This window comes from Phragmites australis, chromosome 22 (genome assembly GCF_958298935.1).
Source record: "Phragmites australis chromosome 22, lpPhrAust1.1, whole genome shotgun sequence".
NCBI classification, from domain to species: Eukaryota; Viridiplantae; Streptophyta; class Magnoliopsida; order Poales; family Poaceae; genus Phragmites; species Phragmites australis.
In genome coordinates, this window is record NC_084942.1 from 21,447,380 (window position 1) to 21,517,442 (window position 70,063).

Sequence of the window (70,063 nt, forward strand, 5' to 3'; positions counted from 1 at the left end):
GGCGTGCGGGCTTGAGGTTGGATGAGCATGCCTTCGGCGAGAGAGAAGAGGGGAGGAGCTCAGGGAAGTCCTCTGGAAGTTTGGGGAGATTCCCACTGTCAATCTCCGATCGTCATGGATGTCGAGGTGGAGCTCTCCTTCTCTCTCTAAGGTGGAGCGGGGAAGAGAGTGAGGGAGTGAGTGTGAGAGAGAGCAAGAGAGAGTGATCGATTCACTTAAGCTGAGCCTCTGTCAGACCGCGAGGACGGTTTTTGCTAAATTTTTCTAAGTGACCCCTTATCTTCACTCTACACATGTCCGCGGGGAAGGAGGACACGTCTTGTGGGTAAAGTGCACGATCTCTGTAGAGTGAAAATTGATATATCAATCGTGCTCACAGTTATGAGCGGTATGGACTCCTCACATAATTAGTTAGGTGGTTTCTGATAGTTTGGTTGGTTCTGGTGGATCACGGTGGTGTGAGAACTATGATTCAAGTTAGTTTTATTTGGAGGTGGTTGGAACCTCAAATGTGGAGCAAGGTGGTTGAAACCTTGGCTCAAGTCTTAAAGAATCTTTCATATAGTAAATAGATTATTTTTATAACTACTTTACTAAAAAAAAGGGTATTTATGCAAATAAACCCCTGAGTTAAGACATTCTTAATATTGACCCACATGTCATACTTTCCCACACTTACTGAGCATTTCATGTACTCACACTTGTTATATCCAAATAATGTTGCTCAATCGAGAAAGTTTTTGAGGACTTCACAGAAGATGATGCGTTCTAGGGTGTGTTCTCCGTCGATTGCCTGTAGAGTCACCCAATTGAAGATGAAGACTACGTTTAGTTCCGCTGCAGTATCTTTACCTTTTGACCCTCGCCAGTCCCTTTTGTAAGATTGAAGGTACGTTTAAGTTAGTGATATTGTTATCTTATTTCACTTATGACATCACTATATGAGTTTACACTCGGTTTGATCTTAAAACCAGGTGTGACAATATATACACCCCATTCTTCTTGACCAGCTCGATTGCCAAGGCCTCAAAAATGATAAATAGATCGGAGTGGAAGAAAATCAACTTATGCAAAGGAAAGTGTTATATTGAATTTGGGTGTCTTTCTTGTTCTTAATAAAAAACAATTAATTTTTCTTGAGTATTATCGTGCGCTTTTGTTCCTTAAAAAAATGTTCAAACTTGGCAAATAACAAAAACCGTGTTTATATATTCTCCATCATTTTTTCTTAGTCGCAGCTTACGTTCGATCAGGCCTACGACATGACCTCAAGATGTTCAAAAGCTGATTTCTCCCTTGGGACACTCTAGATCTACCACTGTTCTAATAAAAACATATTTTTTTGTCTAAGTTAACTAGCTAAAAATGGCTAATAAACTTTTTTCTAGTTTGAGTTCTATCTTCCAAGTACCAGCTAGTCTACCATGATACAGAACACAGTTTGGGAGTAGCACAGCAGCATTTGTGGCCTGCTTCAATGCAAGGAATGAGGCACATGAAGTACCAGCTACTCTACCATTTCCTTTTTATAGCAACACTGGAGAAAGAAAACTAAGCAATGAGGCACGTGAAGGACAGAGAAAGAGAGAGGGTTGGCAATGCAATGGCAGCAGCAGGCAGCATGCAGAGATGGTGGTGGACTGGTGGCTGCCTCTCAGAACTTCATTGCCCATGGGGGCAGGCATTTTCATTGCCAGAGTGCATGCAGGGGCAGAGAGGAAAGGGAGAAAAGCTCTTTTTACCAGCTGTAAGGCAAGGTGCAATGTAAGACCTGCATTAGGTAGTGGATGAGGCCAGAAGACCAACTTTAGGGTTTAGGGTTTTATGGGAAGAGGTAGGGGAACAAAGGCAGTGGATGTAAAGATATCATCATTATTTGTATCCAAGAAAGTACTAATATTTTGGGCACATGTTAGTTCATCATTTTCTACAAGAGCATGTGGCACATTGGTAACCTTCTAGTTCTTGCATTGACTAATGTATGGGGGTTTGTGCTTGTTAGAGTTTGCTTCATTGAAGGATTACAAGAAGATCCATGGCTATGTATCATCTTTTGTGTCGACTTGGTGATCTATGTAATTTACTAGTATGACATTTAACTGACTTTCTTTTGATTTACAAGTGGTAGTTATTACTACATTTTACCATGTTTCTGGCATTGATAATCCCATCCAAAAATCTTAGTCTATCAAGAAATCACATGTGTTCTAATAATCTAAATACACTTCATGACCAAGTTCATTCATTTGCCAAGAATTGGTATTCTAGGAAGGATTAACTATACCATTTGCTGAAAAATGTTCACATGCCACAACTTCTTTTAGGTAGTTTACTTCTTAAAAACTTGCAAATTGCCTCAGTGTGCTCCACTGGTGTAAGAAATATCAAACTCAACTGGTTGTCCCCCAACTAAATACACAAGTTAGAAGTCACATCCACATTGCTAATCTTTAGGCAATTATTGGCGTAAAGTGCTAATCTCCTGTATCTTGTACATTAATACCTCCCATTCATATGCAACACCTGTCTTCCTTACAACAGCACAGTGTGTTGCATGCTTTCCTCAGCAAGCACAATTATTGACAAAAGGCTGCAATGTACTTATGAATCATGGTTGACAAGGGCTTTCCTTTACAGACCATATCTTATTTTACACATATGTGGAAGTGCTGTGCAACAGTGGGGTTTGGCCAAAATTCATCAAGTATGTACTAGCTAAGCTGCCTGCAATGTAACAGGGAAAAGGTTGCATTGGATTCTCCTGATAAAAGGCAGAGTAAGAAGAAGCGCTGGCATGGTCGCGAACTGAATGAGTGGCACTGAAAATTTGCAGCAGTCAGCAGAACTGATGAAGTCTACACTCAGGCAGAGGCATGCACAACATGCAATCTGATTCCATTCCTCAGGAACAGGAGGGGTTACAGAAGTACACAACCACTCCACAAGGTTTTGTTACAAACCATTGCAACCCATGCAAGGGCAGTGCAGCTGAGTGAAACACCACTCACACACACACATCCACTTGCAGAAGTGAAAAAAGGGAAACAGCTCTGATCTCCTATAAACAATGGCAAAAACCCCATCCTTTCAGTGTTGTTACCAATTGTTTTGCAACTTCTCTGCAACAGCAGCAGCCGCAGCATCTCACCATATGCAAACTGCAATGCAACATGGCATCCACAATGGCAGATCAAGCAGTGCAACTTTGGAGTAAAGTTCACTGGAAATGTGCACCGGCATTTGTGCACCGGCATTGGGCTGAACTCAAGCTCTCCTCTCCATAGGAAAGCTCAGCCCTCTGCTTTGTTCATTTCTTCCACCTCTCACAAACCAAACCAATCCAACCCAACAGGATGTCCAATGCCAACCCATGGCAGTGGCTCAAAGAACCTAAAAATCTTTTTTTTTTTTTTGCAAACATATAAGTTAAAAAGGAGGAAAAAGAATGAAACAAAAAAGGGAAGATAAAACCAAGCCCCCCTAGACATCTGGCTAAAACTTGTGTCCCCGGTGGTGCTAGCTTCTCAACGGATGCCCGGCAGCTCCAGCCTGATCCGCTTATTCCTCGCCGTCGCAAAGGCGGCGGTGTCGGTAACATCATCAACAAGAACAGAATCATATGTACTAGTGGCAACCTCATTGGAGCCTGAACATGGCAATGATCTCTTGTTACTCCGGTTCATGTCCCCAACCATCATACTGTAGCAGGCATGTACATGCTCCTGATCAAACAAACACATTTTTTTTTAAAAAAAAATAACCAAAACTAATCACATCTAATTCTCAAGTCATCTAAAGAGAACATTCATATGATCAAAATGCTACACGAGTATTAAAGGATGCAAGCAAGTGACTAACCTTCTGAATAAGACAGGATGGAGAAAGATAGCTCATCTTGGAATCCAGTGCTTCTTTGGTCAGTAGAGGTCCATAGGATGCAGCCAAGATTGCTGCTGCAGCCACAGTGGATGGCCTGTAATCAAGCACACTACCAGCTGCACAAACACAACACAAATCAGTCAGCCAGAGCAATGCAAGAAAGATCACTGGATCTCACAGGAGAAAAAAAAAAGTGATTTTGATGAGTAGACAGCTAGGAATTGAACCTTCAGCCGTGGCAAAGACGAAGCCAATGGCCTTGAGGGCGACACGAGCGCCGCCATGGTCGCCGCCGTCGTGCTGGTGGAGCCGGGACGATAAGCAGGGGAGGTAGTCGAAGGGCGTGACGGCGCCCATGCGCCACCCGAGCGTGGACAGCACGAGGAGCTCCATCCGGCGGATGGACGCCGAGCAGAACTCGTAGTCGCCGCCGGCGTCGAACTCCGACAGCGCCGGCGCGCGGCACTCCTCCATCTTGGCGGCCACGGACACGCACGCCACGGACAGCAGCCGCGCCGCCCACGGCATCGCCGCCCTCTGCAGTCACCAATGCAGCACGCCCCGCGTCAGGCATTCTAGCGTCCCCAAAAAGCAAAGAGTTTTTTTTTAGATTTTTTTTTTTTTTTACGGCGGCGCGCTTAGATTACATCGACGCGTCGCCGGAGGAAGAAGCTGTCGAAGTAGGCGATGGCGAGGTACGCCGTCCGGTGGCCGAACCCGAAGCACCCGCGCGTCTGCAATGGCGATTCAATCAGACGCCATGCCAATCTAATGGCGCCAAGGAGCTAAGCTAATAGACAGGCAGACGCTCACTTCAAGAATCCACTTGACGGCGGCGAGGCGGGCTTCCAGGAACAATTCCTCGGAGGCGGCCGCCGGGCAGTCCTCGTCGTCGTCGCCGTCGACATCAGCAGCGGAGTCGGAGGAGGAACAGAAGCTGGTCTCCTTAAAGACCAGCTGCTCCACGTACTCCTCCTCCTCCTCCTCGTCGCTGGCATTGTAGAGCGAGAAGAACTCGCCGTCGTCGACGACGCCATCGCCGAGGTCGGAGCCGTCTTCCTCGCAAATCAGCGAGAACGCGCACGCAGAGGCAGAGCAGTCCTCCGCCGCCTCCACCGGCGTCATTCTGCCCCGCCTCTCGTCACCACGCTTAACCAGCAAGTTAGTCACAGTGCAACCGATCGATACGCGTCAAGCAAGACAGGCGCGCAGCTCTGATGATACGGTGGTCGCCGGCGGCCGTGGAAAAGGCCGGAGCTGGAACGGGAGCGATCGAGAGTGAGAAGAAGTGAGCCTCCTCCCCTCTATTTAAGTGGCTCTCGCTGCTGGAGTATATGGCAGGATGCTGAAGGATACGGTGAAGACAGAATTATACTGGAGAGATTACGATAGGATATGATTAATTTGTTGGGTTGATCGACTGTAAACTCTCCATAACAGCCCGATTTTAACATATACTGTTTTTTTCTCCCTCCTTATTGCCATTTGCATTTCCGGGTATTGACAGTTTTGGTAGTAATTTTTTTCCTGTGATGGTTAACAAATTTTCAGCTGGGACTAACAGTACTATACCAGTACGGCTCGGCATATCTGAACTGCATCAGGGTATTCGTGCATATGTCATTCTGTAATTTACTGGACCATTTACTCTAAATATTGAGCCTAATCAGATTAGGATTGCTTGCAGGACTTTACAAGTTACAAGGTTACAATGTAAAATTCAGTTTTATGAAAATTTATATTAAGTTGGACCACCCTTATCTAAAACGCTAGATCCGCCACTGTAGACACAGATACAAGTGTCGAATTTCTATTTGAATTTAAATATTTAATTTGGTAAAGAAAATTTAGACATACAAAATACAACTTGGAATCCAATTTAGATTCAAGTAACCGCAAAAAAATAATTGAACATAGGTATCCAAATAATGCTGAAAAGTTCTCTTTTATCAGCTACTCTACTAGTATAACAATATATACAATGTAGATGCTTAAATGTTTTTTTTTCTCATATAGGATTAGTAAGTAGCATCGGTGCTTCGTTAGGCATCATGCGTGTAGTATACGATAATGTGCATCCAACTATCCATATGCTCATCTCAAAAGAATAAAAAAGGAAAAAAAAACCATTATATCCATACGCTCCACCTGACATGTCATGCTTACTCCTAACTTTTTTTTTGTCAGATCAAGAAATTTCTAGTCCCAGGCAACCCCTAGAATCTAGTGATGTGGAAAAGGCAGGCTGCGGGCTCTATATTTTAAAAAAAGGGATTTGTTTGAGAGGCCAATCTCAACCACCTCATATCATAATCACTCCCAAAAATTCTTAATGCAGCCAAAAATATAAATTGAATTGCAAACACTCCTGCAGGAATGTGCCAAGGATGGGACAAAGCACTCGGTTTGGACTCTAATCCGTGAGGACCAGGACCACAACCATTCAGAAAAGCAAAGCAATTTGAAAGTGAGCAGAGGCATAATACAGAAACAACATGGTATCTGCTCAGGAACCATGAAGCTAATATATAGCATCTTACAACACAACACTACCTCGTGACAAATTTAATTTTTACCTCAACACTTGACAGTTTAAAGGTTAAACCTTGCCGAGAACCGCTCATTCTCTTTGCCCAAAAAATAGTAAAATACCATGGGACTAACCTTGCAGTGCCCATATGCATGTATTTTCTTGCTCGTGAACTAGGGCAAGCTGTCTGCCAAGTCGCTGTCATACTACATCCACAAGTTATTAATAGTGGGGGCATGAGATATAATCACATATATATATATACACGCGCGATATATGTACAAATATGAGCTCACATGACTGGAGATGAGGATGCAAATGGTGGGCAGTGAACAAAACGCATGATTCAAGGGACAGTGTTCTGGACAACCGGAACAGTGCAGTTCTACACGCATCGTCCAAGATGCAAATTCAGCACCAGTGTACCACCAGCCACACCCCAATTGCCGCCATTTGAATACAAAACATGCAAGGAAAAGGCCAAGATTTGGCCAGAGCTCACTGAGATCAAGGAGCCATGGACCATCGGCATCAGGTGATTCAGGCAAGAAGACGAGAGAAAACTCGTGCCTGAAAATGAAGGATGGAGCACAGAAGAGTATATCATCAGTCATCAGAAGTGTCAAGTTTTCAGATGGAAGGGGGAGAAAACAAATGGCAGACTTGGATGTTCGATATCTGACCTGAATTGTTTGGCGATTCTTTTGATGACGGTCGTTCTTCAAATGCGGTCGAGTAAACGGCGGTTAAATCAAAACAAATCAGGTTCATAGAAGGAGTTTGAGGACGCAAGAGCTTCAGATTCTGAACAAGTTCAACTGAAGCTGACCATTGTGATAGCCTAGTAAAACTGTTCAACATGCATCAATTTGCAGCTGCAAGAACCACGACTAGAAATTTCTCCAGGAAATCAAAAATCCAGTTCACTGCTGCTGCAATGTTAATCTACTGTGACCGACGGTCCTGCATGTGGAACCAGTATACTGCATTAAAGATTGTACAACATTCTGCCCAACAATGTCTGAGATGGACAATTGTACATACCTGCCATTTATGAATTGCAAACCTGCCATCATATTTGAATTGGATTCATCGACATGCATTTATGAATTGCAAACCAGCAGATACGTGTCACAAATCAAACAACCCAGGACACATCATGTCGAGTTTGCTACAGGCCCCTGCATAGCCCAGCCCTGAATTCAGGTTCCCTCCAGCCCCACAACCACAAGAGAGAGAAAGAGGCACTCCTATAGAGAGAGGCCATCTGTATATATCCTAGCATTGTATCATTCAAGAACCAAGCCACAAGTGTTGACTAAATCCTCAGCAGTCTTTCAAATTATTAGCCAAAACTAATGCAAGTTGAGATGATAATGGCAGCAACTAGCAAGTAAACTAAAACCAGGGAGAGTTCGTTCTTCGGTAAGCTAAAACCAGAGAGAGAGAGTTCTTCCATGTGTGCAGTGCACCCACTACGATGAAGCAAGGCTCCAGAAACTACACTGATGCTGCTATCTACTGTGCCACTTGCAGATCTTTCCCCACTCACCAATGTTTTCTTTGACCAGTGCTTCAAGCTTTTGGATCAGAGGACAACAGCTCAAGGTGATAAAATAAATGAAGCCCAGGTTTGGTCTTGTCAATATCACAAGGGGTCCTTTCCCCATCCCCATATTTCAATGAAAGCAAGGGTCTGTGCCAATCACTATGGGACGCAATGGGCCTTTGCTTGTTAGAATGAAGTAAGCAAAAGTGGGCACTATGTGTGGAGGTCTTGTCCACTAACACACTACTAAAGGCATACAGTGACTAAACTCTACCGGTGCCAAACTTGGGCATGCTAGTTATAGCATTAGCATAGCTTAGCCCTTTTGAGTCACCAAAACACACAAATGATATTATAGTATGAACAATGATATGAAACTAAGTACAAGAACAAATATCTGATAGCCCTATTTGTTACCTTTTGTTTCCAGGGCTATTCGGGTCAGTCCTGCTGCCCAAAGAGCAAACAATTGCTTATGAAGCATCGCCTCTGCTGTTGATGGTAGTACACACAGTACCACTGCATTGTAATGTCATGGACAACAATACCACAAGGATGGGTTGATTGGATAGCTCAAGACAGGTTCCCTGCCACCCATGCTGCATCTACAAAGATTTTAAAGCACGAGTTCAAAAGCAATTGGAGTGACAATTGCAACTATTTGCAACTAATCCTTCAAAAGCGCAAGAACAAAATAAAAAACAGCACTTCTTCAGCGGGTAAAACTTTACCCGCCAAAGCAGCACTCTTAGCCATCTCCGAGAGCGAGAGAGAGAGAGAGAGAGAGAGAGAGAGAGAGAGAGAGAGAGAGAGAGAGAGAGAGAGAGAGAGAGAGAGAGAGAGAGAGAGAGGAGGTTTTACTGCTACAGTACCCCCGATACTGTAGCATTCGCATTTTCGTGCAGTCACTGTATCCAATGCTACAGTGTTGCTGCAGTACACCCCAACTTTGCTAAAACACTGTAGTAACCGAAATGCTGTTCATAGAGGTTGACTGTGGATCCGGAGGGAGAAAAATAGTAATAAAAGGTAGGAAATAAGGTAGCTGTTGGAATTAAAAAAATATATAAAGAGTACTGCAATAGTGTAAGAGGATGATGTAATAGTATTATAGAGGATGAATTTTTAGAGTATCTGTTAGAGATGATCTTAATCGATATACCCGTTATTTTTATTCTCACTTTGAACAACGAAGAACACTTGAAAGTTTGAAAATTTTGTCTCAAGTTCTGCCAGAATCCATCGACATCAGCTATCAACCGGTTGTCGGTCTGGTACCAGTTTTATAAACCCAAAATTGGGATTATCCGCAAAAAAATTACGGTAGAGCGCTGCTTCAACTATTTAAAATGAAAGCCCTGTAGGCCCTTGGGGACTTTGTACGCACTTGTGCTGCCATCATTGATGAAAAGCTGGATAAGCCCCTGCACGTTGGTTAAGATTACGGGCCAGGCTTTATGCCAACCCAATCAGATTAAAATGGCTAACCAAAAGGTCTAACCTTTACAAGCTTTTACCAAATAATAAGATGGGTTCCCAATGTTTGACCATTATAAGGGTTCAGCAACACTGAGAAGTGCACATGCATGCAAACACGCATGCGATGCATTTATCTTTTATTTCATTCACAAGAAAGGCTCTAATACACTTGTAATGTGTCAGTTAGTAGACGAGACAATGCATTAAAATGCAAAGGAAAAGACAGACGAGACAATGCACTAAAATGCAAAGGAAAAGACAGCGAAGACAAGTAGGAAATGACTTACTGTCTCAGGCATGAAATATCAGAGTTACATGATAATGTAGTAAAAAGCAAGTTGAAAAGATGGTTGTAAAAAGCAAAATGCAAGGGACCACTAATCTGTAGTGGCCTTACCATTTTTTTTCCTGCAACTGCTTATATATTGTACGTGATGTATGATGCGTATAGTTGGCATCTTGCATTGGTAATAGGATGCGCATCCCTTCTTTTCAAAAAAAGAAAAAAGGATTTGCATCCCTTCAATCCTACCAAGAACGAAGATGCAGGATTTATTTGTACATCCCACATATTCTTTAAGAAGAAGCCATATGACAACAGGAAGAATCAAGTACGAAGGAGTAACAGATTATAACCACAGTAAATACACAATTTATACAGAAAATGATTGGTCTAAAATCATTGGATAAATTCATTTGATTACAATCTTTGCTGGCAGAAGTAGGAAACCTTCAGCTGTCCAACGTCTGCTGCCCAAGATCAGTGGAAACTTGCTAGCAAGTGATGGTTTGCATCATCACTATACAGATTCCAGATAAATTTGAAGACTGAGTACTGAGGAGTTACAGAATACCAGGAGCTGAGTCAAGAATATAATCTATGGTGACTGTAAGGATGTCGCAGAAGTCTGGATAAAGCAGTGTCATACTGGACAGAAACACTCTATCCGTAAGTTTGGCTTATGCATGCTGCGTGAGGCCCACCAGGGGATTTCTTCTGGCTTTCCGGCACAACAAACAAAACAGTAGTAAACATGTATGTCAGTATAAACCAACACTCGGGCATTACCAGATGGAGAAAAAATTGTGACTCCATGAACTTAAATCATGAAATCAAAGTTTTTTGCTTATAAGCTCAGGTTTCACTCAAGCAATAATTTCAGTTTTCATCATCATCTTCTTCCAGCAGGTAATCTTCTATTTGATCTCTGAAATAAACAGTTCACTGAATCAGTGCACTCAAGGAACGGACATGACATTAGCAATTAATGGAGTATAGAACATACAGAAACAAATGGTCACATAAATTAAACATTATCCTAAGAAGCTATAGTATCGAAAGGTTCAATGTTTGCCTTTAGTAAAACACCGATAACATGCACTAAAAATACCCAGACAATGAAGCAGCTCATAAAGAAAGATAGATCAACCTCACCTTAGTGAGCTATGGCTGGCAGATGTAGTGTCCACTTTCTCAGTCCAAAACTTCGGTAGTAGTGAAAAGAAATGCTCATACATATTTGTACCAGCTGGTAGAATCTGGAAATGGCAGCTTTGACAACAATGAGCAGTATAAAGATCAATTTTCTCCTGAGCCTTGTGCTTTGTGCTTTCCAAATTCTGGAGTTCTGATTCACTGAACGGGCTTCCACATATCAGGCAGAGAATCTCAGAGAAAGTAGACTCGTTGGTATCAACATTCTGGAACTTGGAACGAAGCCGTGACGGCAGGAAATCATGATAGCCATTTGCTGAGAACTTGTTAAAAGAGAATGGCTTAAGCTTTTGTGCAGTTCTTAAAATGGTATGCTCCCGAGAAGGGTTCTCCTCCTGTAAATAGAAATGATAAGATATTAAAATTATGACTTGTCCTGCCTCACAAGAAATTCACAAAAGCAGTCAATAAACAAGAATACAGATTCAGTTCAATTCAGCATAGGTGAATTTAAAGTCCGTAATCAGGTGACATGCAAAGAACAAGCAGACCTACCCTTAGCCGTGAAACAAACGATGCAACTAAGCTGTTGATGCCACTGCAAGGCCTATCAAGAAGTTGCTGCGTCTTTAAACTGAGCATACAACCCGTTAGAATAAAAGACATTGTGAGGACAACTCAACTAAAAGATGAACTTTTATCTTACCTATCAAGTTCACAGAGCAAGCTAAGCTCTTGGGCCAGGCAATCATGGAGTGGAAGAACCACAGGTACTTCCCACCGTGTATCAACATATTGGACATCAGCTGGTAAAGAGTAACCTTGCCCCTGGGAATAATTAGTAATTTGTTATGCTCTCGAATGTTTTTTGAAGAACTATCAAGCATCATCACCAGATCAGCTATATACCTTCACGGTTGCAGATAGCACATGACATGCTATTCCAGAAGCACACGATCCCAGCATGATCTTGGTGTAGCCATTTTCCAGTGCAATCTGAGCAAATATCAACATGAACCAGAAAATACAACTTCATAAAGCATGCGAAAGCATGGACAAGCACTGAAGAGAAGCACCTTCTGCAACAAAAGCATGCGCAACCACCGAAGAAAATCGTCCCTCCCTGTCTCATCATCGATCATGCCGACCACCTCCCTTAACCTGCCCTCCCCATCCTCCGATCCGGAAGAGAACACATCCTCAAGAGGGGCAATATGCACTGCCTTATCGCCCAGCGACAAACTCGACACGATCGCCCTGATATCTTCTATCGCAGTCTCAATTTCCCATTGCGGCTTCAGCGATAAAACGCTGCTCTCGTCCACAAATGCCACCCCCAGGCCGAAGGCTGGCAGCGCCTGCGAGTTGCTGGTCTCCCAGCTCTGGATCGCCTTGGACTGCATCTCGTGTATGAATTGCAGGGCCACCCTGGAGTGTGCAGCAACACTTCAATTCAATGGGCTATTATAACAAAATTATACAAATGCAGCAACTTTGAGAACTAAAGGCGGAACTGATTATTTTTGCCACCCATTACTTCGTAATACTAGCTGCTCCAATGCCATTATGTTCGCCATGTATATTGATCTTTTGTCACCGGAACAATTTCTCCGAAACTAATCGATGAAGAAAAATAAAAATAAGAGGGGGGGGGAGGGATTGGGAGAAGACGAGAAGTGGACCTGGAAGCGGGGCCGCCGGAGAAAGCGAGGAGGACGGCGTCGGTGGGGCGCACCATGGCGTTGCTCGTGACGGCGAGCTTGAACTTCCCGAACAGGTGTGCCCGAAAGCATCCCCCGCACATGCCGACGCCGCCGGCCACCGCGGCGGCCGCGCCGCCGCTGTCGCACTTGCCACACGTAGCTGCGGCGGCGGAGGAGAAGGAAAGCTGGCCCATCCTCTCCGACGGAGCATCGTCCTCGGCGCCCGCAGAGGAGGAGGAGGAGCAGTGGGGCCCGCAGCCTGCGCCGCCGCAGGAGGTGGCGGCGGCCATGGCGGGCGCGGGGGAGGGTTGGAAGGTGCGGACGGGGACGGCGGATTAGGGGTGCGTGTGCGAAACGTTTATTGGGCTTCGTTTTGGGCCCATTTGGTTGTAAAATAATTGTCCTTTTTCTCATTGTATAAATAATTATTTGAGTTGGAAATTTTCGGGGATCTAGATTACAGTATCATCTGTGTTTTTCAGATTTTTTTCAAAACTATTTTAATAATATTTTATAATTTGATAGCAATAGAACATAACATTTTTTATTTTTAAATCTATCGTCTGTTGAAAGGAGGATATGTTTATTTTTTAAAAACATATCGTCTGTTAGAAGGGGATCATGCTGGTAACATCTATTTTTTGTAATTTTTTTATTTTTGAAATATGAAAATAAAAAATCATTTATTTCCTACTAGCTAGACCCATGGCCCATATGACAACATGTGTTTCATGGGTCAACGTGCATTTCATGGGTCGACTCGACCTGCGTAAGGAGCCAAACAGCTCGAGAGGTGGTGCAGGAAGAAAAACCGTGAGCGGCACGAAGGTGGCGACCAGCCGTGAGCGTTGCGGCAGGTGAAGCTTGCCAGAGTTGCATCTGGCTGGCCTCGCAGTCAAAGGAGGCGGCTAGGAGGGCTGAGTCGACCTCGAACCTCAGGAGGCAGCTACGCACCCTCAATGGAGGTGCCCGGCCGCCTGGGTGTGGTTGGCTTGTCGTTGGGGAACAGCGGTGGCGGCTTATCGATGTAGGACGCGAAGCTAATTCAACTAATCATTTCGAAGCTTCTTTTCAGCCAACAAATCATATTAGCATGGACTGTATAATTGTGATCACGGTTCAAAAAACTGACGGTAACCGCTCAAAAACCGCGGTAATCGACCTCCTCGGTCCGGTCCGGTTTCAGAAACTGAACGGTAACCGAATTTGAATTCAAAAAATTTGAATCCAAACCGACCTGTTACCGAACGGCTAAAATCGTGATTTTTTTCCAAATTTCAAATTTTGCCAAATGAATTTTCTCCGATTTTTTTTGAATTTTTGACCGGTACCGCGGTTATCGCGAATTTTCAGTTACCGCCGAAGCTCAGTAACCGAGCTCCGGTCGGTAACCTTAACCTTGGTTGTGATAACATAATAATTGGATGGAAATTTTGAATAAAAAGTATATTTCTTCTGGCAATGGGCACTCGTTATCCGCTACCCAACGAAAAATTACTTCATTAGGTCCCGGGTATAGGGTATTTTTTATACCCATAAGTCTGCTAAGGGGAAAAAACATCATCCATCAGATAGAGCGGGTTCGGGTACACTCTCGTGGTACCTGAACCCGTATACCCATGGGTCCCTACCTCTTTCAAAGTCGGTCCACGTAGCCCAAATAGCTCACAAAATCGGCACTCGGTAACCCTAAGTCGCCTAGCCGCTGCTCTCCCATTGTCCTACACACCACATGGTCGTACTCTCGCTCGGCTGCTCCTGCTTAGCGCCTCGGCCTCGCCCAATTGCCCGTGTTGACGTGTGCAGTTGCCTCGTTCCCGTCCTGGCCGCCGTTGTTGCACGATCCATTCCCGTTTGTCACCACCAGTTCCCGTCCTGGCCCTGCCGTTCCCCTCTCGAACACCAACTGATGAAATTTGTATGCTTTATACATCTGTATGCATAAAAGCTAGAATAAAAGTAGATGTTCCATTTCACAGATTGATGGCCTTCTCCCAGGTAGGGCTATCAAAAAAGCTCGAGGCTCATGAGCTACTTACACTCAACTTGTTATAAGCTCGATTCGAGTTTGGTTTGAGACTTTAACAAGCCAAGCTCAAGCCTAGCCACAAGCTCGCGAGCTTGTCGAGCTCGAGCACGAATAGATCATCAAAAGTTCGGTTAACTCCAACTGCTTTCCGTCGAGGCAAAGCCAATACCCATTCACTTTAACCAAGTTGATTTTTTTAACCTTACCATCCAATCCAAAGTTGAATCGTCCAACCTCAAGGTCATGTAATTATATACACATGTAGCTCATAGATAGGACTATAAAAAAAGCTCAAGGCTCACGAGCTACTCGAACTCAACTCACTCTAGCCTCGATTCGAGCTCGACCCTAGACTCTAACAAGCCAAACTCAAGACTGATTATAGGATTGGTCAGATCTTTGGCTCAGATCGAGCTCAGGTCGAGTCTCTATCAAACTCAAGCTTAAGACGATGGGCTCACTCGAACTTGGCTCGTTGATAGCCCTACTCCCAAATAGGCAAATTATAAGGTTACCTCTCCTTCAAATATTTTGGTGATTAACCAATTGTTTCATTAACTATTGTGAACGGTGATGTTCATATCAACATCCAGGGAGCAATTCAGTCTGCAGCCCTTCCTGGGCTCCAAGAACAACTCAATTGTTGATGCTAATTTTTACTGATGAAGTTAACCTCTGCTACTTTACAGTATTATGGACACTGGTAAAGCTACAACTTTTGTTAACCTTATTGCTCTTTTTGTGTATTGATGGCAGGGGTTGGCCCTGACTAGAGTTCTGAAGATCAAGCACCTGCTAATCATCAGTGGCGCCAAGTTCTAGTCACCAACTGTGGACGAGAAGGCTTACGCTAACAAGATCAGATGCACCTCTCTTCACTTCATTGGTACTTTAATTTCTTCACAGATTATTCCATTGTTATGCCTGTTAGCTTGTTGGCTAGTTCTTCCTAATTTCATCAGTTGCTTCAAAGGCCTTGCATTGGTGGAAACGTCATTGTTATGCCTGTTAGCTTGTTGGCTGGTTCTTCCTAATTTCATCAGTTGCTTCAAAGGCCTTGCATTGGTGGAAACATCATTGCATACTGCTATTTCTGTATGCTTTTGTATGTTGTTTCTGTATGCTTTTATTCATCTCCTTGGTCTGTGAATAATAAGTTACTAAGGTAGTGTTGTTTGTGAATTTGTCTGGTTGGTTAGCTTAGTGCATCACTTAGCAGCAACCTTGGATGTTACATCATCCTAAAGGAAGGAGCAGAGGTTGTTTATTTGAGGCTAGTAGCCAGCTGATATTATTCTTGGGTGTGGGCAACCCGTCGGGTACCCGTTACCCGCTTGGGTTTGGGTATGGGTAAAAATTATACCGTGAGTGGGTATGGGTATTATAGCGGGTGTATTTGTTTGAGACGGGTATGAGTATAAGGTGGTATTATCCGACGGGTCTAGACCCATTGCCATCCCTAATTTCTTCTTGCGATGATCGGTAATTAGGTGCACATTTACAGCTTTTTATTGGATGCATTTCTTTTTTGTTTATTTTGTTGCAGTTAATTGTCATCAATCAATAACTACAATTTGCAGTTATTAGTGTCTGTTGGATTGGACAACTTCCATCCATTAAGTTTGTATAAATAGACAACAAAAGTGCAATGAAATCATTCGATTCACATACTACTCAATTCTCTCTACTATCCATTACATTTCCTACTACAACACGTTATCATGCATGTAGTGCTATAATGCGCTAATCTGCTAAACACACAACGGTAAGCATCGCTATGGCTTCATCTTCTCCAACAGATCATCATCATGCAATAAGAGACGTGCTTACCAAATTGGCGGCCTTGGAGGCTATCATTCTCTAACTCGTTCCATCCCGGCCTTGCAACGTCCGACCAAGCCATCGTTGTCATCGCCATCACCATGGATGTCATCACCTTCATCATGGTCGTGCACCATCATGTGCTCCTCACGGCCCATCCCACAATGGCATCATCATCCACGTGACAGAGGCACTCTTGCCTCGGGATCCAAGAGAATGCCGCCGCCTCCCATATTGTTGATGCCCTCCTGAATCCGGTGAGACCGCTGCCTCACCCTCACGGCGGTGGCGATCGTCCCATATTGCCATCATTGCCCATGAGGAAACCTTTTCCACGATCTTCTTCAAGAAGGCAGAGCCAATCCATCTCTTCGGCAGGCACACCTCTGTGTGTCAGCGGATCCTCCTCGGGTGGATTAGGCTGAGCAAAGCTACGGTGGCAGCCACCTGAGAAATGGCAGTTCCCCTTCAGGCAATAGTGCTTGGCTCACCCCCGATGATGGTTGCTCTTCAGGTGGAAGAGATCAGCGCCAACTCGGCGCGGCGACTCCAAGGCAACGTCTAGCCAGTTTTGGCACAAGCACTGCGTCTCCAAGGGGGTAGCTAGCCAACCAAACACCCATCAACCGGACCGACACGTCTTTTTTGCACTGCTCTTCGGGCGACGTCGAACCGGCGGCAATCCGAGCTAGTGGTGGTTCCCACCCACATTGCAGCAACCAACTGTGCGATGACTCACGTCATGGCAGCTGGCAATGCATCGCCTCCCGATGGCACCTTAGGTGGCGCGTGATGAGGCGGCTACCCCACCCCCCACCCCCCAAACCCTAGATAATTTGGGCCTCAACCCATTATTTTGGCTAGGTTACACATAGGCTAGCGTAAGTTTACAAAAAAAACCCTGGTTTCACATTAGTTGCGTGCAAGTTTTTATAACATCAGTTATAAGTTGTATTTCTTGCAATTAAGGCCCTTGGATCTTTAACAGTTGCAAAAATAATATGTACGACTGCATTTTAAATGTATTACCTATTTCCAAGCATTCCAAATATGCAACTTTGCATTATTTATAGCATCACCTCCATCCAGATCTCAAAACTAAGTATTTAATGGAGGAAGATCTACTCGCTCTTTGGAGATATATGATCAACAAAAGAGTGGTAATATCGTCCGAAGCTCAATGCGAATGGCTACTCATTTGTTTTCAGGACTTTAAGTCAGTGACAGACTATAACTTTCAAGTTCATAAGATCTGCTCTAAGTTGAGATTTTGTGATCACACAGTCTCATATGAAGATATGATTGAGAAAACCTTATACACTTTCCATCCATATTTACGGGTATTGCAATAGCAATATCGCCAACAGAAATATGCAAAGTATTCTGAGTTGATATATAGTTTACTTAAAGCTGAAAAATATGATGAACTTCTCATGAAGAATCATCAAAATCACCCAACGGGTTCTACGCCTCTACCTAAAGTACATGATAATACTCAGAACACGAGTAATTTCATAGTCGCAAAAGGAACCACAAGAAATTTAGGAGGAAATGGAGGTTTTCCAAAAGGTAGAAAAACAATGGCGTTGACAAGGGCAAATGTCATTTCAAGAGAAATCATAATAAAGACAACTATCAAGTTTATCAAAGGTGTGAATGTATTGATCATCGTACAAGTAAATGTCGAACTCCCAAATACTTGGTTGAATTGTATCTCAAATCTATTGGGAAAGGCAAGCAAGTTCAAGGGGATAAATTTGAGGCTTACTTCAATGCACAACTGGAAGATAATACGGTAGCAGGCTCTTCTCAAAATGTTCCTCGGAACAACCAAGATACAATCCAATAGATGGAGGATGACCCTCTCAACATAGATGACATGCTTGTGGAATTCAATTCCCAAAATAAGTTTGGAGACCTCAATTAGTCTCCTAATCATTCCCTAAATATCATTAGCCTACTATTGTCCTACTTGATGTTGTATATTATATGTCATTATATCCAATCATGTACCTCAGGCATGATACTCAACAATATCAGCATTGTATGTATTCTATATATGAGTTAAATTCATACTTATTTTTTCTCTTTTATATTTATTTATATATAGAATTTTATGGGAGGCAATTAGATGGAGGAAGAAATCTATTTAGTGGATGATTGTACCACTAATACAATACTATGGGTGACAAAATATTTCTATACGCTTACGAAGAAACATGAAAATGTTCTAACTATTGCTGGACGCGATTCATTAATTGTGGGTTCGAGTCGAGCCACAATTATTCTTCCTATGGATACACACATAGTGATCACGAATGCACTCTTGTATCCTGATTTTATTTGTACCCTACTCAGTTATAAAGATATATGTTTAAATGATTTTCATGTGGAAACTCAAACTGAGAACAGTGATGAATATTTATTTCTCATCAAATCTAACGAATATGGCAAACAAGTGCTTGAGAAATTTTTTTCCTTATCATCTAGATTGTACTATACATACATCAAACTCATACCACATATTGCGTTTAAATTTTTTTTTAGAATCTTGATAAATTCAAGACTTGGAATGGTTGTCTTGGTCATCCCGGTGTAGGGATAATAAGAAAAATTATTAGCAATTTTGTTGGTCATAATATTAGTGTTGTAAAATTTCTAAAATCATCAGATTCTGTGTGCACTGCATGTGCCACACAAAAATTAATTTTGAGGCTCTCTTACCGCAAAATTAAAAATGAGCAACTCAATTTACTTGAACGCATTCAAGGAGATATGTGTGGTCATATTCAACCATTATCTAGACTATTTAGATACTTTATGGTGCTCATTGATGCATTCGCAAGATGGTCTCATGTACATATATTATCCACAAGGAAAAATACTTTTTCTAAATTAATTGCTCACAGAATTGTAAATATATAATGTGAGCAATTAATGTGACCAAGACAACCATTCCACATCTTATTGGGGTCATGCGGTACTACTATCATGGATTGTAATTTATCAACATCTTATTGGGGTCATGCGGTACTACTATCATGGATTTAATCTAAATTCGACCAACTACATATCATACAATTTCCCCAATGCAATTAGTATGTAAAAATCAATTAAGTATTTTCTATCTACAAAAATTTGGTTGCACCATGTACGTACCGATATCACTACCGTAGTGTACATCAATGAGCCTCACAGAAAAGTAGGAATCTATGTGAGGTATAATTATTCGTCAATCATAAAATATATTGATCCTCTAAGAGGAGATCTATTCATAGCCTGATATGCTTATTGCATTTTTGATGATGACATCTTTTTGGCATTAAGGGAAGATATGTACCACAAAGAATGCTAGGAAATACATTGGAATGTCACATGCATTCGGTCCTTGGATCCACATACTAAAGAATCTGAACAAGAAGTTTAGAGAATTATAAATTTGCAACATGTTGTAAATAATTTATCAGATGCATTTACTAATCACAAAGGGTGTCACTAAATCACATATCCCTGCAGTGAATGCACTATAAAGAGTGGAGGTACATTATAAAACCACTCATCTCCCAAATGCAAAATAAAAGGGAGGGGGGATCTAGTCATAAAGTATAAAACTTCTCAAAAGCAACCACAGAAGCAAAGGAATATATCTTCTAAATCAGTAAATAAAATTAAACCTCAAGTTAAAAGACACATAATGGATGCTCAACATCTAGAACCCAACACAAATATGCTCACTATTTATATGTTGGGACATCGGAACATCCTAAATTCATCGTTATGGGAAATCATGAGGATGTAAATGAATTTTCCACAAACTATATCTATTCAGGAGAATCATATAACAGAAATACTATAATTGTTGATATATATTTCTCCTCCAAAATTGTCAAAGAGTTTGAGGTAGTTCCAGAACCAAAGTTCATAGTAGAGTGCCTCAAGTGCTTGGACTAGAAAATGGAAGGAGGCAATTGAGATAGAATTGTGCTCGCTTAGCAAAAGAGGACCATTTAGCTCAGTAATACCAATTCCTCATAATGTTTCTGCTATGGGACCAAAATGGGTTTTCATTCAAAAAAGGAATAAAAATAATGAGGTGATGAGATACAAAGCGAGACTTGTAGCACAAGGGTCCATACAAAAATCCAGCATCGATTACGATGAGACATACTCTCCAGTTATGGGTGTAATAACGTTCTGATATTTGATTTCATTAACAATACAAATGAATTTATCTATGCAGTTGATGGATGTATGATCATATATTTATATGTGTCACTTGATTCGAAAATCTATATGAAATTCCCTGAAAGGCTTAAAATTCAGAATCCAAAAACATATCGCGACATGTATTGTGTAAAACTAAACAAGTCACTATATGACTTAAAACGATAAAAAAGAATGTGGTACAACTGACTGAGTGAGTTCCTTTTACAAAGGGGTTTCTCAAATGATGATGGTCGTCCATGTGTATTTATAAAGAAATCTTCAATGGGGTTATGCATCATCTCAGTATATGGCGATGATCTTAATATCATCGGAAATACAAAATATATTAAAGAAGCAAACAATCATCTTAGTATGAAGTTTGAGATGAAAGATTTAAGTAAAACTAAATTTTTCTTAGGTTTACAACTTGAGCACTTTTCCTCAGGAATACTGATACACCATTCTGCATATATTAAGAAAATATTGCAAAAAATTAATATGGATAAATCATATCCATCAAATACCCATGTGGTTGTTCGATCCCTTGATACGGATAAAGATCCATTCAAACATAGGGATGATGATGAAGAAATACTTTGACTTAAATTTCTATATTTTAGTATCATATGAGCACTTTTGTATCTTACAAATTGCATCAGGCCTGGTATTGTATTTGCAATCAACTTATTGGCTAGACATAGTGCTACCCCAACTAAAAGATATTCGGTTGGAGCAAGGCAAATCTTTAGATATCTCAATGGTATAAAAGATCTTATTTTATTCTATCAGAAAAAATAAAGATATGACTATGGTGGGATATACTAGTGCTGGATATTTATCTAATCCTCGTAATGCTAGATCACAAAGTGGGTTTGTCTTCCTATATGGTGGTGCAACTTTCTCATGAAAATTATCAAAGCAAACTTTAGTGTCCACTTCCACTAATCATTCTAAAAAAATTGCTTAATACGAAGCATCACGTGAATGTGTACAGCTTCGCAGAATGATTAATCATATTTAAGGATCATGCAGTATAGATTCATCATAATCTTCCATAATTATCAATGAAGATAATATTGTTTGTATTGCTCAAATGCAAACATATTATATAAAGAACAATATCATAAAACACATTGCTCCAAAATTATTTTATCCCCATAAATTATAGAAAAATAGAGAAGTTAATGTTTTGCAAACAAAGCATTGTGAAAATCTAGCAAATTTATAAACAAAGTCCTTATCAAATCTACATTTCAAAAATACGTTTATGGAATTGGTATGGGACTACTTAGGGATTTGCAAAGTTTAGGAGGAGTAAACTCCTAAAATTATAACATGTAAATGATCATCAGATTATGAATACTGCACTTTTTTCCTTTATAAGTTTTCCATAATAATTTCTCATATATGGTTTTTAATGTGGCAATATTAATAGAAACATTCATATATGTCACATTATTTTCTCCTAATATTTTTCCGCTGGGTTTTTAATGACTTTTTCTACCCTTCTTTCCTTTTCCTTTGTATCAATGAAACCTTTGGATTGTCTTCAATTGGATGGGGGAATCCAATTGACATTTCAATGACATACTACAATTATATTTCTTCTCATATTCATTGCGTTGTATATATACAATGAAATTGATCATGAGGGAGTGTTGCAGTTAATTGTGATCAATCAATAACTGCAATTTACAGTTATTAGTGTCTGTTGGATTGGACAACTTAGGTCCATTCATTTGTATAAATAGACAACAACAGTGCAATGGAATCATTCGATTCACACTACTCAGTTCTCTCTACTGTCCATTACACTTCTTACTACAACATATTTATTTATTGTGTACAGGCATCGCTCTTCCACAAGGTAACGGTTTTGAAATGTTCAAAAGTGCAACCATTAAGTGGCAAAATTTGATCGCATTGTCACAGGACAAGAAAGTGCTGTATTTCCTCCAAATAGAACAAACAAAAACTTGTACGGTTTCAAGATTTAGCATTGCACGCTAAAAGAAAGATAAAACTGAGATTACTGATCTTGTCAAAAGGTGTCTTCTGAAAGACAAAAAATTTGCCCCGTGCGATTTGTGTGGTAAAACTGTCTCTTGGCGTAAGTAGTGCAGTAGGCAAGCTGGCATGGCCTTTGCCAGTATGCTACTTCTGTACCTATCAGTAGGATGCTTCAGCAACTGCTGATGAACTGTATAAAAAGTTCGACTGTGGTTACAGGCACTGATCGGTCAAGTAACAAATTCCTCGCAAATGCAGGTTGCGTCGAATCATCTGTCCATGTTCAGATCAATTCCAATGTTCATCCCATTAAATGCAATCGGTGCATACATCCACATATCGTCAGAGCTCAGGAGCTGAAGAATCAGGCAAAAAAGCTATTAATGTAACATAATCGTGGAACAATACAGACAATACGAACTTAGATAAACTCTGTAAATACCCACCTTGATCTGAAGCTGCAGGAACTTCACATAGTGAACTGCCTCTTCGAGCATGGTGCTGATATCTACCTGCAGTATCAACAAAAGTAAAGTCGTTATAGACATTGCACTTTAGTAGTATTCCATGCAATGTAATTGTTTTCAATGGCATTTTTATTCAGAAGCATACTTTGGTACCATTGGGCACGAGGTTCTGCAGTATCTTCAGCCTCTCATTGATCCTCTCCCTCCGTTTCTGCATAAGCAAAGAACAGCAACAGTAATTTTCAGATTCAGTTGTGATGAGGATTGATCCTTCATAAACAAAACACGATGATCATTCATAGTACCCTTGCATAGATGCTCTGGGGTTCAGTTGCCACGACGCGACCAGCCTGAGCCTTGCCTTTTGGACGAGCATCAGCATTTGCAGACTTCTGAGAGGCATTTGAATCACTGTCAGAAGTGCAGCAGCTCGTTGGGCTTCCACGTGTGATGGCCATACTCGCATCCTCATCTCCACTCTGTTTGGCCTTCTTCGCTCGCTTAATTTCACCCTTCCGTGCGCATTTACGACCCTGCATTTACCCCAATTCAATCAGTATTTACGTCAGAAATCTGAGCATCTAGATATGAACTTTACTGGTCAAAGGGTTGATCATGAAGACTTACTCTTGTTTGATCACCAAGTTCTTGTACCAAGTGCTTTCTCTTGTCAGTAGCACTTGCTGGGTCGAGCATACTCATGCTTGGATCATCAAGATCGCATTGATTCAGGTCGACGTTCCCATAGAAATTAAGGGAACGGTTTGAAAACGCATTCAGACTCTCAGTTGCACCTTGCTCCTGGACCAAGCTCAGGTCATGTGGGGAAAAGCAGGAGCTTATCCCAAGGACCTCATTTGAGTTACTCAAACAGTAGCCCTCATATGCAGGTGGAACAACAAGGTTACTGCCAATGCTGTCACTGTATGCATTGGAAGCTTGATCAGACCAAGGCAGCTCTTGGTGACCTCCCTCACCATGGGAGGGGAAGGCACCAAGCAGTTGCGCCATTATCTCCGACTCCTCGCCCTGCAACGAGTAGTCAAACTCGGTCCAGCCCACCTCAGCAATCAGCCCTCCAGCCTCCATTGTGATGTGAAATTAGGACTTGGAGGTCAGAGGTGATTGTGTAGCGTGCTTGAGATGCTTGCTGGGTGAAAACTGATGCACAACAGTGCAGGTGCTTTTATGCTGTTCAGGAACCAGAATCCAGAAACTTGTCAGGGGCCATCATCTGCAAAATTTAAAAAATGTGACTATGATTAAAGAATTGGCAGTCCACGGTTGGGACGAAGTTTATGGTGACAAGTTAACAAATAGCAACAACCAAAGCATGTCCTGGAGATGTGAAGGTAACAAGACTAGAAAACTTCAACTGCTAGTTGGTAGACAAGACAGTGACTTATCCAAGATTACAGTTCTGTGGCCTGTCTGTGAAGGAGGTTCGATGATTGGAGACACTTTACTAGTCATTGATTCATCAAGGACAGGGAAAGAAAGCCTATGATCTCTTAACATAGGGATAACAGGGTTTAGCTTAGCAAATAGAATAGAATAAGATGCAGGGCGTGATGCTGGTTAGAGAAATGGAATAAAGAAAGCAGATGGGAAGACAGGCCTGCACGAACATGGTGGAGGGAATCTGAACATTCTTAAGAACTCAAAAGAGATATGACAGCGCCCCGGGCCCCCGCTGATATCGAGGAATGATACCTTACTGATATTCTTCTGCGGAACTCCCAAAGCCTCAATGATTTTCCGTAAGTGCAAGGGAGAAAAGGACTCCAAATGCTACATTCGACACACAGCAAGTGCGTTAATCCAGTGAACTTTTCTGAACTAAACTTAGACATCAATAAGTTTGTGTCTACAGCCTCATACAATGCAGTGCTTTATGCAATTAAACCACAACAATATACAGAAAAGAAACTGAACAAATGCATAGGTTTTCATCAGATGGTTTATCAAATGTCAGCTTTCTGAAGGTCAACCAGGGCAACAGTTGCATCAAGATGCCCAAGGCCTTCAGAAAACACAATTAGATTTTAAATTCAGATTTATGGCACATTTTGTGAATCGATGAGCATGTGCAGCATCAAAATGGAAGCCACAATGTAGGTCTCCATATAAGGTGTCAGGTTTCTGCAATGCCCGACAAATATGAATCTGCTGGAGATTTGCTGCTGATACCCTCATCAGCAGGAAGTGATCTGCAACCATCTAGCAATAAAGAGCTGCACATGACTCAGATCCACCACAATGTACAAATCAGTTGTACTTCTGTCATGTCCTGAAAAGGGACCTCTTGCCTCTCTTTGTCAAACAGGAACAGCTAAGATGCTGGCGAGGAAAGTGATTTGAGGAACAAGATAAGGTTTGTTTATGGTCCATTATTCTTACCCTTTAGCTGTACGAAAGAAGCAATGAAGCCTCCGATGTTATGCGGCCAAACTGCACGCGTATGCATTATTGAATACCTAATTAACCAACCATGTATCACTAATAGCGTATAAACGAAGAACATAATATATGATCATTGCCAAGTAAACACTTATGTTTATTTTCTGACTAACAAAGTTATCCTTCATAGCATTGGAAAGCCAAATTGCTTGTGAGATCACTCCCTTTGGAGATCCTGAAAGATATTCGCTTCTTAGGATTTCTTAGCTTATAAACTAAGTGCACAAACTGGCACCAATAAATTATGCCAGAGCACAGCCTTGCTCTGTTGTGCTTTTCTGAAGAATAGCTACATTTTAAGATGAGTATATTTTCTTTCACAAAACAAGCATTTTGTTTTATTTTTCTCAAAGCAATATCATCATTACAAAAGTATTCTAGATTCAAAATTGGAAATACAATGGGCAGGTAGGTTTAACAGACAAATATAGACAAAAATAACAAAAGCATGAACTTCAAATAACATGTGAGTACTTAGTTTCTATCCCTGCCTCCCAGTGAAAATTCTACTAAACAAAAGAATGAATTGTAGGAAGGCAGGAGTAACTTACTATGACCATGTTAAGTGATCACAATGCACTGAATTCTAGTTCACTTAATATATTACCACACAAATAGAGCGGAAATAAAGGATAAAAGAGTTGTAATGTTTCTGTCACTTTCATTGACAACACTAATGTGGCACTATTTATAACTTTTGATTTTATTGATTGACTTACACAAATGCTAATATGTTATCATACTCAGAAGCTAAGTTCTATGATGTAGTATCTTCTAAAGTTATCAGAGAAAAAAAACTATGGCACTAGAACAGAAAATACATGTCCATTTAACCAATGAAAGATGTTCTTATGGTCAACTAATTTCATGCGCTGATAACTTGGACAAGAACAACGTACCCCAGATGCAAATTGCAGTTTTTTTATTCTTTCTTCTCGAATACGCAGGAGAACTGCGCATCTTTGTATTAAGGAGGAGAAAACAAGTTCAATTACGCAACAGGCAGTTAAAACACTAATTTCATGAAACCATGTCTATAGGTAAGCACACATCCAACCGAAGTCGAACTACATGCAATTACGCAACAGGCAGTTAAAACACTACCCTACGGGGTTCCACTTGTCTTCTCGCTACAATGACATAAAAGAAGATATTCCCAAAATATCCCTCTATTTTAACTGATGAAAGAAGTCATATGATGCTCAGCCAGATACCAGTGAGAACTTCTACATGATCACATCAAATTAACACCATGTTTGTGACAAAAGAAATACAGATTAAAGGACGAGAGATTAATGTATATGCATCCAGAACCATCTAGAATGAACGATTATTTGATCACCCTCACACCCCCCACCAATCAAAAACATACAAAAACCTCCTTTTACACAAAATTAAGAATGAATATCCATCAGTTAAAGCAAGGCAAAGAAGTCAAAGTAAACAAATGTCCTTCAAAAGAAAATGGAACAAACTAGAAGTCAGACATCATATACAAATAGTTCATCGTCAAACATTAAAAAAAAAACAGATGATTGAGAAACCATTTCCTGAATCCGTAACAATCTTAAAGTCAAATATGACTGAGGCACCATCAATCAGGATGTTCAGAAGAAAGCATCAACAATTGGTTTACTAATTAAAAGCTGCTAGGAAGGTAGCTCAGTACTTCCAAAAGCATAATTCGGTTAAGGCAGTACTATCTAAGGTTAAGGCAACACTGCTCCTTGGAATAAAACATACAAGCCAATAAACATTTGTCAGGCCACAAAGCCATTAGCAGTCTCCTCCAAAATCACCTTCTCTCAGTTTGATACAGCAGTCTAATCGTAGCATGATGCACGGGCCAGACTGCACATCACAGGAAGGTGCCCAAATCTTTCACTGCCAGGAAAGCATATGCAGTGCCTAAATCATAATGTTTGACGTAAATATACTTCGTCAAGAACTCAAGATTCAGAATCCTCATCACCTGAGCAACTAATTTGTCATGACATGTTCAATTCCGACTGAAAGATTTCAAGGTTCAAGCCACAAACTGGTACAATCAACAGCATGACATATAGCCCATATCCAAACATCAACCGTGATTGTGATGGAAACTTAAGGTCATGAATAGCTATACCAGCAAAGCAGGATAGTAATATTACTAGCAACGGCAACAAACTCCAATAAGTATTATCCTTAATTGAAGTGAACAATTGGCACTGTTTGGACAGACATAAGACACAGATTACAAGGACCAGCAATCGTGTCTACATTGACAAATAATCCATGCCCTCACATATTTAAAGATTTACTTTATTATGCATCAGCTAGGAACAAGCCAACGCTGTAACGCTTCCAGAATGGTTCCGGAGAGGGAAAATCAACAGGGCGCACTTTGAGAATTCCTAAGTTGTGTCTCATCCCGCTCAGTCTGCTTTCACAAGGACAAAAACTGGCCTGTCCCCTAGCTTGTCCCGGCCCTGAAATACATGATATAGTTAGAACAGTAAACAAGGATAATTTCATATAACAAGTAATGTTAAGTCTCTTTCTAACTAGTTCAGTTTTTTCTCCTAGATGGTTACTATGACTATTTACGCTGCAAAATTCATGACGTCTGAAAAAAAGCTGCCAGCAATCTATTTGCACTCGAATAGAAACTCCTAATAAAAGCATGACAACAATTACATCATGGTATATGTGATAGAAAGTGAAGAGTCTAGAATCCTATTCGGATTAGGGTTTACAGAGATATACAAGGGACATGGACCAAATGACCCTATGGGCCAGATAGCTACTGTTGTATATACAGACACGTAACACCCCTGCCCCCCTTAAACTCAAGGTGGATGAAAATACTATAAATCTGATACATTGAGTTTGAGAAGATGAAAACTATGTTGATCTCTAGTCTGGGCCTTGGTGAAGAAATCTGCCACATGAAGTTCAGAAGGGGCATACTGAAGATCAATTGTTGGTTGCTGACAATGAGATCTTGTAAAGATGCATCAACAACAATATATTTGGTTAGCTCATGCTTCACTGGATTATTGGCAATCTGAATAGCACTAGTATTGTCACATCGAAGAGGTGTAGGATTAGTGCAAAGATCTCCAAAATCAGCCAACAATCAACGAAGCCAAATAATCTCTGCAATTGTTATTGCAAGAACCTTGAGTTCTGCTTCCACACTAGAGCGTGAAACTGCAATCTGCCTCTTGGTCTTCCATGCAATTGGAGAAGTACCAAGAAAAATACAATAACCGGTTGTAGAACGACGATCAGCACGATCACTTGCCCAAGTAGCATCAGAGTAAGCTTGAAGCTGAAGCTGACTTGATCTGGCATAAAATAGTCATCGTGATGCTATAGCCCGCAAGTACCTCGGCACACAAAGCAAGTGTGCATAGTGAACTTAGGTGGGTGCACTGACAAATTGGCTAAGGATATGAATTGCATGTGCAATATTAGGTCGGGTGGCAGTAAGGTAGACAAGGCTACAAACAAGATGTCGATACTGAGATGGATCTGTAAGAGGAGTGCCATCGGTGGACTGCAACTGAAGGTTTAACTCCATAGGAGTTGCTGTGGTCCAAGTGTCAGTGAGGCCAAAACGAGCAAGCAGGTCCTAAAGATGCTTGTGCTGGGAGATATAATAGCCATCAGCTGTGGAAGTGATCTCAATTCCCAGAAAATAGCTCAAAAGCCCCAAATCTGACATCATAAACTGGTTGCTGAGACGTTTCTTAACAAAAGTAATATATTCCTAGTTTTTCCCGGTGATTAACATGTCATCCACATAAAGCAAAAGTAGTGTGCGACCATGTTCAGAAGTGTGAACAAACAGAGCAGGATCATGATCACTTGGAGTGAAACCAGCAGCTATAACAACTAAACTGAATCGCTCAAACCATGCTCAAGGTGCTTGTTTCAGACCATAAAGAGCATGACGAAGATGGCAAACATGGCCCGGAGGAACCTCAACACCTTGCGGTGGCTGCATATAAACTTCATGTAAATCACCATGGAGAAAAGCATTCTTGACATCCATTTGAGATATAGTCCATGAACGAACAGCAGCCACTGCAGTGAGGGTACGAACCGTAGTCATATGGGTAACAGGGGCAAAAGTCTCCTCGTAGTTACGACCATAGGGCCGTTTAAAACCCTGAGCAACAAGGTGAGCTTTGCATCTCTCTAGCGAACCATCAGCTTTGGTCTTAATTTTGTACACCCACTTGCAAGTGATGAGGACAGCATGAGCAGGCAAAGGAACAACCTCCGAAGTACCAAAAGGTTGTAAGGCTACAAACTCCTCAGACATAGCATCCTCCCAAATAGGAATACAATCTGCCTCATGATAGGTACATGGCTCACAAGCAGCACCAGCAGTGAGAAAACGAAATCTGTCAGGAATAGAAATAGTAGAACAATCTCTAAGATTATAACGTGGTGGCTGAGGGGATGGAGTATCATCTGAGTGAGCATCATCTGTGGTGCTGTCAGGAATAGCTGGAGGACTAGGAGAGGACTGAGAGGCAGGTGAAGCACGGGCACGACGACTATAGTGAAAAGGCAATGGAGTAACAGAAGGAGCTGGTGGAGGATCAGATGAAGGAGTTGAAGGATCAGAAGGCAGCAGCAGCCCGCACAGACAGGAATCTCGCAAAGGTGGACCGAGGGTGCACCAATTAGATAGGGCACGGACGCCCGAAGATGATGGTGGCGGCGCACAGCACAAAGGGCAGCGAAAATAGAGTCTGAGAACTGGTGCAGTGGAAGGTGCCAGGTGGAGAGGTGGATCTACTCACCGGCGCTTGAACCTGACGGTGAACTCCCTGGCGACGACATTAGGAAGGCCAGCGGCAGCAACCAGGCTCTGATGCCATGATAGAAAGTGTAGAGTCTAGAATCCCATTAGGATTAGGGTTTACAGAGATATGGGCCTATGGGCTGGATAACTACTGTTGTATATACAGATACTTAACAATATGAATAACATTTTTTCTACATACAAATGAAGAAATTGATGCATCAGTAGCAAAATATACCTTCAATTCTGGCAGTTCAATAACACAAGCACACTCAACCACCTTTGCACCAACACGCTCTAGAAAGGAAGATGTATGATTAAAGTAAATAAACCATCATACAACAAATCATACGACGCAATCCAACATGATACTTAGAATGTCAGAAAGTGCAATTCCTTGAAAATTAAATAATTTAAACGAAAGCTAATAAAAATCCCTTCAAAATTCTAACGGCCATGTTTCCATGTATATGCACTAATAATTTTTAATCTTAGAATTTGAAAGAAAAATACCTGGTGCAATATTGTACTAAAAGCTAGAACTATGAGAGATAAGAGAACATTCAAAATGAATTTTTATATACCTGGAACTCCAGGAAATTTAAATTGTTTGTTTAACATGATTTCATGACAAAAAAGGATTTAGCTAATTATTTTATAACATTGTATACACAATACTAATATATGTTATGGAGAGTATCTTCGACAGAAGGAGAATTAAATTATATAGAGATATAGTTTGTTAGTTTAAATTAGTTTGGCCGGTACTGTAGCAGCGGGTACTGTAGCGGCCAAGTTAAGATTAAGGGCCAAATTAGATTAGTTAGAGATAAAATATATTAGTTTAGATTGTTAGGGTCGGCCCCTATATAAAGAAAGACGTATCACCCATTGTAATTAAACAATGAATTAATAAGTTAGTCCACATAAATCAGCTGCTCAGAGTCTCCTTAAGACTGAAGAAGGAGCTCACCAAGAAGGTTGACAGACGCGCACAATGTTCCACCAGTAGCAATAAGATCATCAACAATAAGCGCCCGGTCATTGGGCTCTACAGCTCCTACATGCATCTCCATTTTGTCAGTGCCGTATTCCAAAGAATATTCTTCAGAGATCACCGCACCTAGTGCATAGAAGAAAGAGTCTTAGCTATTTCATTAAGCTTGAGCTCTCAAGCATAGCTGTCTAACAATAGCAGCGAATGCACATTAAACAATAGATATACCTACCTGGCAACTTTTTTGGCTTTCTCAATGGTACAAACTTTGCACCTATGGCTAAAGCAATAGGAGGACCAAAAATAAATCCTCTAGCTTCAACACCTGTTTTTATGGCAAAAAATACGACAAATGAGAACAATAGAACATATAAGGATGTTTAAAAAGAGGCTCAGCCAACGACAAAAAAAGGACTACATAATTTCACATTACCAGCAACCACAGTGATCCCCTTGTCCTTGTACCGCTCGACAAAGAGGTCGATCGTGTCACGGAAGGCCTTCGGGTCGAGGAGCAACGTCGTGATATCCTGAAACATGATCCCTACAAAGAAACAAAGCATCACATGATTACGCAAAACAAAGTAACGTAATCCTTACACGCAGAAATCAGGAGTATTTTGCAAAACCAAGTAGCAAGGAATGGCATATCGCTCTAAAAGTGCGTTCTCCAACACCACATAGCAAACGTTTGACACAACGCTCCCCACCATGGGAGAATCAGGATGCGAGTAGTCGATTTCCGCACCCAGTTTGCACTTGGAGATAAATAAAGAAAATCTACGATAGGCTGTTACTGCAAGTGGCAAATAGCATTTGTTAAATTCTGCCCGTACCAACTATTGCGTCGTCCAGCACAACAACTTTGTTTCGCTCGGTATATTATTCACCGGTTGAGTAATATATCCAGCGACGCCTGTTCACGCACTTCAGCTACTGCTAACTCCGAATACGCCAGCCACCTTGATACTACTGAATAACAGATCTACGAACGGTCCCGAATCAACGCCAAAGCATCACCCCAATCGAACCAATCCACCACGCAAGCAAGCGATCGCCGAGGGATCGATCTACGAAAAGACAGCGAAGGATCGGCGCCCACCTGGCTTGGGGAAATCCGGGATGACGCGGATGGAGGACGCGATGTGCGCCACGCGCGCGTCGCCGGCCGCCATCACCACCGCCGCGGACCCGCGCTGCCTCCGCCCGCCGCCGAGAGGCTGAAGCCGCGCGCGGACGGTCGTGGGAGCGGGAGGCGGCGCCGACGCGGAGGGGCAGTGCGGGAACGGGAGGAGGCGGCAACCAGACGGGAACATGCTCTTCTGCCACTCTTTTATTCGCAGTCGTCGCCGCGAGCCACGGGCGCCGGTCCGTTATAGCCGCGTCGCTTCTCTGACACGGGGGCCAAACGAGACGTGTGGGCCCACCCGTCAGTGTCCCATGGCTTGCGACTGGGTAGGGTAGGGTAGGGCGTGTTCCGACTTTTCCTCGGTTCGCCGACGCCTGTCTGGTGGGCCCTTGGAGGTGGGGCGTGGTTCATGCCTCCACCAACCGGGACGGCATGCGGGCCGCCATGCTCGTGCCCGTATGACACGTGGGCCCGGGGAGCGGAGCCCCACGGCCCCCTGACGCCAGCTAAGGCGGCTGGTCACACTCACAGCAGCGTGCAAGGCCTCGTCGTCTCCGGATTTGGGGTTGCATCAGCCTCGTCTTCACACTCTTACTAATGTCTCCGTTTTCATTTACTTTCATTATAGATTTACGATATTAATTTGATCTTGTTTTTTATAGTAATTTTGATCTTGAATTTTTATGATTTTTTTTAAATACTTAAAAGTATATAATATTAATGAAGTACATCTCACGACGAATCCAATTATACAAAAGTTGTAGATACCTATAAACTTTTTAAAGAAAAAATGCAATATCAAAATTACTACAATAAATTAATTGTGATAAGTAAATGAAAATTGAGATAGTATTTTTTTTACAAACAACAACATAACTTATAAATACATATACACACTCGCATCATCACACGTACGCAATTAAACTGCATATGCTAAAAACTGTAGACGCGAAGCTTAAATATCGATGGAGTCATATAAACATCTCATTATCGATAAATATATCATCTATCATATTAAGATGCATAAAAAGCAACACGTGATAGACAGGGTATAACAAACCTATATTAACCAAGCCGAGGCTTGGTTCTCCGCCCTCTTGCTATTTGACCATGTTTTTTATGTGCTTTGGCGGTTAAACCTCACTCAAACTTCAGATTAACAAACCCAAAATAATGAGGAGATTCCATGTCCTTGTTATTCTAGTAATCTTATAAGTAACATCATGGAAACCTTTTTTTAAAGGAAAAAAGAGGCCTCAGTAAAATTTGGGGATTTATGCAATTTCACCCAGTTCAATTTGTGCACCCCTTTTCACAAGATTGCCTATCTACGGAGCGGAAGCGCAGAGGATGATAGCATAGGTTCCATGTCTGGAATTCTCCAATATTTTCATGGAAAGAGAAATTGAGATCTGAGCAGATTGAACAGGCTTACCACTGAGATTGTGATGGCTCTTCAAGCAAGGATACTGCTATCAAAGAGACAAAGAGTTTATTTGACAGAGCTCTTAGAGCAGTTTTTTTTTTAAATTAGAGGAGCTCTGTCAAACAGTAACTTTCAGCTTTTAGCTTCCTGAGTGAAATCCGTGTGAATGATTCTCTTAAATAAACTAGAAGTTATATAACTGAAAAAAGCAGCTTCTCTGATTCACTTCTCGTACAGAATCACTTTCTCTATATAGTTTATTCTAGAGAATCACTATAGAATCATTTTTAGTCACAGAATTACTTCCCACAGAGAATCACTCTCTACAGAAAATTTGAATCAGTGAGAGCTCTATCAAACAGACCCAAAAACATTCGTGAAGCAGACATTTGAACCCATGACATGAAGCGAGATGCATTTCTTCCTATCAAACTTTAGGATTCGTCTCCTGAGACAATAAACATTACAGTTCTTCCTTGACTCTTTGGTCTGTCGGCTGTATGGTGCTTATTTTAGATTCTTAGGCCGTCCCCACCAGAGATGCCATTCCCTACCGTATCCCTGTTCCTGGGCGATTTGCCACTCGCAGGTGACCGGAGTCCTGTCCAACAGAGACCGGAAAACTGATTTGTCGTGCGCTAAAGGGTTAAAGGATCCGGTTTCTTGCGGTAAGTTTGCCGCTGGATATACGAGCCTCTATTACTATTTCGTGCGTATGCACATGGATACAAAGAGAAGAGGAGAGTAATGAAAGGTAGAAAATAGGATGTCTGTTGGAGATAAAAAAAAATAGATGATACAGTAATAATGATAGGGATGCTGTAATAGTGTTATAGAGGATGAATTTTTAGAGTTTCTGTTAAAGATGACCTTAGAAAGAAACCAAATAAACAGAGGTAACTGAATAAGCTGGAGACTTATTTTGGCAGACAAGCTAGGATGCCTTCAGTCCACAGCTCATGGGCGGCCTCCACCCGCTCATCCCTTTGGTGGTCTCGTGCGACACCGCTCGACTCGGAGAGGGCGACACAAGGAGCTCACGATTAAAATTTTGAGAATTTTGGAATTTTAAAAGGGAATAAAATATTTAATTTTAAAAAAAAAATCACTGACATGTGAAACTTATAGAGCAGCGGACAAAAAATAACTAAAATTTCACAAATTTCAATCTTTTCGTTAGTGAACGAAAAAATTATAAAATATGCGCCCGTGCTTGGCCATCCACACCTCTGTCGGATAGGAGTCCTCACCGGATCTGAAGGTTCTTCATCCAAATTTCAGAAATTTTATTCAAATTTGCAAATGTTACTGCCATCTACATCTATATGTAGCGATCTGTGTGATTGGAACTGGTCCATATTTTGGATTCAAAAGATTGCTATAACTAAGGAAGATGGCCAATGATTACAAGATGAGGCCATGGAAATGTGATTCAAAAGATTGTATCCATTCTTACATGTTAACTTTTTTTCTGTTGGTTACTAGTTCATAATGTTTATATTTGAGGTCAGAGATTTCAGTTTGTTATACTATATTGGTGCAAATGATGTGAAAACATAGTCTGAAACCATGTTTTCTTTGCCTATATGCTGTGTGGCCTGATATGTGATACCTGACAATTGGATTAATGCTAATTTTGTTCACCTGCTACCCAATCTCTGTATGATTAGCTAATATTGGCATGTGTTTAGGCATATATATACGAGTTTGCCTCCCAATCCCTAGTTTTGATCTGACGGGTATAACCTGTAAATTGTAACTGAACGTGCACATTTATTCTATGGTCATGTTCGCAGCACCATTGTTTTTGCATTGGCTACTCTTCTATAGCATGTTACTCTTTCTTCAGGCAGTCTTCTTTTCTGTTGTTTTACACTTTTACTCAAGATTGCACTGTAGATCACTTCTTGAATGATTTTTGCGCAAGAGTTGCAGTGGATGATGAGTTGATATTCCCTGACGGCGATGCAGAGATTGCTGTGAATGTGAAGGAACATGAACCATACTCTGACAACCAGCTCATTCACAGCAGATCAGTGCTTTTGTCCTAGAAGGCATCACAGTGATATTTTGGGATTCCATGCTTTGAGCTATAGAATGGTTAGACCATTTTAAGGGATTTTCTTTGCGGATAAGAATTCATTTGCGAAGAAATTCTTTCGTGAAGAAATTCTCGCTCATTTTAATGCTCCAATGATTTTCTTTTACGATTTTCATTACGAAGGGATTTCGAATGTTATTTCCTCTGGGACGAGATTCTCTCTCCTTCTCTTCATGAATCCTTTCGAAGAAAAGTTATCGAATACAGAGAAAATAAAGAGAATAAGAACAGATAATAGGAATCAAGAAGTGAATAAAATAAAAGAAATATAGTTAGAGATGATCTTATAGTTCTAGACTTCATCTCTGTGATCAATAACAAGATTGGTGTGCCATTAATCATGTTGTTGAGACAGTGTGGATATGATACAGTACAATATATACATTGTAGCAAGACATACTTTAATAAAAATGAGATGGATTTAACTAAACCATAAGGTTAATGTCAAATATCTTTCCACCAAATATATATTTGAAGGATTACCTTTGAATATGCCTTGCTACTTAGGATTACCTTTGAATACGGACGTGCGCATAACGCAATGGGAGCGCTCCATGGGAGGAGCCCGTCCGACAGGGGCTCAAGCCCCCCGTTCCGCACCTGCCTCTGCCCTCCAATAAAGGGTGCGTATTTGGGGCCGCACTTGTAAAAAAAAAACCTAAATGTATCGAGGTAATGGTTTTACCGACATTAGTGTTAGAGATCGAGATCAATGCAAGATGAGTAAACATGAGGTAACCATGTGTTGAATTTCCTTTGAGATATCCAGTACAACATCTCTCTTCTGTGCTCTTTCTTTAATGTACTTTCTTGTGGTATATCCGTTTCTGTACGTTTACAATCTTAGAATCTATTTGTTTCCACTATAAATTATAAAAAAAAAAAACAGTTTTTATAAACTGAAATGAAAATAAACAAGTAGCTTTTGAGTCTAAATTCTACATTCGCTTGCTGGATTGTCACCATCTACAATCTGGCGGAGAGTAATTTTCCTTATTTTTTTCTTTGTAAAAAGACCAAAATGATTATTAAGATTGGGTGAAATTTACCCGCCATCGCCCCTCCGCTCGTCTCCCCCTTGCTCGCTCCACCCAAATCTCGCCGCGATGGCCCTCGCCGCCACCTGCGCCCTCCTCCTCCTCCTCGCTGTCGCCAGGGTCCTCCTCCGACCGGCGGCAGCAGAGATGAAGCTTCTCACCCCACGGCTCGGTGTCCATCTCTGTCACCGGCGCCAAGGTCGCCTCCTCGCTCGGCAAGCTAGACCCGTCGCAGCTCAGATTCTTCCTCCTCTCCGACGAGACGTTCTTCGAGGCCATCTACGAGCAGCTGCCGCCCACGGATCTGAACTGTGAAACAGCTCCTAACATTTAAACATTTAGTTTTCTACAATCTAAAATTAAAAAACTATTTTTTAAACTCAGAGCTAAAAACAAACAGGTCCTCCGTAGGAACTCCCGAGCCCCTCTGCTCAATCGTGAAAGGTTTTTTTTCCCCTCATTATATCTCAATCTTCTGCTTCACGCATTATGAAAAGGAGCCCAAATAAGACGAAAAATTGATAAATAAAATAACTAAATATATAATTTCTCAACATTTCGACAACAAAAGGGTTCGTCCAGCTCTCTCCTGAGACTACTACATTGTTGCTTCACTTGCTTGTACGTGTCACAGCGGGTGCGGGGCGCCGTGGTGCAGTCCGCCGGCCTCCACCGGCGCCGCCGCGGCGAGCTCCTGCCACAGTGCGGCGGCCGGGGAGAACAGGCCACCGGCTTTCCACGCCGTCTCCGCGCGGTCGCCCTCCAACACCGTCGCGGGCCACAGCAGCGGCAGCGGCCCCGTGCCGAAGCCCAGCTGGGCCAAGTCGCCTGCGCCGGCCGGTTGCCGGAGGCCGAGGTCGAAGCCGAGCCGGCCTTCGAGCAGAGGCGCCGCGCCGAGCGCGAGCTGAGGAGGCCGCCGCTCTGGGCCGGCGCCGGCGCCGGCGCAGTTACGACAGGGGAGGCGAAGGGGCTTGAAGTGGTCGTTGTTTCCGCCGTCGCTGCGGCGACGGCGGCGGCGATGGTGGGGGTGGGGCGCAGGGTCCGCGGGCGCTTGCGCGTGGAGCCGCCGACGGGGACGTTGCGGAGGGAGCCCCCGAGCGTCCAGTAGCGGCGGCACGCGCGGCAGAAGTGCCGCGGCTGCGCTGTGTTGTAGTTGTAGTAGCAGAACTTGGTGTCCCGCGACGCGCACCGCGGGCACTGCTCCCGCCCCGCCGCCGCCGCATGCTGCAGGGAGACGGCGCCGGCGTGGGCATTGGCACGGGCGAGTGGTGGAGCATCGCCTCCATGGCCGAGGTTGTCGATCGACTGCTAGCTTCTCGGATTGCTGGATGCCACACTGCTGCTTGCTCTTGCTTGGGTTGGGTGGCTAACCGCTGCCGGTGATCGAGGCTCAGTTGAGAGGTCGCTCTTATATACAGCGGGCGCCCGCGGCGAGCTGCTGGCTAGCGGGTGATGCCGGTGCAGTGGCGCACAGTCTTTGTCGATAGAGGCAAAGAGGGACTGCTCGGACCAGCGCCCTGTGGATGATACGGATGTGAGTGACAGACTGCATAGTGCTGGGAGAGAGAGGCAGGGCTGGCCAGTGGCTACAAAGGTTACGTAGTTTTCTTTCTCTCCCAAATGAATTCTTGATTCCTGCACTTCATCAATATAATGGAGCATATGGCATATGTGAATGAACACGAAAATTCAATTAGCATATGAGAATATATTACTTATCAGCCAGGACCGGTTTTGGACCTAAAGTGGCCGTCCCACTTACCCCCTCCCCTCTCCACCCACCACACCCATGTGCCCATCGGGCCAAAGCCCAGAGGCCGTATCGCCCATATCGTGCACTACATCATCAACAATTCAGTTTTCAGTAGCATATATCTTACACTTGCAGTTAGCAATAGTCATGGGCCAATAACATACCGCACACGTCTACCACACATGTGAATGAACACGATCTGATCTTCTTTTTGTGCGGAAAAGGGTATATTAATCCAAACCAAAAGATAAACCATCATCATGAATTAGACGAGTAACGACATTCTCCTCCTACCCTATCTAAGTCCTAGATGCACCATGGATACGAGCATGATTTGCTAACTCGTGACTAACTATGTTCTAGCTTCGGTCGACTTTTTTGATCTCCAATATCCTTTGTCCGGTGAATAAAAGTTTCACCTCCCTGACCATATGGGCAAGGGTTGAGCGGTCTTCTTCTTGAGTTGTGACTAGATGAATAACAGTGGTGCAATCAATTTCCATAATTATTAGAGTTGATAGAATGCCAACTCAATACCCTCCTTGCAAGCCAATAGTTCAGCCTCCAGAGCATCTGAATAATGAGGTATTGGTCTGCATGCAGTGACTATTCCCTTTCCATAGCTATCCTGCAACACTATACCAATGCTCCCCCCATCCTATAGGGGAAAAAGAACCATCGATGTTTAGTTTATGCAAACCAAGAGGGGGTGTGACCAAAGTTTGGACATTGAGGATATCGAAGTAGCTCCACGCCGTTGTTTCTGTAGCTCTTCTAAAGAAAACCAAATGATTTGCTTGCCTTTTGCCACATCAAGATTTGGGTCCTGCTTGATCAGTAACAATGATTGGACATAGCTTTCCAAGAAGCACCAGGAAGCCTCCACCGGTGGTGTCGGTTTATGGTGCACCACCTCATTCTGCAAATGCTAGACACGCCATAACAACATAAGCAACATCATGCGATCAGTCTGAGGAATGTTATCTAATAGAATTAACAACCATTGCGTACCTATGACTCGTAAATCTCGACCGACGGCATACGCCATACATGACGCATGTCATTCCATATGACTTGAGTGTTTGGGCAGTGGCATGGTAGACATCTTCTTTTTCCATTCTACAAACACAACAAGTATCATTTAGCTCAAGATGACGGCGGCGTTTATTATCCTGAGTAGCCAAACCGTTGGTAGCAGCTTTCCAAGCAAAGATGCGTACCTTCTATAGAAAAGGACACTTCCAGATGTGATTCCATAATGGGTTGCAACCATCCGGTTGTAAACTTGTGTCATATCCCAAGACACTAATCATGTGATTAAGCATGTATAATCATTGTGACATGATGTTTATACGCATTTGTTTGATAATTTGAGTTTTAAATGTGTTCAAAATACTTGGAGTTGGCCTACAGCTCTTTAGGAAGACCCTAACTACTTTGGAGAGAAGGAGAAAAGAAAGAAGAATGAAAAGAGCGGAAAGTTAGAAAATCTTAGCAGAAGAATCCTTCTCGCGGTCTGACCACCAGGGAGCAGCCACGTGGGCTTGCTATGTGGGTATTCCACGGTCTGACCGACGCCCCTCGCGGTCTTTCTTCAAAGTTTGGGTCCTCACCCGCTCTTTCTTCAAAGTTTGGGTCCTCTAGATCCTCGAACACTCCTTCCTCTAACGTACACAACCAACGACAAAAAACGCACAAAATCAATCAATAATTAATTACTAAAAAAATAAATTACAAAAAAATATGAAATAGATAAGGTTGGGTAGATCTCAAATTTACATGAATATTGATGAAAGCATCGTCAAAGATAGAGTTAGGATGGGGAGAAACGAGCTTCGAAAGTTTTGTCGGGAGATAAAATCAAGAAAGAGGAATGGCTCAGCTAGCTCTCTAGTGGCTTATCTTGGCTCACTTAAGTGGCTCGACTTTAGCTGGTGAGATTGGCTCTGCTCGGTTTTATTGGCTTGGGCTCATTTGAAGTGGCTCGACTCAGTTGTTTGTCCTTGGCTTGGCTCACATAGAGAGGTAGCTCATGACTTGGCTCGGGTTGATGGCTCAATGGACAGACTTGGCTCAGTTGCAATTTGTTGTGGTGGGGCCCACTAGAAGAGATAAGGCAGAGAGAGGTGGTGGCTTCTCTATGGTTCAGAATAGATCGAAACAGAGAGAGAGAGACGCATAGAGAGGAGGAAGAAGATGGTGAAGGTGGCGGCCGGTGGCGAGCCAAGGTGGGAGAAGCTCCGGTGACTGGCAAAACAGAGCGAGGTTGGCCTGATCTACACCATGGTGGAGGCAATCGAAGGGTTGGCTAAGGTATGTGGCTCGGTTTTGGGGATTTTGGGCGAGAGGGAAGGAGAGGGGTGACGGTGGAGCTCACTGGTTGTCGTGGCACTCTGGCCTTGTGTGGTGGCGCAGTGGGAGAGGGAGGTTCCAAGTGATGGTGTTGCTTGGTGGAGTGAATGATGTGGTGCGGTGAAGGAGGGGGAGCTTGTCCTCTCTTATAGGCGGCCGGGGGAGCTCGGTGAGGACAGCCGATATGACGCCGGGCATGGGTGGCATGGCGCCGAAGTGGTCCAGCCAGGATTCGCACGATGTGCGCACCACGTCCGACAAGACAGGACAATGTGACGACGGCGAGGAAGGGCTACAGTGGAGCGGTTAGGTGGTGGCGCAAGCGGTGACGAAGATGGCAGTGATGCCGGCAACGGAGTAGCGGAAAGGGGGCAAGGCCGGAATGACGTCGGTGGTGGTGAGGTCATGGTGATGGCAAGGATGGTGAGAGAGATGAAGAGAAGTTTTTTCTAGGAAGAACTGGGTGTGACAGCCCCAGCTAATGGGGTGCGCTCCAACAACAACAGCGCTTTCGCTCAAAAGGCAGCACTGCCGGCGGTTATTGCCACCATGCAGCACAAAGTCGTCCCCATCCGATCGAGAGACTATGAAAGTGCATCTAGGCCCCCTAAGTGGGTTTTGGTTTATTGATGACAAAACGATTAAGGATCTAATATGTTTATCTAAGTCATGAACAGGTCTAAGTCTAAATTGAGAAGACATATGATGTTTGACGCCCTTCGAAAGGAAAGGAGAAGCAACAAGGAGTACTCAATAGGATTTAAATTTCTATATTTTTTGAAATTGAGTCTAGGATAGCCGCTCTATTAAGAGGGTTGCATTTGATTGCCTGTTTAGTGTCTCAATGCTCAAGATATCCTTTAGAACCAATAAGTTGAGAGACACACTCACCCACGGACACCGGGATGTTAGCAGAAGTTCACTGAGTCCAGAGTCTCCAGTGATTACCGGATACTCCAGTACTCAGTATTTAGTCCGGAGTCTCCGAGTCAGACTCCGACAGAGGGTGCTCGGTTCCGTTTTATTTTTAATTGTCCGGAGTCTCCGGTGTTCACCGGATACTCCGGTAGTTGGTGAGTTTTAAGGCCGGAGTCTCAGAGGGAGACTCCGCCAGAGGTCGATCGGTTAGGCATTTATTTTTGTTGAAAAAGACCGGAGTCTCCGATGTTCATCGGACACTCCAATAGGAGAAAATATTTTTACCGGAGTCTCCGAGGGAGACTCCGGTAAGGGTGGCTCGGTTAATATTTACTCTTTTGATAAAAGGACCGAAGTCTCCGGTGTTCACCGGATACTCCGGTACCTGGAGAAGCTGGAGGATCCGGCAAGTCTCCGAACTTTGTCTGAGTGATAGCCCCGTCAGGACCGGAGACTCCGGTAACGTAACAGAATTGTAACGGCTAGTTCTGACACGTTCTGTGACCGTTCTGACGCCGTTTTGGAATTGAGACCGGATACTCCGGTGTTCATCAGATACTTCGGGTTAGGTCTGTCAGAACAGTAACTGCTAGTTTTTGATAGAGGGTTATATATACTCCCACACCCCATGGCATTAAATGCTTGCTGTTGCTGCTGAACTCTACACTCCTAGAGCATTCCAAGAGCATTCAAAATCCCTCCAACCATCTCTAGTGCTAAGTTTTGCGAAAATTTAGTGAGTTTGGGTTTGGAGTGAGATTAAGGCACTTGAGCATTGAGTTCTTCATCGAGCATTCGCTGTGATCTTTTCTCTTGAAGCTTTGTGCTTCTAGACGGCAATGCGTCGCCCGTAGAGCACCCAATCCTTATGGAGTGCCACGGGAAGTTTGTAATCGACTTCAAATTGAGTAAGGAAATTCTAGCTTGATCTTTGTGGTCGCTAGAAGAGGATAGGGTTGGAAAAGATCCGGCTCTTTGTGAGCTCCTCAACGGAGACGTAGGCACTTTTTTGTGAGGTGGTCAAACTCCGGGATAATCCCTTGTGTTCTTATTTGTGCAATTTACTTAATCGTGTGACTTTGAGAATTTACATATAATTTGTCTTAGTGATCATCTTGCTAGTATTTATTGTTGTTTAAGCTTTGTGATATCTAGTAGACTTAGTATCACCTTTAGATTCTAGTTGCTGACTTTAATTCATAGTTATTCTTGATATCCTGTATAGACCGGAGACTCCGGACTGACCGGAGTATCCGACCTTCACCGGAGTATCTGGTAGCTTTTAATCCGCTGTTTAGTTTTAATTTTTAGAAAAGCCTATTCACCCCCCTCTAGGCACTTTCAGATCGACGCGCGACGACACTGCATAGGCACTGATTTTCTAGTCTCAATCCTCAGCAAGTGATGCTGGTGCCCTCAGCGGCTTCACCGGACAAGTCGGTCAGGGTGCGTTCCACGACGGATCCTATTCGTTCGGGATGGCGCCCAACGCCCCAAGACACCCGAGGGGCGGCAGCCAGCCGACTAACCGCTTCGGTGGCCTGGGACGTGGGCACGGCAACCGCTCTGATATGGCTTCACCTCGCGTTCAACTCGAAGCGCCTCTCATGGCAACACTAGCTCCGGTGTTCCAGCCTCAGGCATTGCCCATGGTTGGCCCCAAGGACAACAAGTAAAGGCAAAGAAGACACGTCTACTGCACCGCTTCCATCGCAAAACCAAAGGTCATTTTTTGGATGAGTGCGACGTCGAGCTGCACTGTGTTATCTCTAGCAAAAGGGAAGATCACCTGATAGCCAAGTGCCCGGTCCTCAAGCTCCCTAAACCAAATGCGCCCATGTTTGGCTTTGGTGCAAGTAAGTTGGGATTCTTCAAAATCCCTTTATCTGATTTTCAGGGAGTTGAATCGCATGTCATCCCAATAACCATCATTAGTATCTCTGGTGGTCACTTATCTGTTGAGGTAGTGTAGTCCGAATTACAACGACTGATCCACTTTGATTGAAAATGGGAGGCGATTCCACAAGGGGAAGGTGGTTTTCTCTTGGCTTTTCCATCCATGGAAGAGTTACGTAAGATGGTGGGTGTTGAATTCCGCCTCAAGGCTCATGGCGTAACTTTGTCCATTGAAGAATGGAAGCCAATTGATGCATTGTTTTCCACTTATCATCTCGACAAAGTCTAGATACATGTCTCAGGCATCCCGCCTCCTTTCCGTCATTATCTGGACATTTGGGCAATTGGGGCTGTATTGGGTGCTCCTCAGAATATCGACATGTACTATATCCGACGGCACGGTATTGTGCGCCTACAGGTTGCAATATTGGATGGGCTGTTACCACTAAAAACAAACTTTTTTTTTGGCTTGGTGGTTATGATATCACATTCATACTTAGGATGAAAACTTTCATGCTGATGACGAGTCATTCCCATTACCAAGGAACAAGGAGCAGAATGATGATGACCACCGCGAGGATGTTGATTACCATGAGGAACAGGATGAGCACTTAAACAAGTGTGCAAAAAATATATTATCTAACAATAATGAGAAGGGGCAAACTCTTCTGATTCTATGCAGGTTGACATGGCGACCATGACGCTCACCCCATTTGCGTGCATCTAGAGTGGCGTATCGAGAGATGTATGCAACAGCGTGGATGCACCTCGAGTGAGCGGTGAAAGGACAATGATGTCGCCTAGAGGGGAGGGGGTGAATAGGCGTTTTACAAAAATTCGTCCCCTTTTACCGTTGGTCTAAACTTGCAGCGGAATATAAATTAATGGATTTTTCACAAGTGAAAAACCTAAATATGCTAGGCTCAACTAGTGCACAATCACTCTAAATAAGTGTGGAAATTACAATCCTGAGGTGACAAAAATTACTCTAATCTAGCGAAAGATATGCAATAAAACTTAGATTGAAAAAGGTTGAAAACACTGTTCATATGCACGAAATTATTGTTCCTCCGGATACTCCGGTGAAGGCTGAATTCTCCGGGTTGTACAGGTCTAGAAACTCCGGTGAAGTCCGGATTCTCCGGTTTCTGTATAGAACTGAGCCCGAAACTGAATATAAAGGATGGGTAGAGAATTCTAGCTCAAACCAAGTGACGTTGTGTGTTCCCGGAGATGATTTCAAGTAGATTCATAGAGAACCTACACTCAAATACACACAAACAAATAGGTCGAGCAATATGCACAAAGATTTGAACAAGAACTTAAAAGTAAAGAAATAAGAGAGGAGACACAAGATTTGTTTCCCGAAGTTCGGATTCACCACCGTGAATCCTACGTCTCCGTTGAGGAAGCTCCAACGAGCCGGGTCTCTTTCAACCGCTTTCCTCGGTCCACTCTTAATTTCTTCCCTTGCGGAGGCGAAATCGAGACCTTCACAAACTTCCGCAGCAACCCACAACCTTGGGTGCTCGTCGGCGACGCCTAGCCGCCTAGGAGGCTTCACCTCTAAGAGTAACAAACACGACAACGAACTTCTTGCCGAGAACTCAAGTGCTCAAGATTGGATTTTAGCTCACTTGCACTCAATCTTCCAATCTCTCAACTCAACTCACTTTTCTTCTCAAATCACATACTAGAATGGAGTAGAAGAGGTTCTTTTGGCTCTAGAAATGTGTTCTTTCGTGCCCTTTGCAGCAGCCCCAAAGGATGGGGTGAATAGGGTATAAATAGCCCACTTCAAACAACTAGCCGTTACTGTTCTGACACACCTACCCCGGAGTATCCGGTGAACACCGGAGTATCCGGTCTCAATTCCAAAAATGGCGTCAGAACGGTCATATAACGTGTCAGAACTAGCCGTTAGGCTCTTTTCTGGACTTTACCGGAGTATCCGACCTACACCGGAGTCTCCGGTCGGCACTTAACACAGAAAACAGCCCCGGAGACTTCCCGGAGTCTCCGGCCACTTCAGGTACCGGAGTATCCGGACTTCACCAGAGTCTCCGGCCACTCCAGGTACCGTAGAATCCGGTCTTCACCGGAGTCTCCGAGTACAGCACAGCTGACCTCTGAAAAACGGCGATAACTTTTGATCCCAGAGTCTGATTTCGACGATTTTGGACTCTATAGAAAGCTTATTCAGAGGGATACACATCCCAACTAAATTCATGACCTAAAACACATAGGATCAAACTAGGAACACTCCAAAAACTATTTTGGACACTTCCACACTTTCTGCTCCGGACTCTTAACAACAAACTCCCACTTTGTGTTTGGTTGGGAACTCTTGAGCACTGAGACACGACAATTAGCTCACGTTGCATCCCTCTTAATAGTGCGGCATACCTAGACTCAATTTCAAAGATAAAACACATTTGAACCAATTTGAGCCTTTTGAATACTTTCAAGTACCGCTTCTTAATTTCAAACCTTTGAGGGTTGCCAACTTCCATAAAATCTTCACTCCATCTATTCTTGATTCCTCATGTGATTGATGTGAATCACTCATAGCTTCTCATGGCCTTGCACGGTCCATTGGCGCAAAGCTTCACTTGCTCTTCACCATCGCCTTGGTCCTTCGGCGTCAAGCCATTTGCTTGCCCTTCACCACCGGATGGTCTATCGCAACCGAGTCTTGCTTGCCCTTCACCGTCTTGCCATAGAAAATTATTTTGTATTCGACATCTTCAGAGAATTCACTTTTTCATATATGGAGTCCACTTTTGTTCTTCACTCTTGGCATATGTGATTTCAATTCACCTTATGCATTCTTATATATCCTAACCCCAACTCACTATCAATCACAAAGCACATGGGTTAGTCCATAAAACTAAATTAACAATTTATACCTTTAGTCACTTAGTCTCCACAAGTGACTTAGCCTTCATGCTTATTGTCATTTCTCAAGCTTCTTCTTCTTTTTATGAGCATCACTAAGAGCTCATTTATCTAGATGCATATTTCTCCTCCATGCATCACATCCGAGCATCACCTATAGCTCATTCATCTTGATGTACTTTCAATCTTCCCAATCACCTAGAGTTCATGCATGTCTCTTCTCCATGCATCACCTATTGAACAACCTACTAACAATCTCAACAACATTGTTAGTCCACAGGTATTGCCATTAATTACCAAAACTACACATAGGGGCTAGATGCACTTTCAAGCGATCAGGGCACTCTTTACCCGATTGGATGTGATACTAGGTTCAAGATCAAGATGTCATCATCTTAGTGTCATTTGTTATTTTTTTTCTCGTTTCTAAGATTGTATTGTATTATATGGTTTTGGTTGTCGTTTTTGTTTTTGTTTTTTTGTCTCGTTGGTTATGTGCATCCTAGTTATGTAGGGACCAGGATAAACTCTAATGCGGTTTGATCTTCTGAATATAATAATAAAAATTAATAAAGCTTCCATTATCCAAAAAAACCCAGCTCAGGACAATCGCTTGTCACCAATTCCTCTAGAGCAGTAAGGACTTAAGGCCCACTGAGATGAGGTGCTGCAAGATGACGACCCTATTGCTCAGCCTGCAGCCTCTCCCAAACAGATGACGATCCTATGGCTCGTGTAAGGTTTAGTTCTATAAGGTAAGGAAGCTTCGCATCCACAATACAGGAACAGGAGGAAGATGCAGACTCGCTGCCATGGGCATAACCGGATGGAAGAATCTACTGCTCATAGAAAAGCTTCCTTCCAGTGTTAATCTTTGCAAAGACAGTGAGAAAAGTACGGTTTCGCACTCAATTTCGGACAGTCAGATGAAAAGGCGAGGGAAACAATATTGCACTTGCACTTCTTCCTCCCCATTTGCTAAACCATTTGAGGTAGTAAGCAACTCCAACAAGTTAGTAAGTTGTCCATCATTTGTTTAGTCAGATGGGAGAATTGAGGTAGATTGCTTTGCTTTATCACATGCATATCAGTCAGATCACAAGAATCACTTCGCTTCGTCATCCATCGTGGCAACTGCAAACCAAGATAACCACTAATCCTTAGCTCCTCAATTTTCTGACGGTGGTTGAGCAAATTCATGTCCTTTTCCACATCTAATGCCAATTCTTCTTCTGTCCTTCAACAAAACACCCATCGTCCATATTACTAGCCCGAACCTCGCTCCATGACAATTTCCGTATGCCGTTCTTTTTCTTCAAATGAGCCTTTTCCGCATCATCTAGATCCTTCACATATTTAGTATTTTTCATTCGCAATTCGCCATTTAGCTTATCAAGATTTTCAAGCTCTTAGATCCTTGCATGTTTAGTACGATCTCCTACAACAAAACTTGTCGCATTCATCTACATTCAAAACTTCAAGTTTTTTTAAGTTCCCCATACCTTCAGGCAATTCTACCAGCTCCAAACAAAATGCAAGGCCTACGTATTCTAGATGACTCAACAAAATGATGCACTGAGGCAGGTGTTGGAGAGCCCAACGATATTTTAAAGTGATAGTCTGTAAGTTACAAAGCTTCACAACGGATTCTGATGGTAGCAGTTGTTGCAAATGCCTAGAATACACAATACTAAGGACCCCTAATTTATCAATTTTTCCTATGGAATTTGGTACATCCTTGAGTCCACAATCACCCTTGTACCATATAGATATAAGCTTTGAAGATTATCACAACCACCAATAGACTGAGGTAAAGTACTGACATTCCTAGCACCCTTCAATTCTCGATTTCTCAGCTTCTTAAGCTTACCGATAGACTTGGGTAAAATTGCAAGTCTTGTGCAATATTTTACATGAATCGCCTGCAAGTTCCGACAATGTGAGATAGCTTCTGGGAGTGCCTCACAGTTAACGTTGGATATTTCAAGATACCCCAGGTGTTCGAACTTGGATACAAAGAGAGACAACGAAGCAACACTTTCTTGTAGCCAATGCTTGGATCAGGGGCCCAATGCTTCGATTAGGTGCCCAGCCGTCAATTACCATCCGAAGTTCACATTCCCAAATTCTTGTAGCCCAGGCATGACACTAATGGTATCATTTTGGCCCCGTGTCACTCCGAGGGGTGACTCGGGCGGCTCCACAGCCCCCTTCACCCCTCCCTCCCACCTCACCACCGCCTGATCCGGTTGCCAGAAGCCCACACAATGGCGGAGACGGCGGCGGCGGGGCTATTATGGATCCGCCCAGGGGCATCTGCCCCCCCCGACAGGGTTGCTATGCGTCGGCGCAAAGTGGTAATGCTCGGCGCGTCTCTTCTCCGACAGGTTCCACGTGTTGGGGGTCGGATCTGAGTGCCGCCGACGGGATATGAGCAGGGGCGGCCGGATCTGTCACACGCCGAGATCCTCATGTGGCCAGTTCGTCTACCACCAGGTTGTGGATGCAGTTGGACTTCAGCTTGGCCGGCTATCCGGCCGTCATGCACCACATAGGGGCAGCTCTACATGGTCTTCAAGTCCCAGATTTGCGTCTGCGAGCTTGATGGTGACGCACTTGCGGTCACCCACTGGGGCTTGTTGTCGTAGATGATGACGGCTCGATCGACGAGAAGGTCCCTGACAGCAGGTACGCTGTCGAGATGCATATGGTGGAGGGCGACGACGAGTTGCTGCTCCTCTTGGTGCACAACGACATGGTGTACAACTCGGACGTGGGCCTCATAGTCGACGAAGACAACAGTGACATCAACGACACGTTCATGGTGGAGGTGCACAGGTGGGGTGACTGGGGGATGGGGTGGTGCGGCTAGTTGCGCGTGGTGAACCTCAACTGGCATGCATTGTTCCTGGCGCGCTCTTGCGGCGATTCCCCACTTGATGCACCAATTGTGTCTACCTCGTCGCAGTGCGTAGGAGTGCAATGGAGGCAACCATGGGGCTCAGTGACCTGCAGCTCTGCCCTTGTCATGGCACATGCTGGTGGTGGTCAGTTGGTGTTCAGTGTGGGCGCATGATGTTAGGTGGTGTGGGGGGCTTCGGGCGAAAGCCTATCTGGGATTTTCTTATGCTGGTGACGACGACGCTCTTGGGTGCCGTTATCCTTCCTGAAGGCATCGCTAGGAGATCCATGTCCCCCTGCACCCTGACAGGTTTCTCCGGGTGAAAACCCTGACATCTTTCAAGATCGGGCAATGGTAGTGTCTTTGACGTCGTGTCCTCCGTGTAGGCACTGCCTTGCAGCTCCCTACCCTGTGCTAGTTGGGACTAATGTTGAGATTGGCGGCAATGAGGTTCGGGCCTAGGGTGATGATGAAGCTTATGATTCCTTGGAGCTACACTGCATGCTTCACAGCGGGCGACTGACAAGCTTGGGTTGATTGTGTTGGTGTGGAATCAAAGCTGCTATGCCGTTGAGGGTGCGATAAAGCTTGGTAACGATGGCACACAATATGCTCTATCTCGATGCTGTTTCGATGGTAGCTGTGTGCGTGGGTGCAATGATAATGAGGCATAAGCTGAGGTCCATCGTGAGAAGTTAGAGCTGCTGTATCGCTATTGCAATGAGCTTGGCAACGATAACTTATGTCAGGCTCCGTCATCTATAGGTTGCTTAGTTATAGACGGTCCTGGCGAGCCTCCTTATCTATGGTGTTGTACTTTGTTTCACTTCCTATCAGCTCTTCTCGACTCTTTGTTCTTTGTTTCTTCTAATAGTAATGAATGAGCAGCTTCCTGCTCTTTCGTAAAAAACGGCATGACAAAAATGAAATCGTTCGCTTCTAAAACGACAAGGCTACAAGAATTTCCTTCTTGTTTTCTTTTTTCTTCTACTTTCTTGTACTTTTACTTGACTAAAATTATAAATACAAGAAGGTGAAGCAGCATCCATTCGGCTTTGGTACCTTCACTATAAAAAAATGGCACATAAACTAGGTTCTAGAGGACATATGGTTACGAAACTCACCACTGCGATCAGCACTACAGATTGTGTTTCTTTTGTAATCGGCTTCTTTGCTGTTTTTTATTTACTTTGAGCTATGTCAATCCTAACTATGTAGAGATCGGTAGTAAACTCTTATACTATTGTATTATCTTGATGTTAAAAAAATATCAATAAAACTTCCATTATTAAAAATTGAAACAAATACATCATACATCTGTTAAAAAAAAGTGCCAAAAAATCATACCAAGTTACCATTAGCCGTTAGGGATTAGCTCCGTGGAGGTACCAAGTACGAATGGATGCATAAGTTCATGCGCAACAGTGCCATGTACCATGACAAAAGTAAACCATCGTGATAAGGCCACAGCTCGGATGAAATGCCACTTGCATGTTTTTGTTTGTGTAAGAGAGCACGAGCTCGGATCTGCAGGCAGGCCCTTTTTTTTGTTTATACGTGATTGACGCTCAACTCTCATCAGATGGTTAACTCACGGCACAAACCTGAATGGATGCCAGATCCAAAATGCTAACACCATCTAAGGCCATCTACAGCCGTTGCTATATCCGCATCGTTTTTTACTGTGCTGACAGAATCCAACGCTACAGTATAGAAATGTCGATCGGCTAGAGCTCCAACAGTTTCGGTTTCCAGGGCAATAGTGATGCGGACGGGAGGCAAATGGAAGCAAGCGTCGGTATTTTTGCAGCCGGAAGAGGGAGTCCTTCACAGAATATGTATGTGGGTCCGAGGGAAGGAGGAGAGTAATAAAAGGTAGGAAATAGGGTAGCTGCTGGAGATGAAAAAATAGAGGATACTGTAATGTTATGAGATGCTGTAATAGTATTATAGGAGATGAATTTTTAAGTATCTGCTGAAGATGACTTAAGCACGCACCTGCAGTCTGGCACTGCACTGCAAAGTGTACCTGCCAATGTGTATATTCTCACGCATCCACTCTGTTGACTTAACACAATCCCACAAGTTAGAACTACAGATCTGGCGATAGATCGATCACTGACAGAGTGACATCGATCCAAATTTAGTCTGCATGAAAATGGTGATACTAAAAACACGCTACTGTTGTTCATGGTAAACACATACTACTACTGTATTCAGAGGTCAGAACCGCTGTTGTATATAGATAGCCAGGCAGCCTCATTGACCAGGGAAAGGCATCTCGATTGCTTTTTACTGACCTGAGATTAGCAGGAACTAAAAAGATGCTGTTAGACAGGATTTCTTGTCGGGACGAGAATTCCGTCGTAAAGGGATTTTCGTTCTTTTCAGTGTTTCAACGGTTTTTCTTCAGAGTTCTGGTTACGAAGGAATTCTAGATCATTCACTTCAGGACGAGATTCTCTTATTTTTCTTCGTGATTTCTCTCGAAAGGAAGTTGCTGAAGGTTAGAGAAAATAAAGAGAATAAGAACGAGAAAGTAAATCAGTAAGAGAACAAAATGAAGAAAATATGATTGAAAATTATCTTACGAAGTATTTAACCTTAACCCCCCTAAAAAAAAACCCCAAAATGATCACACTGATCACCGAGGCCGGTTCACCGAGGGACTAAAACTAACTGAATTACCGCTGCACATTGCACCACATGCATCTGGCAGCGTCAGTATAAACAAACAGGTTTCTTCAACGCTTGCAACCAGACGCTCACGCCATCCTCTCCACTTCTCCAGACCTTGGGGCGCGCAGCACGCTGAAGAATCTGCTGGGCGCCGCGACCATTCCGAGACGACAGGTAACGATCGAGCAAGCATTAGACAAAGAGCTTGCATGGCGGACACGGACTTGTGAGCGAGCACAAGGCAACAAAAATAGCGGAGCTCGCAGCTCTAAGCAAGTCATAGGTCAAACAGAGAAGTGCTACTAGCCTACTACTATACTGCGGGTCCGTACCTGTACTAGGTGGTGATTACTAGTTTTTTTTTCTTAAAGAAAATGGATGGTGGTGATTAGTAGTATTGTGTCAGAAGTTAGAAAGGAGATTGCGATGATCTTATGGATCAGAATGTGCAGATTCCATCAGTCAGTCAACCACTCAATCCCAAGTAGACCAAGTGCAGAAATATGTATGAACATCTTTTTAAAAAAGAAGTATGTGTGAAAAGATTAGACATCTGAAGCTGAAATATGCATTCAGTAGTCAGTACACGCCACTCCAAATTGTTATTCAGTCCTAAAAAAGAAAAAGAACATTGTTGTTTGTGCTAGGCTACTGAGATCATCTATCTGCCCGTGTTAATTATAACTTATAACACATTTTGAAACATTTTTTACAAGTATGTTTCGAACTACCACTACAAAAGTGGCAGTTCGGAGAACACCACTCTAAAATGTGGCATTCGGAAAATACCATCTAAAGAGGCGATTGTTTCGTGAAATACCATTATCCCCTCTTTTATAGGAATAATTTTGAAAATAGTCAGAAATCCAAGAATTCATCGCATGGAAGAGCTAGCAGCACGGAGAGGAAGAAAACAACCTAAACCCAGCATCTTCTCCGAACATGCTCTCAACTCAACTCAAACCACTACAAAGCCTTATTGGTGTTTGGAGACTGGTGACCTAGTGAGCCGAGCCTGAGCTGAGCTGTGACATGAGAAGGGACAAGATCACAAGAGTGTAGTCGCCCAAAGCTAGGGCTCACCTTGTTCTGACATGCTGTGTGGCCTTGCCCATGTCTTCATCCAAGTGGGCATAGAGAACCAAAAACCAGTACCACTAATGCTAGCTAGCTTCCATTAAAAATGAGTAGGTTTTCCTTTGACCTTTTTTTCCAGCTTACGAAACCTGTTTCTGCAGACGTTTTGCAGCATGCATGCATTGGTTCAATCTTCAGAGTTCAGAAATTCAGATCATGTATGTATAATTATTGGTGTGTGATTTCAGATAAATTTTTCAATGATTAGGTAAGTGAGTAGCAGCAACTGGCAGTGCAATTTGCAGCTAATCCTGTACTAGGGAGGGGATGGAATCTTAATATAAATTGCTAGGGGCAATTTTTTAGTGCATGTATCTGGAAATGAGATCTGTGCCCATGGCACTGCATGAGCTGACCTAGGAAGTCTTGTCCTGAATTCCTGATCTGTAGCTTTTACTTCGTTTTTCTTTTCTTTAGATGAGTTTTTACCTTTTGTTCCAGTACAAATTTAATGTTAGGTCTAGTGAAGTGAACGCATGAATAATTGGAGGGTCCAGCAACATGTCCTGGGCTTTATTTATCTTAGTCCCTTGTCCTTGCCCCATCTTTGCAGAATGTGGTCCTACGTTTGTCAGTTGTCACCACAACAGTTAGACAAAAAATGGGTAAAATTTGGGCTTGAAGACTGAAACAAGAACAGTTGGGATCTCAACACCCTACCAAGTTTATGGAGATGGACAAGGAAGACGAAAAACAGTATCTCGGGGGGCAAGTTTTCACCGTTCTAGTTTCAGAATTCAAGTGAATTTCTCGAATTGTATAAAGGACCTGCTAGTGCTCTTCTTATTCAACCTATATGAAATACTTCTTTGAAGTGATTTTGTGACTGAAAGTGATTTTATAGAATAAATTATATGAAGTGATCATGTGCGGGAAGTGAATCAAGAGAAACTGTTTTTTCAGCTCTTAACTTCTAGTTTATTTCAGAGAATCACTCCCACAAATTTCACTCAGAGAGCTAAAAGCTGAAATCTGCTGTTTGACAGAGCTCCCCTGATTCTAACCGGGAAGCTGCTCTGAAAACTCTACCAAACAGGCCTAAAGTTTATGAAAAATTGCAAGATTTGACATGCGATTGATTCTGTCCCCTAGCCGAGTAGAAATTGTTGCCATCATTCAACCTGAGTGGCAGCGCAGCATCAGCATGATGGAGGGTGCACAACCCATGGGCTAATTTTTGGTTTTTAGTGATTCACCACTTATACTAGACACATGTGACATTCTTAATCTAACAACTGGGATATCGGGACTTCTAGCAAACTAGTTCACAGCAATCCATGACCGCAATACGCCACTGCCACACGCATAAGCATTATAGTATTAGATATTTTGCTGTGAGTGGTATATATAGGATACTTGATCATTTTTCTAGGTCAGTCACTGTATATATGGGAAAATGAGGAACCAATACTCTTTTGGAGCGGTGTTTAAGCAACACTCTAAAATCAAATATTGAGCAAATAGCACTCTAGTACCACTTTAATTTAGAAGCACTCTTTTTTTTTCTCCTCTATTTTCTTGGCCCTTTATCCATTTGTGAATGATCTAAATGCTCTTGCTACTCATCTGACAAATAAATATATACAAACAACGGTACAAATAGAGCACAAGACATTTCAGATAGAAAAATAGATATTTAGGAGTTCTATTTTAGGATTTAGTACATAACAGAACCACTTTGATAATCTAGCAGTACTAATGAAGTATTACAAGTTTCATGTTTAGCATTTAGACATCACAAGTGGACTTCCATGTATCACAAAATATCACACAAATTCATGCATTTCACACTTATGTACTAAATCTTAAAATGAAACTCCTAAATATCTATTTCTCTATCTGAAATGTCTCATGAATCTATTTGTATTGCTATTTATATATATTTATCTGTTTGATGAGCCGTAAGGGTATTTGAGTTATTTACGAATAGAAAAAAGGCAAAAAAAAAAATGAGAGAAGAGAAAAAGAAGGATGAATGCTATTTTCTAAATTGAAGTGATCCTTAGGACAACTCCAGCGGAATCCTCAAAACCGAGCTGTATTCTTGTGCTTGTACTTTTTGCCGATCTATCCGCCCGCATCCCGTTCCAGTGCAGCCAATTTCAAGCACTACAGTGATGTGGGAGCAGATCACTGTAGCACTCGCGATGGCAAAATTACAGGAGCCCACATTACTGTAGCGAGGGAATGACTGGGAACCGAAGAGAGATGGAAAATAGGTAGCTGCTGGAGATAAAAAAAATAAAGAGTAGTTTAATAATATTAAAGGATACTATAATAGTATTATAGAGAATAAATTTTTAAAGTATCTATCAAAAATAATCTTAGAATGTTATTTGATAAATATTTGAGTTTAGAGTGCTATTTACTGAACACCATCCAAAAGTGCTGTTTCCTCAATGTCCCCCCTGCATGTACGGGGCAATGAAAAGTTTCAGCCTTTTTGGCGACAGCTCACAGCTTCACAAGGCCTATGTTGCCATTTGACTTTGTGCAGGATTCTCTGTGCAGGAGCAAGATGCATGCACACCCGACCCATCACGATCCATGCCAAGTTGACAAAGAGAAAACAATCACAGTAGATAAAAAATATGTATTCTAGAAGAAGAAAAGTAGATAAAAAAGTAGGTCCATGGTGCGACATGATGCGAAACATGCAATAGTGCAACTGCAATTCATGCTGCATGGCCATGGCTCGATCAGATTTGTTTGATGCAAACAGAATACCAAAAATACTGTTGAAACGTAAACGCCATTATGTTCTCAATAATGAAAGTCAATGTCAGTTTGGAGTATGAGTAGTTCTCAACATTAAAAACTCAACTAATAGAAATAACTCAGTTACTTTATGCCTTTCTAAATTTTGGTGGGCCGCGTTACAAAGATAAGGAGCTAGAACTGAAATGAACTTGTTTTATAGAAACAAATCAGCATGGGGCTGAAGAAAAAAGTAGCATAAAACTAAGAGAAAAGTCCAGAGGCAGCTCCGGAAATCAGTCAAGAAGACGATCATTGTGACAAAACTTTTTCTTTTTTAACTATGTGAAAAAACTTTAGAAAAAAATCATGAGCAAAAGCACCCAATAACACTGCATTTCAATGTGGGGGTGGGGGGTTGTTTGCAACTGCAACTTTACAGCCAGCCCACTCTCTCTGTGAGCCCCAGGAAAAAAACTGCTACGAAACCAAACACTTTGTTTTTACTATTGGTGGATAGTACTGCTACTAAGACACGAGATATTTTAAATATAACATTAAAATTCGTGTGTCTTTTCACTATTACAATAATATATCGGACTACCCTGAGTGAGAGAATGTGAGCTAAGGTGCAAGTGAATTTCAATATATATTTTGAAATCTCTTCTAAAACACTTAGATCATCTCCAACAGCTATCTTAAATTTTTATCCTCAAAATACTATTACAGCATCCCCTATCACTATTACAGTATCTCCTATCCCTAACACTGTAGCAGTACTGTATCACTGGATAGAGATCTGTTGGAGATGAATTTCCAGTACTACAGTAGACCTCAAATTACTGTAACACTAGAATCCTCAAATTTGAAGACTCCATTAAAGATGGCCCTTACACACAGCTGCCCTTGAATAGTGTCAGTAGTTCAGTCCAGAGTGAGGTAGGAACAAGACCAGAACAAATAAAAAAGTTGGTGGTGGTGGTGCTGCTAGTAGTTCTTGGAAATGAATGCAACCTCCTCCTCCTCATCATGATGCAGTGCATTTAGTGACATTGAAAACAGTTGCAAGTGGTTTGGTGAGAGGAGGAGAGTGAGTGATTTCTGCATCTGAGCTGAGCTTCATCCCCATCTTGAAGTCGAGCTGTGTTCGATTCTTTCTGCTAGCACCTGTAGATTTTCAGGAACTGTTACATTTCGTTTTAGTAGTGGTTTTAGCATTGTTCTTGCTGCTGAAGAAAAAGAAAGTGGAGTCAAATCTTTTGTTTTTGTTGGCTTTCTTTTTTCCTTCTTTGATGCTGTGCTCTTTTTTTAAAAAATTTGAGTTCTTGATACAGCCAAAAGCAAAAGCCCTCACCTTTTGCTAGGAGGAGAAGAGAGGAGAGAGTACACAAGGCAAAGGTGAAAGGTGTCCTTGCATTTCAAACCCTCACCAATCCCTCCCCCTCTCCAAAGCTCCTATTTTCACCCCCAAAATCTGCAGTTTCTCCACCTCCAAATCCATTTCGCTCCAAGAAAACCTCAGATTTCTACACCTAGAGCTCCACAGCCACATTTCTTGGTTCGCCAGGTTGTCCGAAGATCCAACTTTTCCTCCCAAAACTGCAGTTTTCCCGACTTGTTAATCCAAGAACACACCAAAATCTCTCCATTTCCCACGGAAATATCTGGGTTTCCCCCACTCCATGCCTGAACCCGCTCGTTGATCCAAACCGTCACCGAAAAGCTGCGATTTTTTCACCTGCGAGCGGGGGTTTCTCGATCCGAGAACTCGCGGGAGGCCCATGCATCTCTCCCTATGGAAGCCGCTCTCCCACTGCGCCGCCGTCTTCCTCGCCAAGAACCACCGGCGGCGCGGCGGCGGCGGGGGCGGTGGGCACGGTGGCCATGGCAACAACGGCCACCGTGACGACCCGGCCTCCTTCCTACGGCAGCTGCGCGACGCGCTCGACGCAGCGTCGGAGGACGGCTCCCTCTGCCCGCCGCCGGATGCCGCCGGCGCAGACGCGGACGCCGCCGTGTCCCGCTCCCGCTCCCTAGCGCGCCTGCGTGCGCAGCGGGACTTCCTGCGCGCCACCGCCCTTGCCGCAGCCGCCGGCCCGTTCCGCTCCCTCTCCGACCTCCCGCTCCTCCCTCACGCCATCGCCACCTTCCTCGCCATGTACCCGGACTATGCCTCCACCTCCGACGTCGACCGCCTCCGCGTGGACCATTACTCCCACCTCGACGCCCCCGGTGCTGGCAGGGTCTGCCTAGACTACTGCGGCTTCGGCCTCTTCGACTCCAGCTGGGACTCCTCCTCCTCGTCCTTCACACTGCACGAGCTCAATGCCAATTTGAGCAACCATGCACTCTATGGCAGCGCTGAGCCCGGCACGGTGGAGAATGACACCAAGGAGCGCATCTTGGAGTACTTGAATGTGCCGGCCAGCGAGTATGCGTTAGTGTTCACCGTGAGCCGAGGGTCAGCGTTCCGGCTGCTTGCTGAGTGCTACCCGTTTGAGAGCAACCGGAGGCTGCTGACCATGTTCGACCATGAGAGCCAGTCAGTGAACTGGATGGCGCAGAGCGCACGGGCAAAGGGTGCCAAGACGCGCACCGCCTGGTTCCGGTGGCCAACACTGAAGCTCTGCTCGACGGAGCTGCGGAAGGAGATCGTGGGTAAGAAGAAGGGGCGACGACGGGATGCTGCGGTTGGGTTGTTTGTGTTCCCTGCACAGTCTCGTGTGACTGGCGCCAAGTACTCCTACCAATGGATGGCGCTGGCGCAGCAGAATGGGTGGCATGTGATGCTTGATGCCGGTGCACTTGGTCCCAAGGACATGGATTCTCTGGGGCTCTCGCTGTTCCGGCCAGACTTCATTATAACTTCATTCTACAGGGTGTTTGGTGCAGACCCGACTGGGTTCGGTTGCCTTCTGATCAAGAAGTCAGTTATTGGGAGCTTGCAGGGGAGGAATGGGTGTAATGCGTCGGGGATGGTGAGGATTGTTCCTGTGTTTCCACAGTATCTGAGTGATTCAGTTGATGGATTTGATGCATTTGATGGGCTTGAAGGTGACTACGGCATTCACAAAGATGAAAAGCCAGCATCTAATGCCCAGAATGGGCCGCAGCTGCCAGCATTTTCTGGTGTTTACACCTCTTCTCAGGTCAGAGAGACGTTTGAAAGTGATCCTGGTCGTGACAGCAGCTCGGATAGGGATGGTGCGAGCACCATATTTGAGGAAACTGACAGCATCTCTATGGGTGAGGTCATGAGGAGTCCGGCATTCAGTGAGGACTGCTCATCAGAGAATTCTTTCTGGGTTGATGTTGGCCAGAGTCCATTGGGGTCAGAGAAGTCTGGTCAGTTCAAGAAAGGGAAACTGGGATCACCGTTACCATCTTCTTGGTTAAATGGAAGAAAGAGTAACAGGAGGATGTCACCAAACTTAACTTCCAGGATCTCGAGAAGCCCACTTTACGATGGTCATGTGATTTCCTTTGATGCAGCTGTGCTGTCAGTGTCACAAGATGCAGACTGCCTCAAGGAAGAGCCTGAAGAAGAAATCTTTGAGAATGGCCGGGGAAATCATTTCAGGCAGGTGAGTGAGATCCAAGAGGAGCCAGAGGTTGAAGAGGTGGAATGCCAACTTGCTATGAACGGTGGTGCAGAGCACAAAGAAAGTGCGATAAGGAGGGAGACTGAAGGGGAATTCCGGCTGCTGGGAGGGAGGGATGGCAACAACAGATTTACTGGAGGGCGACTCTTCGGTGTTGAAGAGATTGATGGAGCTTTAAGCATGGGGCGTAGAGTTTCATTCAGCACAGAGGCTAATATTATTGCTGACAGGCTAAATCGGGCCTCGGATGCTGCTGAAGCTTCTGGATATACATTTCACAATGATGATGGTTGTGCAAGTGATGGGTATGATGATGCTCAGGACTGGGGCAGGAGGGAACCAGAGATATTTTGCAGGCACATTGATCATGTTGATATGATGGGGCTCAACAGAACTACCCTGAGGTTAAGATACCTGATCAATTGGCTAGTCACTTCACTGTTGCAGCTGAAGTTGCCAGACTCAAAAGGTGGTGATGGAGTCTCTCTTGTCCACATTTACGGTCCAAAGATTAAGTATGAAAGGGGAGCTGCTGTTGCTTTCAATGTGAAGCAAAGTGATGGCACATTTGTTAATGCCGAAGTTGTTCAGAAGATTGCTGAGAAAAATGGCATATCTGTTGGCATTGGTTTTCTTAGTCATATAAAGGTAGATATGAACCAGAAACAGTTAAATGGCATGCTAGATATACCTGAGGCTTCCTTTTGCAAGAATGGTCGCAGAGACAACAAAAAGGTGACTGTAAGAGTTGAAGTTGTGACTGCATCACTTGGCTTCCTTACTAACTTTGAAGATGTTTACAAGATGTGGGCTTTTGTTGCCAAGTTTCTAGATAATTCATTTCTTGAAAATGAGCGCCTCACAATTGCTGCTGACTACTCAGGACAAACTTGAGCATGACATGTAACCTAGCAACAACAAAGGAGAGGAAGGTGGTTTTTCTCCTTTTGTTGAAGCATATATTGTCTTTTAAGTTTTTGAGGGGTAATCGTAGTGGATTTAACAGATTTGTTTATTCTTTGCCTAGTTCCTCGATATATGACTTGTTTTGTTTCATGTAGAGTTTGCTCAAATATGTACCAGCAGCTCATGAGTAAAGCTCTTTTCCACTGAACAGCTCACCGGAATGAAATAGTTTGAGTGCTTTGTGAAAGTTCTATTCAGTTAGATGTGTGTTCACATGCAGTTTTTTTACATCTTAAGTTACATTTCATTTTGGTGTATCTCACGTCCGGTTCTTGCTTAAACGATGAGTAGAGCACTAGAGTTCTTTTCTGCTGAACAATGTTTGTAAAACAGCTCACTGGGAATGAAATAGTTTAGTGCTTTGTGAAAGTTCTATTTGGTTAGATGTGTGTCCACATGCAATTTTTTACAGCTTCAGTTACATTTCATTTTGGTGTATCTCATGTGCGGTTCTTGCTTAAACCTGGCAATTTTTTTTATATTCCATGAATCCTTGATAACACATGGTTGCTTCTGATACTTCTCTGTTCATGAAGTGTGCTCAGAAACTTCAAATGCTGTGGATTTATGCTCCAATTTTCTTGGCAATTGGCATCTTATGCTAGTCAATCTGTTCAATACCTGTTTATGTCTTTTAAAACTAGAGTCACCCAGTTTGGATTTGAAGTTTGTGTGCAGTACCATTGTTTTTCTTTATGAGTGAATATAAATCGTTTATTGTCTGAGTGTTTTATTGTGCAATTGAAAATTCTTTTGTATCAGAAAAGGTTGTTCTCTTTTATGTTTAATTATTTTGGCTTCATTATAAAAATTGAGTGCCTTGATAACTTTTATTCTGAAGACGTATTCTAAATCAAATGCTGCGGTTTCTGCTGCCTGTGAGCATATTTGTTCTATGTACTCCTGAAGTCTCTTACCTGTCCTACTATTGGTCCATGGCATACACATTCGTAGGATCTTGTCTGAAATGGAGATAATCTCATGGTAACATGGAGAAGGTTCTATATAACCATTAATGTTCCCTTTGTGCTAATAAACCAAAATCAGGAAAACCCAGTACAGATTTGTTCTGTGCACCTCGTTTGACAGTCCATGTAAGTCCAATTTGAACTGTTCCAGTTTACTTTGTTTATGACTTCTGATGGCCCCCTTCACTTGTAAACGAAAATCAGGAATTCCCATCATAGATCCACTCTGTGATATCATGATAATGTGGTATAGGTTAAGGTACTGGCCCCTTTCCTTTAGCGCTAGTAATCTGAAACTGGAAACTCATCACAAATTACTATCCTATCTGGGTTATAAGTTGTCAATGTCCAGTTGATAAGTTTTGAGTGAATTGCACAAATTGTACCATTTGTAACACAAAACTACAAGTATTATGAATAGTAACACAAAACTACAAGTATTGTGCACACAAAACCCGATTTTAATTAGATTCACTAAAAAAATGGTCTTATATTTCTCCAAAAATCCTAAAACTTTTTGCATGTGTTCCATAATCCATGTGCAAACTATTTTAATTGGACTCACCTAAAAAGGTGTAGAATTTAAACTAAAGTTCTTAAAAAAAGGTTACTTTTATAACTCCTAACAATTAGGGCCTCAAATAAAATCCTAAAAATATGGGAAAAAATCACTAATATTTTTCTTATATGATGGATTAATTTTTAGGAACTCACCTTTTCACCATATAACCTAGAGATGGAAATAGTTTTAGAAATTAGTCCATCATATAAGAAGAATATTAGTGAATTTTCTCATATTTTTGTGATTTTATTTGAGGCTCTAACAATTGTTAAGAGTTATAAAAGTAATCTTTTTGGAGAATTTTAGTTTAAATTCTACATAGGCTTTTTTGGGTGAGTCCAATTAAAATGGGTTGCACATGGATAATAGAACATGTACAAAAAGTTTTAGGATTTTTGAAAAAACATAAGTCCATTTTTTGGGTGAATCTAAATTAAATCGGGTTTTATGTGAAATTAGTGCACAATACTTTAGTTTTGTGTTACTATTTACAATACTTGTAGTTTTGTGTTACAAATGGCACAATACTTATAGTTTTGTTCAATTCACTCATAAGTTTTTATGCTTCAAGAATCTGATGATCTCTTGGATTTTCCTTTCAAGTACAAATTGTAGAGCATACATCATAGTATTTAAAGCGAACATAGTTGCTCTTATGTAATTATGTTATCCAACCTATCAATGATTACGTGAGGGGAGTGGGAATATCAGGAGAAAGTGATTGAAGTTTTCAGATATTTTAATTGCATTTAATTCAGCAACCATCACTGTGCTTATGCTTGTGCCAACTTGATGGATGACGAAGATAGCTAGCTTGAAGACTGAGTTAAATAATGGTTGCAGATGAAGGAATTTTACTGACTCAAAATGCTTTTATTCAGTACCTCAAATCTTTAGTTCTTAGTTTTCCTGAAGCAAAAGGCCAAGGTCATTGACAGAAAGCCTGGCTGATTCTTACCTGACCAGGCCTGGTTGATTCTTACTTGATAATTGACTTGTCATGCCTTACACTGCCACTCAATTTGACAGCCAGAGATGCTGGAAAATCTCCCAAATGATACCTTCAAACTTAATACATGTGTCTAGAATCGTTCGGTTTTGTTCAGAGCAGAGAAAGGTCATTTTATTTTTTAGGTATATGGCAGAGAGCCCTGGATGGTTTTTACCTGATCATGCCTGATTGATTTGACCTGATGAGTGACTGGCCATGCCTTGTTTTGTTCAATCAATTTCACACTCAGAGACGCTGAAAAAAATCTTTCCAAGGATAGTGAAGCCGTGCAGTGGCAGTGTCTCCACTGGACTATACAGAGCTCACGGGGTTCAGTTCAGGCATGTTCCTCTTTTCTTCCCTATCAATCAATTATACTCCTTTGTGTATAGTGGGTTTTAATTCTCATAAATAAATTTCTAGAGTGTAAATGTGGGTAGTAACTTGTAACTTTTGCCCCCCCCCCCCCTATTTCTGAGATTTCTGCATTGCCACTGTTGAAACTATTGCTTTGGAGTCTTGAGTTGTGACAAAAACAGATATCTAGCAAAAACATTCCTGGTAATCTCTTGCTTTGTTCTCTTTTCATTGTTTTCGTAATCCAGGTGTTGGCTACTAGCCTTGAACGCAAGATATAGATAAAAATCTTCTACATCTTTCTATAATATCGATGTTCTTCTGTTTCTCCTTGAACTTGGTAAAAGAAAGAAACAAAACTAGCATGTGTCAGCAGATTCCTTGCAGCTTTTGATGCTAAAAAAGTCTAGATTCCCAGCATTAGTAATCATGCCATTCTTTTACCTGCATCTATTTTAAGTAGAAGATATGATGACCAACGTTGGTTAATGTGCCAAATATGGAAACACATCTTGATACACAGGAACGCAAGTACAGGACGCACACCTGTAGGCAGCGTGGTTACTAATGATTGGTGCCTTCCCCTATATCTGTGCCCGGGGTTGCCATCTGGTGTTGCGGCTGCTTCTCTGCATAAGCGTCAACTTGTAGAACTTCTTGTAAAGGTTAGTGGCCTCTTCAATTTTTTTAGATCTTGATCACGTGATCTGATCTGTCGTGGTCATGGATGTATGCATCCTGAAGTTCGTGATTTGCTTTTGAGTTCCCATTTCGGTTGAATTTTTTTCCTGTTGCTTACATTACCTTACAAACTATTTGAGTTCCCATTTCTTATTTATTTGGCCTGTTAAATACACACAAGTTGAGTGCTATGAGAGGTTGGAGGCTCACTAGTCAGGGCTGAATTTTTTTCCTGTTGCTTACATTACCTTACAAACTAAAATTGTTCTTATTCAGCCATCGTGTTCTTTTTTTCTCCCTTTTGCTTTTGGGGACAAAAGAGCAGCATCTAGACCAGTACCACTGGATCCTAAAAATGGCTAATCTTCTACATACATTTTTTTAGGGAAATGATGTTCTACATGTGAACTCGTCATGCCATTTTGCAACATATTTGCCTATCTACCATTATAATTTGGGAAAATAGCTGAATTCTTAGGGTTATTTCCCTCATACAGTCACACTTGCCTAGTCAGGGTGTTTAAGAGCGTTTGCATGGATTAGATACCTCTAACAGCTTCGTCTCAATTAAAATGGTAGGAAAGGTCACAGGATGGACAAATCTCATGCAGTATGCCAGCAGTGCGCTGCACAACATTATTGGCACCACATGGATGATCAGAAGCGTTTTTTCAAGATTATGATTGGTGATTTCAAAAATGGAGTGGTAAGATCCTGTCGTATACACTGTTCTTGTCATCTTATGCGCAAATACATATTTTCTATAGTTTCTTTGGTTGGTTTCTTTTTTTTTTTGGTGAAATGGACAACCTGAGGTAGCAATTCGATGATAAATTGATCTCAATACTGGAACCCAAAGAGGATTACAATAGTACGGAAGGGAATTAATGAGAAAAGGTGAACACACTATCCTCTAATGTGTGCTCCTAGCTCCCTGGAGATCAATGATGTAGAAAAGGGAATCACACTTTCCAAATAGAAAGTCCATATTCATATTGAGGAAAGAACTTTTATGCTCACGGGTTTTGTGTAAAATTAGCAGCATCAACCTGGTTGTTAGAAAATTGTAGCCATGAAAATGAACTAGTCATTATTGATTAGTACTTGCGGTAGTTCCTGGCCCTCCATTCTCACTTAACGTGCATGACTATTGTCTTGTTATGTAAAAGAAAAATCTAATTTTCGTACTTATTCAGGCCATACCAAAAAAGTTTGTGACCAATGTCAGAAGGTGGATCTCTGAAGAAGTCATACTAGAAGTGCCGAATGGTAAAACATGGTGTGAAGGTTACCAAGGAACAGAATGATCTAGTCATTGGATATGGATGGGCAACTTTTGCCAGTGCTTATGATCTTAAACTGGGAGAGACGTCTTGGTGTTTGCTTATAGTGGGCACTCCCAGTTCAAAGTTCGAATCTTTGGTCCAAGTGGTTGTGAGAAAGAGGTGTCCTGTGTTCTGATGGATGGCACTCTGTGTGTGCAAGAAAGGAGTGTTTCTCAGGGTAATCATATGCAGTCACCAACGAGGGAAAGGTTGGCAAAGCATTGCATTACTAGCTCTAGCCAGAGCAGGAAGCCTTCAAAGACAAGTCTAACAGACTCCTTCACAGAAAACAAGTAAATAGTTTGAAGTGTTTAACTTACATTTTCAGCACCGCTTGCACCGTCGTTGTGTGCTAAGATTTTCTTGGTTGGCATTTTGTAGCTGAAAGTGTCTCATCTTCTGAAGGCATTCAGGAACCCATGAATTCAGGTGGCTTCCAGAAGTCAATCAAGTCGTGCATTGTCTTACCAACAGGGTGCAATATGACGAGCGAGCAGAAAGCTAAAGTTATTTCCCTTCAGCAGAAAATTCAACCTAAAAACCCATTTTACATCACAGCCATGGATAAGACAAGTGTGGCTGGTGGATTTCTGGTACGTTCTAAATTTCTCTTATGCAGTCCGTAGGGTGTAACTTCCTTTGTATGATTTGAACTTGTTCATTTAGAATCTGCCTGAGTTGTGCATCTTGAGTCTTGCGTCTTCACCCACATGAATCAAAGCTTGTAAAATAATACAGTTCTTGTTGGAGATAACTATCCAGACGCTGGCGTGCACCTGACGATGCCTGATGAAGTGAAGCCTGCAGATGGCTAAAACACCACAAATGTTGTAGCAGAAATTAATACCCCTGGTCAACATTTTAGTCTCAAGGGTAGGAATGTCTTTTGTAGATGGCTATGCTCATGGCTTATAAATACTCCATGTAACCCTTACATAAGGGCAACTCATTCGCACATAATACAATACATTCACAAGGGTGACATAAGGTGCCTCATGGCCCTGAACCAGTATAAATCCTGTGCTTCACTTTGACTTTCAGATGCAAGGCCCGTCAAACAGCCAACCGTCCCTCACATGCCTTTGTGTGTCTTTGTGATAGGCCATCTCCAAGAATTATGGCATGAAACACCTCGTAGACGAAAATGGGACCATCAAACTTTCTCAGCTTGATGGTAGCAAGAGATGGACCATCGATTTGGACATTAACACTGATGGTTGCTTCGCTCTTTCTACTGGCTGGATGGACTTCATTCGTGACAATAATTTGCAGGAAGGTGATATCTGCATATTTCAACCATCGAGGAGCAGGAATGGAGTGGTATTGATATTTCATCCTCTTGAAGAAAGCCGCTGCCCACAGCCACCAGGTTATAGATGAAGCATTTGGAATGTCCTTTACATTTAGTTCCGTGGAGCACATTTGGAATGTCCTTTACATTTAGTTTTGATGGCCATGTTTGTGATTGGGGCTTCTCTGCAGGATATGTCCCTTACGCCAGGAGCCCTAGGCATGGAGTTCCTATGCCTCCATACATGTTACCGCGATTCACCTCTCTAAATGATCAGCAGAAGAGTAAAGTAGACCAGGAAGTTCGAGCTATTCAGTCTGAGATCCCCATTTGTGTCATCGTCATGCAGAATAGCAACATTACCTGCAGGTCGTGCATTCTGGTGAGTCGCCATTTCTTTTTGTCAGTGTTAGGAGTAAAAGAAAAATGACAATTCACTTCTTGAAAAGATTATTTCCCTGTTGACCTGGTGGCCACAACTTACAACATGTGACTTTTTTTTGGTGGGTGAAATTACAGAGCAAAGTTCTCTTTGATCAATTCACTGCAACCTGTTTCTTTGCGTATATTATAACTGAAACTTACATCTTCCATATGCAATCAGCAATTCGGTTCGGAGTATGCAAGATGTAACCAGGCTATGAGGCTTCGGCTTCCCAACAAGGACCATACATGGGAAGCTGCACTCAAGGGTAGAAGACATGCCCTTGGTCGAGGCTGGAGGCAATTTGTGGAAGACAACAGACTGAAACTAGGCGACATCTGCCACTTTCGGCTGATTAAAGACAAGAAGCAGATTACGATGATCGTCCACATCATTCGGAAAACAGCAGTGTAGTTGATCGGCAGCAAACCTAGCTGTTCATGCTGATGCTTTTTGTGAAAAAAATGGCAGTGCTTAGAAATGCCCATTCACTGTGGCTAAGCTTATCCTAGTTTCCATGCTGACTCATAAGTTACTGGTGTTTCAGTCTCCTGCATGAAACTCTGAATCTGATGAACTTTCGAGGACCCATTTTATCCCAATATGTTGCTTATTTATGGCATATTAAGATGAGATATTATTTTTAAACAGTACAGTCAGTAGTACTAGCATAGAACAAGCTGTATATGCATTTGTAAACAAAAAGAATACTATCAACGTTTGAATAGCAAAGTCTAGCGTCAATCATTTAAAACAGAGGTAGTAATAAAGTTGCAATGATATATATATAGGTAGTAATAAATTGCTTTGTTATGTAACAATGACAAAAGTTTTGACCTCACACATTGCAGGATATCTATTGCAGACTAACTTGAGAATTTAGTTAAATAATTCAACTTTTGGGGTTACAGACGAAGGGATTTTACTGATTTCAATTGCACTTTTTTTTTTCAATACCTCAAGTCCTAAAATTGTTTGGTTGTCATAAGCAATTTCAAGGTAATCATATTTTAACCTTTTGTCTTCCACACAACAATTCGAAAGGCTTTTGATATGACAGTTTACGAAACCTATTTCTACAATCTGCAAGAATATGCTCGACATTTTGTATGCGTTTCGTTGAAAGAATACACGTGAATAGTTAAAATAATACACTCGAATTGCTGATTTTTTTTTTTAGAAATCTAAATATATTCAATATGTATCTTGTTTTGTTGCATGGATTGTGCAACACTATAGTTCAACTGTTTTTCAAAACGACCCGATTTGCGAGATAAACAGGTTTCGAGTTTGAATAATTTGCAAAGATTATCCACTGTCCAACATCCCGTGTAATAATCAGATAGCCAGATGGCACGTCGTCTTCCGCTTTTAGGAAGGGGTCCAGAAATCTCTTGATGGGCTGGCCCAATCATCCAACCTGGCCCGCTAAATTGGTGAATGATGCGCTTCATGAGCCAGGCGGGCGGGCTTGGACTTCTCTACAGCCTATTTGGATGGCCTAAATCGTCGGTCCATCCATGTTGATGGATGGGAATAGGCCGGGTAATGAGGCGGGTCGAAGTTGGGTGCATCAAGAACGTATCTGACTTGAAACCCAAATAAAAAAAACCAAACTTTAAAAAATGCCTTAGCTCTGAACCTAGCGAGAATCTAAAACCTGCTGGTGCCTAAGGAGATGAGGGCATTGACTATTGAGGCTGGCGGGACGGTATTGTGGCTCCTAGGAGCCAAGGCGGGAGCGTCGGTGTGGGTGAGCAACGATCGGGGACGTGCGAGCGACGACCAGGAGGCAGGCAAGAGCCGGTGGTGGCGAGGCCTAGGCAGGCCGGGCTGAGCTTTATCAGGTAACAGTGGGTAAAAATTTACCCTCACTCTCGACCCGACCATTAATTGGGCACCAACCCATAACCTTGCGGGGCAAAATTTTCTCTCACCCCGCCAAGTGTAAAATCTATGAGGACCCGACCTGCCCACCCAGTTGCTAGCTCTAGCTGGGAAGAACTCCCCGTCCCCGAGCAGTGGAGCCAGGGGCGAAGCCAGGATTTGAGGTTGAGGGGGACAAGCCAGTGAAGGATTTGAGGTTGGGGGGGGACAAGCCAGTGAAGCCTATGACCAAATGGCTTGTGTAGTTGTGTGGGCTGGGCTTAGGGGATTCCAAAATCGGATGGAGGCCCGGCCCACCCCGGCCCCCCCTGTAGCTTCGCCCCTGAGTGGAGCCCTTGCTGCTAACTCCTCACCGACGGGTCCCTTTGTGGCAACTAGACGTTGATTCGGGAGAGGATAGACGGTCACCATCATTGATGGGTGGCAGGAGGGATATAAATTCTTTGCAGTACTGTACGGTATAGTAATAGTAATTAACATGTAGATTCGATCTTATATTTCAATATCGGTATAGTACCGTGGAGGATCTCTCCAAAGCGGCGGAGGCAATCCGGCGAGGAGGCGAGACCTCGCCCAGGGCGGTCGATGGCAGGAAGCCCCGGTTGGTTGGTTGATTCTTGCTCCTTGATTAGACTAGATCTGGCTGATTTCTCATGACGCCTTGTTCAGTTCTGTCAGTTCAGCCGTCAGAGAGATTGTGGAAAATCTTTGCAAGGAT

At 42.8% G+C, this 70,063-nt stretch overlaps 6 protein-coding genes and 1 pseudogene across 8 annotated transcripts; 2 read left to right on the forward strand and 5 right to left on the reverse strand.

Moving 5' to 3' along the window:
- Positions 1 to 2,642: 2,642 nt before the first annotated feature.
- On the reverse strand, positions 2,643 to 5,430 carry LOC133904320 (cyclin-D5-2-like). The gene is made up of 5 exons (XM_062345789.1): positions 4,693 to 5,430; positions 4,527 to 4,613; positions 4,107 to 4,416; positions 3,859 to 3,995; positions 2,643 to 3,722 (listed from the first exon to the last, which is right to left on the reverse strand). The coding sequence occupies exons 1-5, from the start codon at positions 5,002 to 5,004 to the stop codon at positions 3,525 to 3,527; spliced, it is 1,044 nt and encodes a 347-aa protein (XP_062201773.1). The 5' UTR covers positions 5,005 to 5,430; the 3' UTR covers positions 2,643 to 3,524.
- A 4,610-nt stretch (positions 5,431 to 10,040) lies between these two features.
- Positions 10,041 to 12,926, reverse strand: LOC133905268 (cytoplasmic tRNA 2-thiolation protein 2-like). Its single transcript, XM_062347012.1, has 7 exons — positions 12,555 to 12,926; positions 11,949 to 12,300; positions 11,782 to 11,868; positions 11,579 to 11,700; positions 11,428 to 11,506; positions 10,873 to 11,267; positions 10,041 to 10,645 (listed from the first exon to the last, which is right to left on the reverse strand). Exons 1-7 carry the CDS (start codon positions 12,863 to 12,865, stop codon positions 10,597 to 10,599), a joined length of 1,395 nt encoding a protein of 464 aa, XP_062202996.1. The 5' UTR covers positions 12,866 to 12,926; the 3' UTR covers positions 10,041 to 10,596.
- A 9,743-nt stretch (positions 12,927 to 22,669) lies between these two features.
- Positions 22,670 to 24,818, reverse strand: LOC133905271 (transcription factor RSL3-like). Its single transcript, XM_062347017.1, has 5 exons — positions 23,736 to 24,818; positions 23,414 to 23,641; positions 23,254 to 23,319; positions 23,088 to 23,153; positions 22,670 to 22,997 (listed from the first exon to the last, which is right to left on the reverse strand). The coding sequence occupies exons 1-5, from the start codon at positions 24,195 to 24,197 to the stop codon at positions 22,911 to 22,913; spliced, it is 909 nt and encodes a 302-aa protein (XP_062203001.1). The 5' UTR covers positions 24,198 to 24,818; the 3' UTR covers positions 22,670 to 22,910.
- A 2,896-nt stretch (positions 24,819 to 27,714) lies between these two features.
- Positions 27,715 to 32,719, reverse strand: LOC133904897 (adenine phosphoribosyltransferase 1-like). Its single transcript, XM_062346539.1, has 6 exons — positions 32,469 to 32,719; positions 31,800 to 31,910; positions 31,599 to 31,691; positions 31,343 to 31,492; positions 30,608 to 30,666; positions 27,715 to 28,036 (listed from the first exon to the last, which is right to left on the reverse strand). The coding sequence occupies exons 1-6, from the start codon at positions 32,680 to 32,682 to the stop codon at positions 27,983 to 27,985; spliced, it is 681 nt and encodes a 226-aa protein (XP_062202523.1). The 5' UTR covers positions 32,683 to 32,719; the 3' UTR covers positions 27,715 to 27,982.
- A 4,968-nt stretch (positions 32,720 to 37,687) lies between these two features.
- On the reverse strand, positions 37,688 to 38,858 carry LOC133904607 (dof zinc finger protein DOF1.6-like; annotated as a pseudogene).
- Positions 38,859 to 57,202: 18,344 nt separating this feature from the next.
- LOC133905032 (uncharacterized) lies at positions 57,203 to 61,056 on the forward strand. The gene is made up of 2 exons (XM_062346723.1): positions 57,203 to 60,825; positions 60,955 to 61,056. Exon 1 carries the CDS (start codon positions 58,073 to 58,075, stop codon positions 60,785 to 60,787), a length of 2,715 nt encoding a protein of 904 aa, XP_062202707.1. The 5' UTR covers positions 57,203 to 58,072; the 3' UTR covers positions 60,788 to 60,825; positions 60,955 to 61,056.
- A 3,207-nt stretch (positions 61,057 to 64,263) lies between these two features.
- On the forward strand, positions 64,264 to 68,185 carry LOC133904318 (B3 domain-containing protein LOC_Os12g40080-like). 3 transcript variants are annotated; one of them, XM_062345786.1, is made up of 7 exons: positions 64,264 to 64,402; positions 64,998 to 65,124; positions 65,615 to 66,036; positions 66,125 to 66,336; positions 66,845 to 67,112; positions 67,226 to 67,416; positions 67,639 to 68,185. In XM_062345786.1, the coding sequence occupies exons 4-7, from the start codon at positions 66,163 to 66,165 to the stop codon at positions 67,870 to 67,872; spliced, it is 867 nt and encodes a 288-aa protein (XP_062201770.1). In that variant the 5' UTR covers positions 64,264 to 64,402; positions 64,998 to 65,124; positions 65,615 to 66,036; positions 66,125 to 66,162; the 3' UTR covers positions 67,873 to 68,185. The 3 variants fall into 3 exon arrangements, 2 of the variants coding, with proteins under 2 accessions (XP_062201770.1, XP_062201771.1); XM_062345787.1 differs by lacking the exon at positions 64,264 to 64,402 and having other exon boundaries at positions 64,409 to 65,124; positions 67,016 to 67,112; positions 67,639 to 68,181; XR_009907460.1 differs by lacking the exons at positions 64,264 to 64,402; positions 66,845 to 67,112; positions 67,226 to 67,416; positions 67,639 to 68,185 and adding an exon at positions 66,506 to 66,811 and having other exon boundaries at positions 64,409 to 65,124.
- Positions 68,186 to 70,063: the final 1,878 nt, after the last annotated feature.

Coding starts and splice junctions, on each gene's coding strand:
- LOC133904320 (XM_062345789.1), bottom strand. CDS start 5,004: ATGACGCCGGTGGAGGCGGCGGAGGACTGCTCTGCCTCTGCGTGCGCG. Junction 4,417..4,526: donor TCCTCCGGCGACGCGTCGAT/GTAATCTAAGCG, acceptor TGGTGACTGCAG/AGGGCGGCGATGCCGTGGGC. Junction 3,723..3,858: donor CATCCTGTCTTATTCAGAAG/GTTAGTCACTTG, acceptor TTGTTTGATCAG/GAGCATGTACATGCCTGCTA.
- LOC133905268 (XM_062347012.1), bottom strand. CDS start 12,865: ATGGCCGCCGCCACCTCCTGCGGCGGCGCAGGCTGCGGGCCCCACTGC. Junction 11,701..11,781: donor TGCTATCTGCAACCGTGAAG/GTATATAGCTGA, acceptor AATTATTCCCAG/GGGCAAGGTTACTCTTTACC. Junction 11,507..11,578: donor TTGCTCTGTGAACTTGATAG/GTAAGATAAAAG, acceptor TTGTATGCTCAG/TTTAAAGACGCAGCAACTTC.
- LOC133905271 (XM_062347017.1), bottom strand. CDS start 24,197: ATGGAGGCTGGAGGGCTGATTGCTGAGGTGGGCTGGACCGAGTTTGAC. Junction 23,320..23,413: donor CCCAGAGCATCTATGCAAGG/GTACTATGAATG, acceptor TTGCTTATGCAG/AAACGGAGGGAGAGGATCAA. Junction 23,154..23,253: donor TCGTGCCCAATGGTACCAAA/GTATGCTTCTGA, acceptor TTGATACTGCAG/GTAGATATCAGCACCATGCT.
- LOC133904897 (XM_062346539.1), bottom strand. CDS start 32,682: ATGTTCCCGTCTGGTTGCCGCCTCCTCCCGTTCCCGCACTGCCCCTCC. Junction 31,493..31,598: donor AAAGCCAAAAAAGTTGCCAG/GTAGGTATATCT, acceptor TCTATGCACTAG/GTGCGGTGATCTCTGAAGAA. Junction 30,667..31,342: donor CGCGTCTGTCAACCTTCTTG/GTGAGCTCCTTC, acceptor CTTCCTTTCTAG/AGCGTGTTGGTGCAAAGGTG.
- LOC133905032 (XM_062346723.1), top strand. CDS start 58,073: ATGCATCTCTCCCTATGGAAGCCGCTCTCCCACTGCGCCGCCGTCTTC.
- LOC133904318 (XM_062345786.1), top strand. CDS start 66,163: ATGAATTCAGGTGGCTTCCAGAAGTCAATCAAGTCGTGCATTGTCTTA. Junction 66,337..66,844: donor GTGTGGCTGGTGGATTTCTG/GTACGTTCTAAA, acceptor TCTTTGTGATAG/GCCATCTCCAAGAATTATGG. Junction 67,417..67,638: donor CCTGCAGGTCGTGCATTCTG/GTGAGTCGCCAT, acceptor ATATGCAATCAG/CAATTCGGTTCGGAGTATGC.